At 34.0% G+C, this 67,666-nt stretch overlaps 4 protein-coding genes across 4 annotated transcripts; 2 read left to right on the forward strand and 2 right to left on the reverse strand.

The window, feature by feature from the left end:
- Nucleotides 1-4,610: 4,610 nt before the first annotated feature.
- Nucleotides 4,611-6,580, forward strand: LOC108224820 (5-OH-xanthotoxin synthase). The gene is made up of 2 exons (XM_017399551.2): nt 4,611-5,649; nt 5,754-6,580. The coding sequence occupies exons 1-2, from the start codon at nt 4,753-4,755 to the stop codon at nt 6,366-6,368; spliced, it is 1,512 nt and encodes a 503-aa protein (XP_017255040.1). The 5' UTR covers nt 4,611-4,752; the 3' UTR covers nt 6,369-6,580.
- Nucleotides 6,581-10,171: 3,591 nt separating this feature from the next.
- On the reverse strand, nt 10,172-18,889 carry LOC108228101 (uncharacterized). Its single transcript, XM_017403587.2, has 16 exons — nt 18,499-18,889; nt 17,350-17,411; nt 17,193-17,260; nt 16,214-16,335; nt 15,141-15,246; nt 14,934-14,985; nt 14,671-14,788; nt 14,523-14,553; nt 14,400-14,423; nt 13,990-14,114; nt 12,406-12,487; nt 12,195-12,317; nt 12,042-12,095; nt 11,868-11,937; nt 11,082-11,115; nt 10,172-10,821 (listed from the first exon to the last, which is right to left on the reverse strand). Exons 1-16 carry the CDS (start codon nt 18,683-18,685, stop codon nt 10,460-10,462), a joined length of 1,620 nt encoding a protein of 539 aa, XP_017259076.1. The 5' UTR covers nt 18,686-18,889; the 3' UTR covers nt 10,172-10,459.
- Nucleotides 18,890-33,171: 14,282 nt separating this feature from the next.
- On the forward strand, nt 33,172-38,548 carry LOC108227236 (protein IQ-DOMAIN 32). Its single transcript, XM_017402282.2, has 6 exons — nt 33,172-33,583; nt 34,991-35,317; nt 35,420-35,626; nt 36,320-36,400; nt 36,509-38,123; nt 38,222-38,548. Exons 1-6 carry the CDS (start codon nt 33,500-33,502, stop codon nt 38,239-38,241), a joined length of 2,334 nt encoding a protein of 777 aa, XP_017257771.1. The 5' UTR covers nt 33,172-33,499; the 3' UTR covers nt 38,242-38,548.
- A 1,075-nt stretch (nt 38,549-39,623) lies between these two features.
- Nucleotides 39,624-45,798, reverse strand: LOC108227235 (auxin response factor 5). Its single transcript, XM_017402281.2, has 14 exons — nt 45,185-45,798; nt 44,994-45,106; nt 44,112-44,210; nt 43,918-43,974; nt 43,653-43,805; nt 43,414-43,498; nt 43,131-43,221; nt 42,566-42,730; nt 42,369-42,491; nt 42,089-42,164; nt 41,829-41,964; nt 40,455-41,746; nt 40,150-40,340; nt 39,624-40,064 (listed from the first exon to the last, which is right to left on the reverse strand). Exons 1-14 carry the CDS (start codon nt 45,285-45,287, stop codon nt 39,929-39,931), a joined length of 2,820 nt encoding a protein of 939 aa, XP_017257770.1. The 5' UTR covers nt 45,288-45,798; the 3' UTR covers nt 39,624-39,928.
- Between the last annotated feature and the right edge of the window lie 21,868 nt (nt 45,799-67,666).

Genomic DNA, 67,666 nt, shown 5'->3' on the forward strand with positions numbered 1-67,666 from the left:
ATATACGGGTAGATTTACTTAAAACAAGTTTAAACTTGCTCAAGGATTAGCTCAAATCAATTAGCGTTTGGGCCAAGAAGGTAAAAGAAAATGTTGTTCAACACACTTCATGACAAAGCATAGATTACTATGAACAAGAAAGCAATTTCCAGATATCTGGGCATTTACCGGTGTAAACTTTATGACCGTGGTGAGGCATGGAGATTATGAACATGTTTAGAGCATCTCCAACCATCTAAAACCCTTGGCTAAAAGGTGAGTGGCATACTTAAAATAAAAAAATTTAGCCAACAGCTTCAAAAACTCAACTCCAACCATGCTCAGCTGTGTCTGTGTCTATAAATATAGCCAACCTCCTATGGATGGCTAAATTTGTCGAACCTCTACAGGTCTGTAAGAGCATCTCCAACGGTGTTGGCTATAATCGTTGGCTAAATTGGACCTGTAAGACATTATGTGAAATTTGCTGAATCTGTAAGACATTTTGCTACAATGGTACTGGCTATATTGGTTGGCTAGAATTTAAAAATAGTATGTTATTAATATTTTAAATTGTTAAAATAGAATATATCAGTTCAATATGTTAATAAATGATGTACAATCTTCCTACAGATTTTCTTACAGACCTGTAGAGGTTCGACAAATTTAGCCATGCATAGGAGGTTGGCTAAATTTATAGACAACAGCTCATCATGGTTGGAGTTGGGTTTTGGAGTTGGGTTTTTGGAGCTGTTGGCTAAATCTTTTTATTTTAAGTATGCCAACTCACCTTTTAGCCAAGGGCTTTAGATGGTTGGAGATGCTCTAAGAAAATCTGTAAGAAGATTGTACATCATTTATTACCATATTGAACTGATATTTTCTATTTTAACAATTTAAAATATTAATAACATACTATTTTTAAATTATAGCCAACCAATATAGCCAGTACCATTGAAGCAAAATGTCTTACAAGTTCAGCAAATTATACATAATATCTTAAAGGTCCAATTTAGCCAACAATTATAGCCAACGCCGTTGGAGATGCTCTTAGCCAGACTTTTGTATAATGAAGATAAAGATTAGGTTTATTTAAAAAAAGGTTAATTATCAAGTTGGTCACTGAAGTGGGCTTAATGTATCAAATTGGTCACTGAACTCAAAACGGTATCAAGATGGTCACTGAAGTGGCCATAAATATAAAAAAAGTACCTTGAAATATAAGTTCAAGCAGTAAAAATATTGTTTATAAAGTTTTACACATTATTTTTGAATGTTACCAAAACCAAGTTAAAGGTTATGACTTCTAATATTTATGATAATATATTTAGATTTTATCAAGTTTATTTATTATTTATTTTTAATTAAAACAAAGAAAATAACTATATAATAAAATATAAATAATAAATAAACTTGATAAAATATAAATATATTATTTTAAATACTAGAAATCATAACCTTTTACTTGGTTGTGATAACATTTAAAAATAATGTGTAAATCTTTATAAATAATATTTTTACTACTTGAACTCATATTTCAAGGTACTTTTTTGATATTTATGGTGACGTCAGTGATCATTTTGATACCGTTTTGAGTTCAGTGACCAACTTGATACATTAAGCCCACTCCAGTGACCAACTTAATAATTAACCTTTTAAAAAAATGATATTTACATAACATCTTTATAATTAAATATTCGGTAAGTGTTTGATATTCATTATTTGCAAAAACAAGTCAATTATTTTTAGGAAAAATCACCCATTTACATTTTTGAAGAGGTCCAAATTATTTGGAAATTGTATAATGTCCTGTGTTTTCCCCTTCTCCTTCAGAAAGGAGCCAAGGGGGTGTGAGCAGTAGCAATGTAGCATTCATCTACCACTACGCCATATATGGTCTACGGCAACATCCAAAAAAAATGTTAAAAATGCTTTAAAATGTTGCTATAAGGTTTAAGGCAACATTTTTGTCAAAATAGTGGGTGTTGGATATCGGCTTGTAGCCTTAGAGCGTAAGCCAACATATTTTAACAAGCTACGGCAACACCCAAAAAATGTAGTGTTAGGTCCATATGGCTACATTTTGTTTATAATAGCAACACCAAAGTGGGTGTTGCCATAAGATCTATGGCAACACAGTTCATTTTTTAGCAACAAAAGGTTGATGTTTCCATTAATTCAATAGCAACATCTTACTCACTCTATGGTAACATCCATTTTCTAACACTGATCAGGTTTTAGCAACATTTTTTATTAAATATGGCAACACCTTTATTAAAGAAATTTTGACATGTTCTTATCTAAAATGTAACATCCCAAAACAAATCAAGCCAACTAATCACAAATTCAGATTCAACAATAAACCAAACATCCAAATTTTGCAACCATAATTCAACCATCCAAGTAAAATAGCAGTTGAAAGTCTTAAAATTCCTACGTCATCATGCATTACATTACAAGTTAAACTTTGCAAAATATGATTAGAGTATCTAAGTGCATCACACATCAAGTCAAGTAGTGTCCGTGGTGGCTGTGTTCGCTCCACTTGCAGAGGCATCATACGTCGGCTCGACACTGAGGTCTTCACTTTATGACTCAGTGAACCGTGGAAGATTTATCCATACTTGGCCTTTATGACTCATAACTACATTTAAAACATTTTGAAAACATAACAAGAATATAATCACCCCTAAATATATAACCTAACTAATCAATTAATCCTATAATCAGTATAAGATGCACATGATATTTATCATTTCACATAGTAATATTCACACATGAGGTCTGCTTACTTACTTCCCCTGTGAAAAATCATGATTTAAATGTGTGTGCATAGTTATCTATCTCATAAAACCAAAACAGAACACAATGTCCACCAGATTAGCAAATCATCTAAAGCAAATCATTAAAAGCAAGAAACAAAATAAAGCCACAACATCAAAACCCCAAATTAGCCCCTGAAAATCAAAATTAAACAGACAAGCTAGGTTTATACATATATAAATCAGCATATCCCCAAATTAAACCCAACTTAAAAATATAAAATCCCTAACTTAAGAATCTAAAATCCCACAGAAATTAGGGTTCATCAAACCCCCCAAATTAGCCCGAGAAAATCAACAATAAACAGACTAGCTAGGTTTATACATTTATTAATCAACATATCCCCAAGCTAAACCCAACTTAAAAATATAAAATCCCACAGAAATTAGGGTTCATCATACCTCCAAATTTAACAAATTACAACCACAAAGAGATGAACACAGACTAACAAATTTAACAAATTAGGGTTTTTAAACCCCCAAATTAAACTGAAGAAGTAAAAGGATGAATGTGTTTACCTCTATGTTGAGATGGTCGAAGAGAGACGTCGAGAGAGACGAGCTGATGAGCCCGGAGAGAGACGCCAAGAGAGACGAGCAGAGAGAGACACCGAGAGAGATGAGCAGAGAGAGACACCGAGAGAGTGAGTGTTTTCGTGTAATAGAGAAAGAGAGATGAGTGTGAGTGTTTTTGTGTTTTATTTTTTGTTTTTCTGAAATTAGAATAAGTGGGCGGGAATTGAAATATACAAGGGGCGGGTTTTATGCACCCGCTTTTTTTAGTAAATTTTCGAGTTTCTAAGGCAACACCGAGAGATATGTTGGCATTGAGGTTTTCTCGAGCATCTAAGGCAACACAAATGGCAACATCATGCCCCGATGTTGCCATACATCATTTATTTTCGATTTTGGTCACCTAAGGCTACATTTTAGGTGGCAACATAGCCATTGGGTGTTGCAGTAAGCCATATATGGCGTAGTGTACCCACCGTTCACACTCATTTCAGACAAAATAATTTCGGATAAATAATTTGTTTTGACAGGATGAAACATCGGTCATTGACGTCGTTTTACTTGTACTGATAGAATGAGATGTGCCAATAATTTGGTATGGTAAGACTTGCTTCTGGAAAGTTGGTTTACTTCTGCAAAAAAATCAGTCTACTCAAAGAATCAATTAAAGCCACTTGCATATTGTTCATGCCTGTAGATTAAAGCAGTAGCAGTAGGTGAGTATGAACAAGAGACCTGCCTAAATTGTCAGCAGCTGGAAACTACCTTATGGTGCCGGATTCTTTCTTCATCTTCCTCACTCAATATTATATAAAATTAGTAGTGTGATTAGTGTGATTCAGCACCTCTGTAATTAGGTACCAAAGTTAAACCTAATTTACCAAGTAGGCAAGTACTTTCAGTTTACCCGAATGACACATCAGAGCATATGTACGGGGCGTTTGGCCAAACTTAAAAAAAGTGATTTCGTGCTTAAAGTGAAGGAGTGGATTAGAGGTGAGAAGTAAAAAAGTTAATAAAGTTTTGGAAACGAAGCAAAAGCTCTGAGAGAAAAACTAACATTCTCAGTTTCTTAAGAGTGCTTTTGTTTATTTACACAAACGGATTAAGAAAACTAGAAACCAGAAGCAACTTCTCCTTCTCGAAAACAAACACCCCCGTAATTCACACTCACTTAAAAATATGATAAAACTAAATTAACAAACGTGGACCTGCATTCTGGCAATTCCGTTGACTTTCCTCAAGTGGTGCTTCCTTTGGTTTCCTTTTCTAGCCAGCCAACTAAACTTATCTCGCAAAATAATTCGACTAAAATAAAACTCATATCTGCTCCGCTGGAGAAACAACAGTAACAAGCTTGAAAAAGTCTACTTAAGCACCGAATCTTGTTCAACATTTTCACTACCAAAAATTGAAACTCGACCTCAACCACCAAATAATGGCCTCATCCTACTTCTATCTTCTTCTTGCTCTCCCTCCCCTTATCATATTTATTTTTCACAAAATTCTCCGCAAGGAAAAATTATTATCAGTCCATTCAAATCCGCCCGGGCCACGGGGACTTCCGTTCATAGGAAACTTGCACCAGCTCGATATTTCCAACCTGTCGAACCAACTATGGCAACTCTCGAAAATTTACGGTCCAGTGATGTACCTGAAGCTTGGTTATTTGCCAGCTATAGTCATTTCTTCTCCAAAATTGGCTAAGGCCGTTTTAAAAACTCATGACTTGTCATTTTGTAGCAGGCCTACTTTGTTCGGATTAAAAAAATTGTCGTATAATTGTTCTGATGTTGTTCTGTCACCTTATAATGATTATTGGAAGGAGATGAGAAAGATTGTGACTCTGCATCTGTTTAGCTCCAGCAGAGTGCATTCTTTTCGGGCTGTTCGCGAGGAAGAAGTTTTTCAGATGATTCGGAGGATATCTGAAGAAGGTTCTTCAGGTGTAGCAACAAATTTGACTAGTAAAATAATGCCACTTACGAGCACTATAGTTTGTAGAGTTGCTTTCGGGAAGAAATTTGATGAAGGGTACACGAGGAAATTTGAGGGGATGCTTCAGGAGTGTCAGGTTGTGCTGGCGAATTTTTACTTTTCGGATAATTTTCCGTTGTTGGGATGGCTAGATAAGTTGATCGGATCAAGTGCTCGGCTGGATAAGATTTTCAAGGACATGGATGTGTTCTATCAGGAATTAATTGATGAGCATATTAGTCCGTCGAGGCCGAGCTCTATGGACGGTGATGTTATTGACATCTTGCTTCAGTTGAAAAATGATCCTCAGTCATCTTCAATTGATATCAGTTTTGATAACATCAAGGCAATTCTGATGGTACGTATTTCTTTTCGTTTGTTTTTCACAGTACCCTGTGCACAAGGCTCTCGCATAAATGCAACAAATCTGTTAAAATTTTGATTTTTTTTATTTGATTGCAGAATATATTTATTGCTGGAACAGAAACAACAGCAGGGACAACAATATGGACCATGACGAACCTAATAAGGAATCCGAGAGTAATGAAGAAGGTTCAAGAAGAAGTGAGGAAGTTAATGAATGGAAAAGACAGAATCGACGAGGAGGGTCTACAAAACACAGAGCTTCCTTATTTAGAGGCAGTTATCAAGGAATCTTTGCGGTTATACCCTATTGTCCCTCTTCTGATTCCCCGGGAATCGATAGAGGACTGCGACTTGGAAGGCTATAAAATAAAAGCCAGGACTATAGTTTATGTAAATGCTTTGGCCATTGGGAGGGATCCTGAAGTTTGGGAAAATGCAGAGGAGTTTTACCCTGAGAGGTTCCTGGACAGCGAAATAGATTTCAAAGGACAGGATTTCGAGTTCATTCCCTTTGGAGCGGGCCGAAGAATCTGCGCTGGAATGTACATGGGGACTACTACATTGAAGCTTATACTTTCTAATCTGTTGTATTCATTTGATTGGGAATTGCCTGATGGAATGGTGAAGGAAGATGTGGACACTCAAGTGTTGCCTGGTATATCAATGCATAAGAAGAATCCGCTGTGCCTAATAGCCAAGAAGTATAACTGATCCGCGGAGCTTCGTTAAGTAAACAACGATCCATTTGGACCGGAATCACGATTGGATAGCCTTGTGGTGCAGTATCATGGTTGTGCATGCATTCTTCATTTGGTAGTGATAAAGGGTTGCGGGACTTGGTTCCTGTGACGGTAGATTAAATTTTATTAAATGATCTGCGAATACGAGTGCTTAGATTAAAAGCCTCTGTGGTTTTGTGAGTATTTCCTCTGTTATTGTTTTAAGTTAGTGTCATATTTTATGCAACAAATATTTTACAATTAAAAACTTCTCATGAATTAATACTATCAATATTTATGGAATTTTGCATCACCGCATATATACATGATCATCGACAAAATGATTCACCAAAAACGATAAGTACACATAACTTGCAAGACTGTAACGGGGACATCATCCACCGCAATTGTAACGGGAACTAATTCCAAACAGAAAAAGAAACTAAATCTTTGAATTCACAGCTCTATCCATCTCTGTATAAATAATGTAAGATGATTGTAGAGTCTCCTGTTGAGCCATCGATTCCATATGGCTGGTGTTATTAAATGTGGCATTCAATAGTTGGTCGGTGAGTGAAAAGATGTTTATATATATTTGTCGAATATGTCATTGGATGCTTCAATAAGCGCCTGGTAAGGCTACAGAGTACAGGCCTACTATCACGTTAGACAGAGCAACACTTTTGTTTTTACTTCCTTTTTTTCTGGATTATTAGTAAAAAAGAAAAAATTATAAGTTTATTTCCACAATTTAGAATTACGTGTCTCATTAGTGACTTATAAATGAGTATAGGGAAGAGTAGAGTCGAATCCGGATATAACAGGATAAACTCATTGAACTATCTAATCGTGCTCGATGATAAGTTTTTAATACCACTTAAAGTGTACGCCTATCCTTAGATCTATTAGTATTAAAAACAAGTATTTTTACTAACCTCTTAAAAAAAAGCCTATACTCATGAAAAATTTATCGATCTCTCCTTTTTTTCCTATCCCTGGTTTGATGCTTTTATTAATATTTACCGATAAAAAGTTCTAAATCTGTTAATTTTTGGGATTTTTTTTTCCAATAATACTCTTCACCTGATATGTTATTGGTGAGTTTTGTTTCCAATTTATTTTAATTTTGTTTATTCTCTGGGTGTGAGAGCTTGGCGTGTTCTTGGAACTTTTGACTAATTCCGATGACAAAGGTTTGCATGTAATTACAATTACAGTCGATAACTCAAACAGATTGCAGTGAAGGGGATACATATATCAATTTCAACAAATAACTTTTTTTTTTGATAAAAAGGAATCAATTCATTAATCAAAAGCCATACGGCATCTACAAACACAATCGAAATTGGACAGACGCCGAAGAATATCGCTGTTGAATCCTTCTTTCTTGGAGAGGCAACTAAGCGATTTGAAGATGATTTGAATATATACATTTGTTCCCATCTGATTGGTTTTCACCTGAATGTTCTGAACAATCGACCATAGATGCGATCCCATAATAAACTTCAAACCTGAATCAAACCCATGAAAATCATGCCGATCTATAACCTCGGTCATGGAAAACATCAAAACACACCAAAACAAAACAAACCAACTCTCACAAGATGGAGAGACTAACAAAACCCAAATAAATTGGGAACTTATTGAATGAAAAATAAGATTTCAAAACAAGAAAGTAGAAAAAAAGAAGAAATCGGGGCTTTCCACCGGTGGAAACCGATGAAAGCCCCTTCAAAAATCTGTGATGGAGGCTAGGGTTTTGAGAGAGAGTGAAAGAGGATATCTCTTTCTCTAATTTCAACAAATAACTTGATTATGTTTCTATGACAAATGGATTAATCAGCAATTTAATATATTTATTATTTGTTCGACTCAATTCTTTGTTAGATGTTGTATGATTTTTAATTATTAAATTAATTCCTATTATAAAAAACAATTATTTTTACCGAAAAATAAATGCATTATATTTTTATTTTCAGAAATAAGTAATGTTAAATATATCTTAATTACTTAATTTTATAAGAATATTTGTATCTATACTTTTTTATGAAATATATTCTTATTAGTAGAAAAGTTTTGTGATTAAATTGAAATGACAAAACCCGCTAAAAATAAATACAAACCATACCAGCACCATATACGATCTGATCCATAACTATAAATGCAAGTGTACCTTCTTATCCGCAAAATGGAGTTAAAATATTGCTACAAGCCCTGTCATCCATCGAATCGAGATGATATTTAACTCTTTAAGTTTATATAACAAACGTACAAACAAAAAGGGCGGAAAGATCCATAATAAGAAAAAAAATCAGACGTATAAAGGAGGGAATATGTTCATTGGACACAGAAAAGTAAATAAGATATTGTAGGCCATGATGTATAAATACAAAAATATGAGAAATTATTTCAGTATGATATTACTAATCGTTGTTCGGAATATATCTAGCCTCATCTTCTCGACTATGTAATATCATTTTATCGTTGTTTGGAATCGATTTTCAATATATTTTTATGTTGTGTTTGGTCGGTGTGAATGAAACCGAACACAACATTAGAGTCTCATCAATTTCGAATTAGAAAATTTCTAAATTGGCACTAAGATACTTTTTGGGGACAGGCGGACAACAACATTAGAGTCTCATCAATTATGGTCCTGTTTGGGAATTAGCTGTTAGCGGTTAGCTGTTAGCGGATTGAATTAGATGTTTTGACTAGCTGATTGAAATAAATGTTTTGACTAACGGATTGAATTAGCGGTTTCGTGTAAAACTGTTTGGTAAATAGCTGTTTTATTAGCTTTTTATGACACATAGCAAAACCGCTAACCCAAAAAACTTCTCAAAATAGCTTTTCGAAAATTAGCTTTTTGAGACCAAACCTCTATTTCAATTCGCTAACTATCAAACACTTTCATTAGCGGATTGAAATGGTCAAACCTCTAACTCACCCCAAACCTCTAATTTTTTCCCAAACCGCTAACTTCCAAACACGGCATATATGTCTCTTCCGGATCCACTCAAGTCCACTTCTCGGTCCTTCTCTTTGTTACTATTCAGACTTGATATTAAGTTCCGGTACGATTAAACTAGGTCTCACTACTAAATTGTGTTGTCTTCTTGTGCAAAACAAGAAGATATATCTACCATGTAGATATATGCTAATTTGGTCACGGCAAGTTAAGACCATGCAGTAACATATTGATATATGCTAATTTGGTCGCCGCAAATTAAGACCATGCAGTAATATTGTTGAAACTGTTACTGTACATTGGATATTTGGATTTTCTAATTCCTATTTTCACCTAATAACACATGAGATGTCTGGGGTGCAACATTCATTCATCTATCACCATCTTTGAGCACTTCTTTATCATTAGAAGACAAAAACCATAAACCCGAGCTTCCAACGATAAAAACTGCTCAAAATGACCCAAGTCTCTTCTCGGAGGAATCCAGAGCCTTGTAAATAAACTACAGAGAGTTTTCATACTACTTTTAAGAAACTTCAATGGGGGTGGTTTTCTCTAATTGGCGGCAACACATTTCTTGTGAAGACCACACTATAATACTAATACAATTACAATATGCTCATGTCAGGTTTTCAGTAATCTGGATTCACACTTTTATACAGTATGGTGATTTGTTCACGACATCGCCAAGTCAACGGGTCACAGTAACAATTGTGAATTGGGTGTCTGGGGTGGGGGTGGGGTGTGGGGTGTGGGGCGGGGGTGGGGGTCACAGACAGCTGTCACATAGTATTCGTACAAGCTAAACTACCACCCTTGGATGATTTATCGAAGAAAGTTTCCTATAATACATAAAAGTCGGTGAAACAATATTTGAATATTCAATTACAAAAACAGGGCCTAGGGCATCCCTCATCCGAATCGAAAACCAGATACAAGGGGCACCCTGCTTTCTCAGGAGCCCTCTGGACTAGACCTTAGAAGCCAAGAGCGCTCACCAAGTCAATTGATCGCACTGATCTTGAAATTTAAGTTGAAGTTTGGGAAAAGATAAATTTTAAAAAAAAAGGCAGAACACATGCCTAATACAATGTTTTCGAACTAAACTGACCTCACGACTTCCTTGGTCTTCCCCTCCTGCCAGATTTTGTTTTTGTATTATCAGCAGTATTCTTGTCTGCAGAAGGCCGGCCTCTTCCACGCCCACTGCTCTTTGTCTCTGTCTTAGCTTTCCCAGCACTCTTACCTCGACCTCTACCAGAAGCCTTACCACCCCTTTGCCTTTTACCTTTGGCATCCCCATTCATCTCTTCACTGTCCTCACTGCCTTCATCACTACTGTCATTCTCCTCATCTTCCGATTCCGAAGAATCCTTTGATTTTCTTTTATTGGACTTCTCGGGTGTTTTCGCACCATTCTTTTTACCATTTTTGTTAGCAGCAATATTAGAATTGTTCACGGGTACTTCACTTCCTGCAGCAAAATGAATTGAGAATTAGCCTAGAAAAGTTGCTCGAGTTAGATTTCAAGCCATCACTCTGTAACACTGAAAAGGTCTGTCATAATTAAATTTTCTTTCTAAGGTGAATGTGATGTGAGGGTCTTTGCGAACGGGGCTAGGCGATGTCTGTTCAACGAGAATGTCCCCCGATGGGAGATCAAAGTGTCCATGTCCAGACTTTAATAGTGGGAGAAGCATGTTCCTACAGATATCACATATTGCATGACCGTACCTTCACCTGCAGCTTTGCCATCGTAGACATCCAGCTGTCATGAAAAATAAAAAACACTATTATATCCAAAACCATATTTTTAGCAAATAACAGTACAGCATATTTTTTTTTTCTTTTGATACTGTGGTGTGATCATAATAGATTTGTAACTCGATTGAATTCCACACACACACGCACACACGCATATAATTCAAACTAAAGTTGAAATTATTCAAACATAACATCCAATCTCATAAGTGGGAAGCAATGACCTCTAGAAGAGATATCATGCCACCTCTAGTATGGCTCATTCTTTTTATCAAGTTCAGATTAGAATAGACAAAAACTCAAATGTACAATATTCATGGAAAAGTATTAAACTCTATCATCATATTTTATAGAAACAAAGACTTAAATTTACTATCAAGTTTTTTTACTGAAAAATGTATATACTTCAATACCTAGACAATTGGCTTCCTGTTTATATTAATTGACAATTTTATGGACACTTAAGCACACTGTAAGCTTTTTAGTACCAAATTTAATATTAGAATGCAAGGGGTGACTGCCTCCGGATGATATTTACATGTATGTATACATATAGAAATAAAAATATGCACACCAATACACCATGTTAAGTGCATTAATACAAGATGATTTTATACTTAGGGATGGAAGTAGTTGCGAAACCGTAGTATGCTACCATTTAAACCATTGTCTGGGTATCAGAATTCTGAGTCCACTGTATCACAGCAGAAAGCACCTGACTACACTTGCAGAGATGATGTATACGGTACAGAAAATTACCTGATCAAGCCTTTCACCAACTTCTGTTCTATCAACCACCACCAATGAGTGTGCACATCCACAAGCAACACTTCAATGAAAGAAAAGACAACCGTAAAAACAAATAAGAATTGACAAAAATATTTGCTTGTCCATCACTTATTTACTTATTTCTCAACTATACCAATTACCAACCTCATCACATGCATGCCCTCAAGGCTATCTACTTTTTTGGCCATTGCAGAAGACCTAGAGAATAGAACTCCATCATAAATATATAAACTCATAAATTTAAAATGCAGGAGATTGAAAATATCAACGGGTTTGCAGTAAAAGCTAGAAACATACTTCTGTCCTAGAGGTCCATATCCAAGCTCACCAGACTGAGCAACGCCCCAACTTATACATGAGCTATCAGCACCAACAAAATGGTGCATGCTGCCTGAATCCATGCAACGTATGTTCCAGCCGCTACAAAAAAAAACATATAGGATTGTTCAGTATGAATTCTTGTACTAACAAGATTACACTCATATGCACTTAGATAGTCGAGCAAAACCTTAAATCCATAACAGGTTTAGGATACATCCAGTCATCACCATGGTTCTTCAGTTTCCCCCACATGAACAGCTGGCCTCCAGCTGGAGAACAAAATAAACTGTAAATTCCTACCCAGCCTTTTCCAACACAATTTACATAAGCAGGTGGTACTGAGTTCAGAATATAATAATAGACCACAAAAATCATGCAAACTCTGAAACTGGTTAACAGATGCTCTAAACAGCTTAACAATATCATTAAACTCACCACAATTATGATAGTTATAGTATCATCACTTCTTATATATGGGATAAGAGGATTCCTCTCTATCAACTAAACCCTATAATGGGGCTGTTTGAGAAGCAGAAGTAATTTCTGCTTCTGGCTTCTGCTTTTCTTGACCCGTTTGTGTAAAGAAGTAGAAGCACTTTTAAGAAGCTGAGAATGCTAGCTTCTCTCTCACAGCTTCTGCTTCTTTTCCAAACACTTTATTAACTTTTTTACTTCCCACTTCTACTCTACTTCTTTACTTTAAGTATGGAAGCACTTTTTTTAAGCTTGGCCAAACGGCCCCAATGATTTCAAGTTGACCAGCCCTGGCTTCCAAAAAACTACAGATTCATCTTAACATTGCCACAGCCAAGACTTAACATATGGTAAAAAGAGGAAATGACAAAGAAGTGGAGCCACAACACTTGTTATTGCAAATTTACGTATGAGAGGATAGAGTGTGGTAATATACAAGTCATTTACGGTAAAACTTCTCCTCCTTCACTCCTGCACTATTGAGGTTTTTTTCCTTCATGGCAATCTTGTGCCACTAGGAAAAGTATAATCTGTACAATCACGTTTCCTTTTGCTGACATGACTATTCACAAACAAAAACTACTTTTCGCATGAAATTTACAATCAGGGCCTCAAGGGGTGTGGCTGGAATCAGGAGATTAAGCAACCACAGAGTAACACGAGCACCGCATTACTTGCCCTTCTATAGAATTAATAAATATATAGATCAGTGATATTCCTCCAATTAAAAGGAAGACAGCCATTTATATGACTGTTACCCGGAACGTAGTATACATAGCAAGAAGATGAAAAAATAATTACTATTTTGATGATAGAAAAAAAAAATATGAAAAGTAATAGGACTCTTTGTTACATTGGAGAGCTGTAAAAGACGCTGATCTAATATCATTACTAGATTTCAGGTCTCCCTTGGATAATTTTATGTTGTAAGCTCTTGTAGCTTTATAGATCGTACTTAAACTATAATTAGTAAGTATCAATTTTCCTAGCCTAAAAAGGTTGTGCCTCACCCTGTTTGGGACTTGATATTGAAATTACATTAAAAAACATATAAAAATATCAAATTTGGAGGGCCACAGAGTTTTTTTACTATACAAATTAGCTGTGCTAGTTAGTCCCTCGGTATATAGCATATGAAAGCTCGGTATTTTTCTGATCTTCTGGCTACAGAAATCTGTGCAACTCCATTGTCTTTGTTTAAGCTCAAATTACAGAGTGATAGATATCCAGATATGAGATGTTAGGGAAAATTCAAGACATGACTTCAAGAAAATTTACACCAGAAGTATAAACATACCAGCAGTACAAGAAGAGTTAACAGAACCAGCTGACACCACAGCATTAGGAGGTAAAACATTATGCCTAGTAAAAACATCAACACGCCGAGGAGACCACTCATCCTTCTGCTCTCTATGACCAAGCCTACATTAAAAAATCACATTATAACATGCTTATTTGGTTTAGTTACAGCAAGTGAGGCACAGATATCAAAATACATATATATACAGATAAACATTAAGGTCCAGATGCTATATATTGCATCGTTTCAACACTGCTTGTATGGAAGATGAAGGGTGTAAATAAAGAGGGGGAAAGCTGGCCAAAACAAAAATAACGAGGAGAGGGTCAAATTATAACACTCTGCAGTTGTCCATACAACAATAAAATCAACATGAATACAGAAGCACATGTGAAATAAGTACAAACCTTCCATAACCTCCATACCCCCACCTGAAATATAGGCGAACAGAAAATGAAGATCAGTTCAATTCTACTCCATCAAAACTAAAAGGGAGAAAATAGAAATAACATCAGTATAAGAGAACTTACGTATAAACATAACCATTTGAATCTACTGCAACTGCATATCCAAAGTGCACAAGAGACAAAAAAATTCAACCATGTTAGCGAGTAATATTGATTACATAACACAGCACCAGACCGGGCTTTAAGCAAGACAAAATGATATGAAAGTAACCTGTATGGTTTGTTCCACAAGCAACTTTAACTATGGTCTCCCGAGAAAGTGAAGCCACTGCCTTTGGGCGAGGTTGAGCTTCATAAGCAAGTCTGACTGAACTATCTTTAGTATTGTACTGCCATGTAAAAAAATGACTTATTGTAAATGAAGGAATGCATTCAAGATCTAGGATCATAAATCCTGTAACATTAAATACTTCTATATTACCTATGCGAAGGGGCCCACTTTTACATGTAAACTAAAAAACTAATTATTATTACCTCATTGTCAGTTCCATGTCCAAGTTGACCGTATTGTGGAAGACCAGCAGTGCTACCAAACAAAAATAAAATTTCAGTGTGTATCTATGATTAATTAAATATAAACTAGAAATCACATTTCATATAAGTTACAAAGGGAGCTACCACTACAGATATGTTATCCAGAAATGTACAGCATATAAGAGCAATAAATTTTTTATATCATACTGTATCGAAGCGCCTGGCTCAGAAGTTAACCAAACAGTAAATTCACCCCCACACGTAGCAACCTTTACATCAGATACCTGACACCGAACTGGAGATAATTCAAACTCTGCAAAGTAAAACCTTCTAATCAGAAGCAATAGATAAGATTTTATAATAATGTGTACATCTTTATATAATTAAACCAGTGTAGATTTTCATATCAAGTATACATTGTTTTTAAAATGTTTCTTCTCAATGTGATAGCTTTCACAGTGAGGCAGCAGTTAGGCTTATTCAGCTCCTGTTCATTTTTGTTTGAAGAAGCTAGTCGTATGTGTCCCAAACTGCCAGAGTTTCAGTCTTAACGCCAAAAAACAGTAATATGTAACTAGCATTTACAAAAGTATTTGACAGAACTGAAGATAGGATAATTGGTACATAAAGCTTTAAATCAAGATGAACCCCAATATATTGTTGTCCACGACTCTACCGTAAGATACAGAATCTACAAACATCAGATAGAAATATAGGACTCTCACCTATTCAAAAGTTAGTCCTTTAATACTTTTAATACCCTCCATTTAAATAACGTAATATTTCATCTTCCAATTATCATCTCCAAATTTTAACGCCAGAATAGGTAAACTTACGTTAAAAGAGGTTAAAAAATCACAATTTTCTAGTAGTGGGGAAGAAAAACGTGGCAACTTATGCTGTCAAAATATGTAATTTAAATTTAATGATATCCAAAATATGCAGTTTAGAAAAACATCAGATTGATCAAAAGTAGATCTGGAACAAAATAGAAAGTCAATGATGTCCAAATGGTGAAAAAGAATCATAAGCAGAAACTCCTCAAAGCCCTATTTCTTTACGAAGGGTACGGAGAAAAACATAAGTGATGTACAGACTCATATATGGAAAATACTAAATACATCATACATATGAATTTAGTGCAACGCAGATCTACCAGAGCGGTTATCTTTCGTAAAAGTTTATAAGGAGTATCTAGAATTAGAACAATTCTCATATCTATCATCTTATTCCCAATCGATGCAAGTTCAGCTACACAAATAGACAGTCCATGAACCTACCATTTTTTACAGACCCTGAACCAAGTTGCCCATGTTTGTTCCACCCAAATGACAGAGAGGTTCCATCATCAGTTACCACTACTGTATGGCTCCTCCCGCTCCCTGCGGACACAATTTTATACCTAGAAAGTAGCAAAACGAAATCAGAGAAATAATTCACCAAAATGTTAGGTTTAAGTTCATTTTTTCAAAAGCAAATCACAACCAGAACAGAAGAACAATAAATATTGTAAAATAAAAGAGCAAAAAGTCAACACACTCAAGTCCTTTCTATAGACAAAGCACAAAACAACAAAGTATTCAAAATTCAAACTGAACCTCTTTTTTCCTAATCATAGATGTCCCCAGACCTGGAAAGCATCCTTCTCAGAACCTAGAACTCATTATAAACAATATTGGAAAAGATTTCTCTGCTACGAGCTACTGTATTCTGGTTAGTTGATAGCGTGAATCACCCAAATGAACACATCATGCAAATAAAATTGTGACATCATTTGTGTAATTCTGCAGTACTACTTGTGTGTATGTACTAGCAATAAAGAATAAATAGAGCATCTCATGATATTCATAATTGTCAGACTCGCAGCATTCAGTCTCTTGACTGTAAATACTGTATGTATTCATTTGTCAATTTTGGTAAATGGGCTAGTGTCACTTGATTCATGTCACCAAGTTCAACCCCTACTGGCCTGTGTTCCGAGGAAATTTAGATTGTTATGGATTGCACTACCAATCCGTGGAACAATATATATATGTACACATGTACTAGACCAATAGGGCATACATATGTCAGGGCAGAAACACATCAATAGCTATAAAATTTATATCATCTCAATATGTTACGTGAGCTATGACTTCTGACTTCTTTAACACCAAGAACAAAAAACAAAGAAGATAAACACATACAACTAAAACCTTTTTGCATCATAAAATGATACTCAAACATATGTTGAAGAATCAAATTTATAAAATGACTCACTTTGACAGTCCAGACACCACAGTAGGCCTGTCACGCTGTATTGTATCTCCATGACCAAGTTGTCCCCTCTGTACTTAACATCAATAATTAACTAACTCATTACATATAAAAAAAATACATTTTTATAAAACTAACAAGCTCCAATTCCAAACATTACATCGTTCCGTCCCCAGGTATAGCACCGCCCATCCACGTCCAACGCCACACAATGACACGCCACTACATTAACAAATATAAGTAACTTGTAATTCACAGCAAACACAAAGTAAGATATAAATACTTTCTCCGTACCTAATTATTTCTCCGTTTGACTTTTCCGGTAAAAAATTTAATGCTTCTCATTTTTTCAAAAATGCATGCAAAGTCATATTACATGAAATAGTCATGCAAAGAATGAAGTATATACAAATTCTGGTCCTTATTTGGCCATTCGACTTTTTCACGCATAATAAAATGAATTCCAATGTTTTTATATCTAACACTTACAAAGTCAAATAGAAAATGAAAAGTCCAACAAATGAGTAACAAAAAACAGAGAAAGTATACAAATTCAGCTCATTATTTGTCAATTCACCTTTTTTGCACATAATTAACTGAACTCCGGTGTTTTTAAGTACTCTAACTTACAAATAGACAAACACGCGCCAAAAAAGTAAAATAGACAGATATTAAGGCACGGAGGAATGAAACGCTATTTTAAGGCATTTTAAATGTAACCACTTACGGAAAGTGAAATAACAGCTAATAGTAGAACAAACAAGTAATAAGGAACGGAGGAAGTATATAGTGATTCCGGATCTTAGTATTTGTCCGTTCTACTTTATTATGCATAATAAAGTCAAATGTACTGTTTTTTTATACTTTAACAACTATATAGTCCTTCAGTCATTATTTATCCGTTCTACATTTTTCCGCATAATCAATGAAAATGTATTGCTGTTAAAACAACTAAAGAGTGACTCTGTTACTTGTTCCTTATTATTTGTCCGTTCTACTTCTTTAAGCATAATCAATGAAAATGTATTGCTTTTAAAACAACTAAAGAGTGATTCTGTTCCTTGTTCCTTATTACTTTTCCATTCTACCTTTTTACACATAATTAAGTGAACTCCACTGTTTCTAAACACTCTAACACCTTCCATAGAAGTCAAACACACACCAAAAAGCCAAACAAACAAATAACAAACCAATTCAAAACATTTTTTGAATACCTAAAAATGGACACAAAGTCAAACACACAATCGAAAAGTCAAACAGACAAGTAATTTGAAATGGAGCGAGCTTAAGCCATTTCGAAACAACTTACTGCAACCCGAAGCCACAAATCGAATATCAATGCCAACGAGAGGGCGAAGGCGAGTAGGAGAGACCAAATTAGTATCAGCGGGCCCTTTCTTCTTGCCAATGAGGTCCCAATTAGTAGCGCCACAGAACAACAGCTCGCCGCTCCGCTCCTTCTCCTCGACCTTGTTCTCAGTCTCTACAGCAGCCATTTCGAGCGATCTAACGGTGGGAAATGTAGGTGAATTGGAGATCCAACGGTTGGGAAACGGCGGGGCTAGGGTTTAAGAAAGGAGGTGTGTGAGAGAGATCGCGGGGAATTGGGGAATTTGAAACCCTAGTTGAGCCGGAGTGAGAATGAAATAGTGCTTTTGTTTTGGGTTTTCGAGGATTTATATTTCGGATTTGGATAAATGCAAATTGTTTTGTTGGATAAGTTTTGTTTTATTTGTTTAGTTTTATTTTTATTCGATAGGGTTTAAGGATTGCGGGGTTTTTCTTGGGATTAGCACTACATTGTATTTTTGCAAATACGGAGTCTATGTTTACGAATCTATTATTTAATTTTCTTTGTTTGTTTTGATTTGTTTTTATAAAAGGAAGTTATGGGTAATTATATTATATACTTATATATAAATAAGCGTAAGGGAGATAATTTGGTCGCATGGTCCTATGGTCCAAAAGCTTATCTTGGATCGTATATTGAACAATAAGCACCGTTAGATTAGAACAAAATTAAATTCTGTTCTATAAGGAAACTGACATCTACTTACATGTTTATAATTCCTTTTCTGAATCTAAAACAAATTCTGTGTTTCATGTGTTTTTGGTTTTTTTAATCCAAAATAAATATTTCTTACAAAATTTATTGTAGAATCGTATAAATCGCACCGTCACAAAATTATTTTTATCCATCAGATCGTATATTGAACAAATAAACACCGTTAGATTAGAACAAAAATAACATCTGTTTCATAAGACAACTAATATCTACTTGCATGTTTATAATTCCTTTCCTGAATTCAAAACAAATTCTGTATTTCATGTGTTTATAATTTTTTTTAATCCAAAATAAATATTTTCTACCAATTTTATTTGTAGAATCGTATAAATCGCACCGTAACAAAATTATTTTTATCCAATATATTTTTAAATTAATAAGCCCGATTTATGTGAGGAACGAATATAAAAACTTTTTCTTAATCCAAAACAAATTCTACCATGTTATTGCATGTTTATGATTCATCTTCTTAATTCAAACAAATTGTGTTTATCAATTTTAATCTCGAACCATAAAAATTTTTAGAAAAATATTTAAATCACATTATATAATCTAATAGGAGTCGGCGTCACATATTTTACTTAAAATAATTTAAAATTTGATAGAAAGAATTTAATACTTTGGCATGATACATATAATTTTAATTTATTATTATAAAATAATTTTTTCACACCATTTAAAATATATTTAAAAATTTTATAAATAATTAAAAAGCTCCCGTGCCTTGCACGGGCTATAAGCTAGTATATATATATATACAGAAGAAAGTTCTATGGAGACTGGATTATTTGGAGACTGTAGAGACTTAATCATGGTCATCCAATCATTAAACATCCAACGGCTGCATATATTTTGTCCTGCACGTTTGTTTTCTCTCCCTATCATGTCCTGCACTTCTAAATCGATGAACAACAAGCAGTAGTTCTAAATCTTGCATAACATAAAATAATAATTCCATAATATTGGTGTTCAATCACCGAAATCCTAACAAATAAAAATAATAATTGCATACAAAACAAAGATGTGGTTGGACACTGCTATGATTGGCACTGAACTCATTGTCATTGTCCTGCAACGAATTGAATTTGTTGCAAGACAAAATAACACTTAGATATATTACAAATATGCGGGACAAATTATTAATATTAATTTACTAGAAATGCAGGACAAGAATAGTGTAAATTACAAACATAGTTTTGAATTAAAATTAAAAACAAGAAATGCAGGACAAGAATATTAATAATACATTACTAGAAATGCAGGACAAGAATAGTGTAAATTATTAATATTACAAAACTAGAAATGCAGGACAAGAAATGCAGGACAAAGAATATTTAATCATGTCCATTAATTACCATATTATTTAACGGTAGATCCTGTAGTCTCTAATGACTCCAAAATTTTTGGTCTCCATTGAGCCCAACTCTATATATACATATATATATTGAAAAAGATTTAGAAAAAAACTTGTTAATTGTTTCAAAATCGATTGCTATTTTGAGTGGAGAATTTTCGATTATTAATCAGGGATATGTTGCACGGTAAAGAAAATTTAGGGTTAGAATTATGACATAACGTCATACATCCTTAATACACTAATACACTGGTTTTGCATAATAATGACATCTCAAATATTTGTTGATAAGCACTTAAAATTTGTCGGTATAAGTGATATCGTCACGAATCTAAAAATATATCATGATTATAGTTGAACCAATAACAATGACATAATATTTATTTCAAATATGAAATTTTTCATAAATCATATTTGGATATGGTTATCCTATAAAAATGGATATGAAAATGAATTTGAATATTATATAAATCTAAAATCCGACTAAAGTAATAAATATGATAATATACATTATCGAGTGACTTAATTGACACTTGTTTATCGAAATCTCTTTAAGAGGGTCGTTAATTATTAGTCAACACGTTGTTATGATATGTGATAATCTAAACACGTGCTATAATAGTATTAGCTTCTACTAGAGATTGAGAAGATGTTTTAATACAGTCTTTTTCGATCTTCATCTTGACGTCGACGTCTTGTTAAGTCTTCATTTTAGAAAAACAATTACGACTTCTGAAGATTCAGGTGTATTTAACTAGTTAGTACAAGGCATAATCATGTTATATATAAAATACATAATTTTTATTGTAAAAATCAAGCATGCATTCATTTATTTGTGATACAGATTATTTACAAATATAAAATACATTATCTAAACTATATATACACCGCAATAGATTTTGTGATTTTAAAATATTAGATCTAATACATTATATATCCTAAATCAGATTATATGGAAGATATAGCTTATCCTCAGTAGTCATTGATGGATTGAATAACAGTTTATGAAATTTTATTATGTATCTGTTGATAGTTAAGATTTAGCCACTGATCTTCATTCAACTTGAATGGTTTACATGGCTACGAATATTTATACTTTGATATCCTAACTATTCATAGACCAAAAACTCAATCTGATGATCAACTAATCCTATTAACTGCTAAAATATAAAGTACCTAATTTCTTGCAATTACACATCAGTTGATGGCTACTTAATCAACGGCCGGATACTACAGATAACATATTATCTGTTGATCAACTACATTTACTTAAACAAAATTGTATCAAGTGTTTTGACTCATCGATGTTAACATATTCCTAACAGATTTTAATATTATGTTCTGTTTGGTTGAGGAGATTGGGTGAAATGAAATGAGTAAAAAACAAAGAAAACAACACAAACTGAGTAAGTGCAAAATTATTATAATAAGATCAAATAAAACACTAGGTATAAGAGAAGTGAGTATTCTATCCAATCCTTCGGAATAAATTTATCCAATCAAACACAATGTATAACAAGTGAAATTTTATATATTAGATTAAATAAATTAAATAAAAAACATGTGTATCTCACAATCACGCAGTGTCATGTTTGAAAAGTGAAATTTATTTGAAATTTAAATTTGAATTACCAATTTATATGAATAAAGAAATTTAAATTAAAAAAATCAAAATATTCAAGCTTTAGTGGATGCTCTCATGCTCTCTTATTTTGGGAATTGAAATCTTTCCTTACAATATGTCGACATATGTTTGTGATGACAGAGAATCAAGTCAAAACACATTATTTTAAGGATGAGCTGCTTTACCATATATATAAATACTGAAAAATATTTGTGATTATCTACATATTTTACTAGATTTTAGATCCTTGATAGTAACTATATCTAACTTAACCTTTCAAAGAGTACTTTTTTCGGAATTGGACTCTTATTATCAACAATCTAATGAATTGACCATCAACCCATCTTATTAGTCATTGATAAATAATCAGAGTTCGACAAAAATTGAGATACATCTCGAAATCAATTTGGATTTATCAAGAGATATCATATGTCATAAATTTTGGTCCATATAAAATAGGACAAATTTATGATTGAAAGTTTGACTAATGCTACCTATTTCAAATTCTATTTCAATTTAAATTTTTTCAAATGGCATTACAGTCACATGGGTGATTTTAATTAGGATGGTTTATGGGTATGCAGGGGTCTCATTATTATTAATGTGAATGAAACCAGTCATACATGGTCAACAAGAATTTGGAAACAATTTTGGAGTACCTAGTATTTTCCTTAAATTATATCATTAATAAATATACATCCAAAAACCAATTTAATATTAAAAAAAAGAAAAAGAATAGAAAAATTTCCGTCACAAATATACTGAATAGAAACGACACGGAAAAACTTGATTAGAAAAAAAACATATATAGTGATGTTTAAGGATGTGTATTCAACTGATATTTTAATTAATTATTTTTAGCTTGTGAATTTTAACGGATTGTATTTGATTTTGATGTTGTGTAGATTTTCGATAAAAATTTGCATATTTTAATGAATTTTAAACAATCTCAATCATTAATATACTGATATAAAGGTGAGGTGATGCACGTCTAGGAGCCGCCTCTAACATAGTTCTATTCTATTTTTCTAATTTTATGAAATTTATGAAATATATATCTATATAAACAAATTATTTTTTTTAATTTTGAATGTATTGAAAGAAAGTTTCAAAACTATCTTTTTCAGTATTGGAAGATAGTTTCAAAATTACCTTTCTGGTTTCAAAATAATTGGAAGGAGAAAGATTCAAAATTACCTTTTCCGGCATTGGAAGAAAGTTTCAAAGCTAACTTTTCCAGTTTGGAATTGTTGGAAGGCAATTTCAAATTATAATATTTGATAATTTCTATTTTTCTGATTTTGTGAAAATTTTAAATTTTATTCGAAATCATTGGGAGAAAGTTTTAGATTATAATATTTGTTCTTCCAAGACTGTGTGCATATTTTGGGAAGGGTGTATGCCATAAACATAAATTATATTTGATATTTCAATATTTTTTATATTAAACATACATGCAAGTTAGAGATGATCAATAAATCCCTATAAATTGAGGTCGAACATTCTTAGCCTTAACACAAACAAGTTTTATTTTTGTAGTTCCGCATGCAATACAGTAAAGAGTTACATTATGCCAACACAATTTCACTACTGATGAAACTTTTAAGTTTAGAAAAACTTCTAAACAAGAGTATGAATCAAAGCAATCAACAAAGGTACATTCTAATCCATTATAGTTTATGTACACATAGATTCATCTCTTTGATTGCAAGTGTAATATAATATTTCATCATATAAATATATAGTTCATGAATATGTTTGGACTATTTAACTTATCACTATATTATTATTTTATTATTTATATAGTTGATAAGCATAAGCTTGCTTTTTTTTTTTTAACGTAGGAACCCGCAGCCGCTACCCTTCGGGTGTGCTCTTGATGAAAATAGAAGAAAGATATCTGTTATGCCCAAAATTCAACATGAACTTCATTGATGTGCTAGGCCCGTATAAAAGATGAAGATATGGACTTACGCACTGAAGATTGGGCTCGACAATATGTAGGCGCGCCCACATATTTGACCACGTCCAGAAGAATCTCTAATAAGGGCGCGCTTTAGGTGGAAAACTATTTTGGGCCGACATATTCAAGATTGGGCTGGATCACATGACAGGCCGCGCCCACTTGCCAGGGCGCGTCCACATGCCAGGCCGCGCCCACTTGCCAGGGCGCGTCCACATGCCAGGCCGCGCCCACTTGCCAGGACGCGTCCACATGCCAGGCCGGGCCCACTTGCCAGGTCGCGACCACATGTCATGCCGCTCCCACATGTCTGGCTACGCCCATATCCCAGGCCGCGGTCACATATCAGGCCGCGCCCACATGTCTGGCTGCGCCCACATCCCAGGCCGCGTCCACATGATGTCAGGCCGCGCCCACATGCCAGGCCGTGGCCATATGCCAGGTCGCGTCCACATGATGTCAGGCCGCGCCCACATGCCAAGCCGCGTCCACATATCAGGCCGTGTCCACATATCTGACAGCAACCACATATCTGACCGTACCCAGAAGGACCTCCATGAGGGCGCGCCCTGATTGGAGGGAGAAGACACATCTCAGCTTTATAAGAAAATGATTTATATGAAGACCGACTTCATGGGCCAGGCCCACAAAAGAAGACTTGGTTGGACCAGAAGAATCAAGATCAACCCGATTTAGAAGTGACCTTGTAGAAAGATAGGGCGCGCCCTATCTTTGGGCGCGCCATCTTGCCGAAGACAGTTCAGTTAGCAATGGTTCAGAAGGACAGAAGGAGATGCTTTTGTTTAGGGGGACGCCCTTAAGCATAAGTAAATCCAACTGTTGAATTGTAGAAGGCCCTACCTTGTAGTCTGAGGGGTTGTCCTCCTTGGGAGGTGGAGGTAGAATAGAAGACGCGCCCTGAAAGGCTCTACCTCTGTAGTCTGGCGGGTTGTCCCTGTCGGGGAGTGGAGTAGTGTCCATACATTTGGGGTAAGCCTTGGGTGCTCGAGAGTCTGCAAGGCCCAAGGCTAGGCCTCATCGTATTGGGCCCCTTTCGGGAGGAAGATTCTAGAAGGGGAGGCCCAGTCCACATGGGTCTCTTAGGAGAAAGAACTACGTGCCGGCTTGATCCTCTATAAATAGGGGTACGTAGGCAGATTGTAGGCATCGACCATTCTTGAGAGCTATTCCAGTTAGCAATCTTGAACCCTTTGCTTACAATTGCAGCCGCCTCCATAACAAACAACCAACCACTCCCTACATTCTCGCCAACAAGAATCTTGATCCACGCCGCGAACCTCATCTTTGTTAACCTACCAGTTTTCTCCGTTAACAATATCTATAAAAGAAGATGAAGAGAATGTTAGAGCAAGTGATGGATGGAAGAGAAGTAATGGAATGGATTAGTAAACACATTATGCATGATGCCATCACATGTGTGGTAAACAGTAATGCTTTATGAATTCATAAAAAAAAAAAGGTTTAACATTATGTAGAAATATATTTCAATATTTTTTAATCACAAATTATAATCCAATTTTTTAATATTTTAATCTTAATATTATCATTAAATTGAATGTTTGATAAATTTAATTTATTACATATATTGTCTTTTGATTGTTGATAAATAAAGGACCGCCACAAAGCGCGGCTTTTATACTAGTTGAATATCAAATTATAATATCGCAAGATTTTGTTGTATAATTTAAAATCTCAGTTGAATATCTTATAATTATATTCTTTTTTAAATTTGACTTAAATACTTTCGAATTTTATGAATAGATAAATCAATATACTTATATAAAGGAGAAGCATGGGACGTTTAGGTGGCGCCTCTGAGAGAGCTCCATTCTATTTTTCTAATTTTCTGGAATTTTTGGATGAAAATCAATATACTTATATGAAGGAGAAGCATGGGGCGTTTAGGTGGCGCCTCTGAGAGAGCTCCATTCTATTTTTCTAATTTTCTGAAATTTTTGGATGAAAAAGTATCAAAAATAAAAGCTGCCTTTTTTAGTTTCGGATATATTGGAAAAAGTTTCAGACCTACCTTTTTCAAAATATCAAAATCAAATCAGAATCTGAAATGATCATCATATTTTTGGAAAAGATGTATATCAAAAACAGAAAGTATTTTTGATAAGCCGGTCTTTTCTCAAATCAAACTCTATAAATTCAGGTTAGACTTCATAAAATTTAACACGCAATTTTTCTTGAGCTTATTTGTCTTGTACATCTAATACCATAATGAGTTACACTATGCTGGATGTTTTGAATGACGATAGAGATGATTGGCTGATAAGAGTAAGAGTTTGTCGGATGTGGTAGTCGACAAATCCAAACACGGGAGAACAATATAGTCTTGGCATGATATTGATGGATGAAAAAGTTAATAGATTAACTGTGAGTGATATGTTTGTTCTTTATTTTTTTATAATATTTGTTTTGTTCATCGGATATGTTTGTTATTGTTAATTTTTATATGATTTACTTTGTATACATGAAAAGATTATTCATGCAATACTTTCACAATATCTGTTTGTTCGGTTCAAGCACCTTTTAAGTGAAACTGTTTATACAGTATAAATAAAGGTTGTTGCAAGGGTAGTTATAGACCGAGATTTTATGGATTTAAATTGATGTTTTTGCAGACAATCAATCCAAAAAAGGAAGGAATCACTAATAAACCCGTGCATGGATTGGAGTTCATGCGTCCTGAAATGATTCATGTTCGTACAACTAGAACAAAATGTTTATCCCTATTAAAATTAGGGATGATTTCGAAGTTTTATCTCAATATCTTTTAACTTTTACGCACCTATGTTAAACACAATCAAAATTAAGATTTGTTGTGCTTTGAATCGTTAATTACATGCAAATTTTTGTTTTCATTTTTTCACTTATGAATTATAGTCCAATTTTGCAATTTTATATATTAATATTGGTATTGCATCGAGATGTTTAAAATATAAAATTATTTTATTCTATTAATATTAATTTTGAATCATTAACATAATTTTTATAAACTGCCGCAAATTTATTTTATAAATATTTATATTAAATCATTAATATAATTTTTATAATCCGCCGCAACACGCTGATTCTCAACTAGTTCTTTATAATCTCGATCGAATACATTCACGGTATATCAAAACATATACAAAGCGGTTATTCGAATGGGCTTGAGTAGATGGACCTAATCATCTCAGATCATATGTTTTAATCCAATAAGGTCCACCTAATGGTTAGGTAAAAATCCACATTCACTGCACGACAAGTCTACAACTTTAATTAGCAAAAGAAAAAGGGGTCTACAATTTTCTATTTTCCTGCACCATTCCTTGTCATACAGCTTCAAAAATTATTCGGCTGGCCCCTAATTTAATCTATATAAAATTTTCAAGTAGTATTGACTTAAAATATAAAATTATGAAAACCACTTCAAGCCAAAATTTTGTATAAGGAACTATTTTACATCACGATCTTGAATATTATTTTTAACTTTTAAAAATAAAATAATATATCATATTCTCCACACACATGTTATAATAATAATAATAATAATAATAATATTATTATTATTATTATTATTATTATTATTTAATATCCTGCAAAGTGTACAATTATAAATTTATCAAACAAAACCTATATATTTTAATTTAATTTTTTGAGTGAAAACCACCTGAGTATATGTTTATGCTAATGTATGGCAATGGTTCATGAAAAGGTAAAGAGTCACAAGCGAACCAGTTTTAGTCAATGGGTTGGTCTTGGGTTCTTGCCATGCGAGATAGGCTCCATTATTAAAAGTTAGAATTTGTTAAGTGATGATTGACATCCTAACTTGCTTCCTTTCTTCCGGTTAAACGGTCTGTGAATAGGGTAGCACATTTCTTAGGAATAGGGTAGCACATTTCTTAGCAAAATTTATCTATTTTATAGCTGATCGTGTTTGACGGGTGTGTGAAAATCACCTTAAGTTCATTGATGTATTGACGAACGATTTGATTCATGAATGAAATCTCATTTCTTCGGGCAAAAGACCTGCTTAACTGTTTAACAAATTAGATTTGTTTTTTTAATAAAACAAACTGAGTGACAGCTTCTTATTTCAATACTCAGAAAACTCGAAGATGTGGACAAATTACCTGTGTAGCTATTTGTTGAAAAAGGACGAGCCTGTTCACTTCGAACTTGACATTTCTCTCTTCAAGTCACTCGTTTTTTTGTTCCGTTTAGTTTTTGATGAAGATGCTTGTCGATCACGATGTTGTACCCGTACGTGTTACTTACATTTAAATATTTATGCAAATTCTAAATACTGAATCCGTCATTAATTCTAATTTTATTTTATATGAAAATTTTGTTATCTCTATTATCGCAAACGATCAATATACTGGTATAAAGGAGAAGCGAGGGGCGTGTATGTGTCACCTCTTACATAGCTTCGTTTTATTAATTTTTTGGAATTTTTGGACGAGATGTTACAATTTATTTTATTCTACAAATATTATTTTTAAATTATTAATATAATTTTTATAGACCGTCACAAATTTATATTATTTTATAAATATTAATTTTGAATAGTAATATAATTCTTATAGATCACCGCAACGCGCGGCTTCTCCACTAGTTATTAGTAATATTTTAAAATTATGATTCCATTATCGAATGAAATGTTGGACTAGGTAAAACAGCATGACGCGCATATATAAATATTTCGGTTTTTCTATGGTGTGCCCATGTGCACACAATAAGCATTAACTCCCATGAGTTTGGTGCATTTCTATTGGTCATCCAATCATTAATAAGTATGGGCCTCCTGCATTTACACCAAATCCACCGATCAAAATCCACCAAACTCATCAAAATTATTGATTAATGTATGCCCATAGGCACACACTAGAAAGACCCTAAATATTTCACGAGACGGGGTGAAATTCTTGTCGACCGCTTAGGCTGTGAGTTCCGTGAAAAGCAGAGCATCATTTAGCTGTACATGCGATTTTTTCAACCTCTAATCGGGTATGTTCCAACGACTCTTGTCATGTAGCGGTCTTGGCTTCGAAAGGAAAAAAGTGTGGGGCCCTACGTACTGGGTACCTGCATGAATAATTGTGTTGTGTATGTATTGCACCATCCCAGACCGAAGTTGCAGCAGGCAGCAGCTGAACATGGGCACTCATGTGCCTAAACATGCACGTCAATAAGATGCCATATGCGTACTGTGTTTAAAATGTGACGGAGAAGAGTCAATTTTAGAATGTTTATTCGGATAATTTTAATTTGTTAATAATGTGTAAATTATCAAAAATATAATAACAAAAAATAAAAATGATTTATAGATATTTATATCTTATGAGTAATTTTTATCAAAAAAATTTAATTCATTAAAAAATAACTCCAATTAGTTTATGATTTTAAGTTAGTTTCCTGATAAAAATCTGACTTTAAATCGACTTCTCATTTATTTATTTATTTGACGAAATGCAAGTTTATTAAATCACTAAATCATTTCGAATACAAATCTTAACACTGACCAGAATGGAGTGCCAGTCAAAAGTACGATCAAAGAAACGTACGTGACACTTGAGCTAAAGCATGTTCCGCCATATTGCGGAACGTTTAACAAAATACGACTTAAAGTTGAACAAACAAACAAACAAGAGAGTTGAAAACAGCTTTTTAAGTCTCGGATAAACAGGCTCAACCGCTCAAGGCCTTTGCTGGACGAGAATTAGAATTTATGGAACCCGCTTCGCCGATTCAATCGGAGAATCATCCACTTGTACGTATAAAAACTAAAAAGTCAAATTGGAACGTTCACAACAGTTCCAGTGCTGAACCACTGTCAATACAGCTACTTTAAAATGTTCTAAATAGTAAATACACTCCTTCCGATTCGAAAATACATAATCAGTGAGCTAGCTAGCAGTTCAATTAATTATTATTATTATTATATTTTATATTTTACACACTGTAATGTACAGTATGTGGAACGTTACCTGCACCGTCAACTTGAACTACTGATGTTTTCAACTTTCGTGGTGTTAATTAATTAACAGGACCACTTCCAAAAGGAGTAAAGTAATTATCATTATTAGGCATGTCTAATTGGCTCTCCTGTCCTATTAGGGACGAGTTATATAATCATTAAAATGTAATTTAAATAATTCATATAATTTCTATCTAGTTTGTTTTATAATCGTAGCTGAATTTAATTTTGTTTAAGCGCAACGCATACCAACTAGATTACGCATTTTGAGCACGTTCCATTAGGATTTTCTCTCTGCCTCCTCTGTTTTGAGAGTCGACTCCCGTATCTAGCCATCACTACTCCATCTTCTCTTCATCTTTTCATCGATTAATCATTTTCGCTCTCCCATCCTCTATTCTGTATTTCAGTTTTTCAATAAATCAAGATCTGAGATCTTGTTGAGTACCTTGTTATCAAGGCCGTGCCCATATTTTTGGGACGTTAGTATGTCGTGTTTTGTGTTTTGTGTGTGTTTTCGTATCGTTGTCGGATGTTTCTCTAAAAAGGATTCATATGGTATCTTGGGTGATCGGTAAGACTTGCATCGATTCTGGGATGACAGTGGATATCGCAAAAGCTCATTTTTTCACTACAAAAATTTGTTCATATTTTGGGAGTCCTTGTTGCTCCAATATCAGCTGATACAACTGATAGTTCTGAACGTTAGGTTACGGATGATACTTATGTGAAGATCAATTGTGATGCTACCAGTTTCATAGGTGATGTAGGTTGGATTGCTCGATATTTCATTGTATTACTTTTTAGATCAAAGAATTTAAATATTCAATGTGTTAAGCGATCTGAAAACAAACGACTAATTGTGTAGCTCGTTCGTTGTTTCACAATCAGATTGTAGTTGACAGTTCGGGAGTTTATCTCAGCTGAGTTCCGATGAGTGATTTCTGTTAATAAAATCATTTGTTTGTTAAAAAAAAAAAAAGATAACGCATTTTGACGATAAGAACCATGATTAGGATATAAACACAGGTCACCGTTGAGTGGTGGGTGGGGGGTTACGCGATAAATGAGGTGAGATCCTGCATGTAAACGAATGATACTCCCTCCATCCCAAATTAGATGAGCTAGCTGACTTTCGGCACGTAACTTAAGGTGCATTGACCATATAGTTCCGAAATTTATTTTTCTAATTTTTCTTTTGTAAATGAAAATTTCATATTTAAATTTTTATTTGCAAAAATAAAATTTCAAAAACAAATAATGTGGCTATGCGGTCAATAGACTTTAAAATACGTGCTCGAAGTCAACGAGCTCATCTAATTTGGGACGGAGGGTGTATAAAATAATCGGTTTTTCTATGTGCCCATAGGCACACACTAAGCACTCACTTCTATGAGTTAGGAGTATTCTTATTCGTCATCTAATCATAAATATGGATGACTCCCCTGCATTCACACCGATTCAACCAATAAAAATTTACCAAACTCATCAAATTTTGTGTTTAATGTGTGCTATTGGGCACGTATTAGAAATATCTTAAAATAATTACTAGTTGATGTAAAATTTGTTATCTTTGATTTGAAATTAATGTTTATAATAATTAATTATATATAAAAATCGAATATTATTGATGTATAATTTTTATAAAGATAATATATTATTTTAATAGATTCAAGTTTTATGGAGTTCATGGAGTATTGAAGTTCAAAACTGAGTAAAATATAATTAGTCATTTTCAATTCTTTTGTTCCATAATATTTTTAAACATCGGACAAATCGCAGATTATGTTCTACAACACAAATGTTTAAACAAAAGATATAATAATTACTTTTATAAATCGAAAACACTGTCTTATATAATATGACTCATAAGCAATACAATGATCTTGTTGATTGTTAAAATTGAAAGATGTTAGCGATTAATCGATGATTATGTTTAAGATTACTTAGAAATGATAAGTTATATATAAACATTGAGTAATAAAAAATATCAAATATGATCAAGTTCAAAAATTATAACGATATTCTAGTACTCCAATTTAAATGTGTAATCTGTAAAACCTAACTCTATTTTAATATGGCACAGATGATATGAAATCTTTGTTACGACTTTCTCCTGATTCAACAAATATAACTAACATCGACGGATTAACTAAATTTTTAGCTAAACCATATATCAATCAGAGTTCATAATTTATTGCACATTCTCTGCAAGTTTCTAATGGTTGGACAGACACCGATTAAGATTAGGAATGAAAATGAAGTGGATGAGAATGAGATAATTAACGAAATGAGAATGATATGAAAATCAATGTTGAGGAGGCCTGATTTAATGATCATTGAAAATCCTATTTAATATCATCAAATAACTAATTCAAACACCCATACATAGATATTGAGCTTCCGATTCTCGTTGACCGGGTTCATTAATCATGAACTAAACACCTTATAATCAATGTCGGAAGGTTGTTTAAAATTTTAAATAGAGAAAGTGTCTCGCTAAAATTGATTACATATTCTCTGTAATTTCTATTTTGGAACTAATTTAACCAAATATTTTGTATGATCGAATATAAACTGCACGTATTTTTAAGCTATGCCTCACCTCGTCTCTTAATGTTTTGATTAATCATTGATTATTGGTTATCTTATGTTTTGATTAATCATTTTCATTAATCACCACATGGTGTCTCCGGAGACCAAATGCAATTCACACCTCACATTACTCTATTAAATGCTTTGTTAATACTGACTAGATAATATATGTCGGTAATAGTGCCTGCATGGTATATGGAATCTGAAATGATTTTAAATTTGAAAATTTAGCAAGTACTCCGTAATATTTAGATTTCAAAATGGGCTGATAAACATAAATTTATCAAAAATTGAAATCGGTAGATAAACACGAGGAGATAAGAAAGAGGAGTGACGACAACGCAGATGAAGAAGCAAAAAGGCTAGCGGATTCGAAACGCAAAAGTAAGCTAGATTTAAGGAGTGTTTTCAGGCCCGCCTACCCTTTACTCTCTCTCTATATTTGCTACATTTTCCAACATTAAACGGTACTCTCTCATAATATTATTATGAAGTGGGGGTAAGAACAGTGAGCTCTCTTCAGTGCTATACTACTAGCAGTATAATATTACTGGGACTATTTTAGTAGGTAAATATATTGGGAGAGAGCGGATAAAACACAGAGAGATTAGAGAGAGAGAGAGAGAGATTGGGAGAGAATTTGATAAATCTCAGAGAGATTTAGGAGAGAGAGATTGGGAGAGAAGTTGATATAACTCAGAGAGAGAGAGAGAGATGGGAAGATCCACTAAATCTTGCTTCAAGATCATCACTTGTGGAAGTGACTCTGTTGATAGAGATGATCTCCAAGTTTCTGAGGTGAATTTCTATATCTTTGTGATTGTATTATCTCAGTCCTTTTTTGTTACATTAATGATTTAATTTAATTCCATCTTTAATTGTAATCATTATGTGGGCTGGCTCAAGATTCAATCTTTCTTGTCTTGTGACTGATTTATGTGTATTTATGATATCTGTGTGATTAAATGATTCTTTGACATGATGTTTTTTACTGCATTTGTTCTTGTTTAAGCAATGTTAATGTGGTCTTCAATTGTTGTAAAGTCGTGATCTTTGTGGTCTCTTTGTGAGTGAGTATTCAGGGATCGGAAGTATTGGATGCAAATTTTGAATTAGTTAAAGAAAATTAGCCCAAATTGAACTTCTCAAAGACGTGATTAGTGATCTATAATTGCAGGATTGCAATTCGGGTATGTAAGGGTTTAGCTTTTGAATTATCAGTATCTATGTTTTAAGTTTGTGAGGTATATGTAATTAAGTATGCTGATATGCTGACGTCGAGTTTATGCCCTTTCTAATTCGTTATAAGTTGAAATGTTCATTGTTTTTGCAACTATGCTGTACTGAGGTAGCCAATTGTAGGGCGATCGGGTCAGTCTAGAACTGAGTATGTATTGTAATTATATTGCTGTGATCATGGAATACAAGGAATCCGTTGTTTTTGACATAGGGAAAAAAAATCGTTCAACAGTCCCAGTATATAGCATGGTATTGTGTATTTTCTGCTCAACTAATGGCTGCTGCCTTTTCTTCTTGGTTTCTTCCTAGGGTGTTTTTGAGAGTCCACAGAGTTGCTACTTTATAATTGCAATGACGTCAGAGGCAATCACATATTATAAGTTGACTAGTGCCGTGTTGTGAAAAGTTTGTCAATGGATACTATCGTAGATTCCAGTATTAGGGTAGACTGGTTTCTGTGTCGGTGTCTTTTAGTATTAGGGTAGTTTGATTGAGTTTTCTTTTCTTTTTCCGTAAAAAGTGTTTCCTTGACATTACTGTTATATTATAAATTACATTTGCAACGGACACTTTTTTCAACACTCAGAGTTCTTATCTTTTTCCTCCTATTTAAACTTTTTCAGCTCTTTTATTTCGAGACTACTAAAACTCCAAAGTGAATGATAGTAAATGCTACTTGTTGCTACCATAACATATAATAATCTATTCTCTTTTTTGGTTTTCTGTTACTAATATTCCAAATTGACCTTTTGTTCTTATATAAGATTTGTGTTCCATATAAAAAACGGCGCCTTTAATTTCTTATTGAAAGAACAGCCGTTTATAAATATTATTAGCTATAAAGAATAATAAGTTGATTATGAATATTTAGTGTTTGAAACTAGCAGTCATGTACTTGATGTAGTTGGACTACATGCTCTCATTTTCTCTTACTCTTCAAAATTTTCTGTTAATACATCATTATAGAGCAAGTCTTCAGCTCGTGGATGGAGTTTCCGCAAGAGATCTGCCAGCCATCGAGTGCTGAGCAACACTGTGATTTCAGAAGTACCTTCTTCTGTCAATAAGGAGAGCCCAGAAGCAGTTAGTGCTGACTATCAGAATCAACCTAAAGCTGGTCTTCCAGAAAAATCATCTGAAATGCAATGGACTGAAGAAGTTCCCCAGCTGCCAGCTGCAATAAACTCAAAATTTCTCGAGGCTGTAGTGGGTGCAGAAGTGGACACCAAACTGGATATTCCACCTGATGAATCTGTTGTTACTGTTATCCAGACTGCCATCAGAAAATTCTTGGTAAAAAGAACACCCTACATTTCTTGATATCACTGTAGTATAAGCTTGGTATATCTTTGGGCATCCATTCTTACTTTCCTGTGTATCAATGCACTTTTCCAGGCTCAAAGAGAGCTAACAAAGCAAAAGAATATAGTTACTCTGCAAGCAGCTGTACGAGGACATCTAGTTCGAAGACAAGCCGTGGGATCACTGCGTTGTGTGCAAGCCATTATCAAAATGCAAATTCTTGTTCGTGCTCGCCATACTCGTCTTTCTGCTGAAGAGAAACGACATGTAAAGCCTGGGAGAGATAGCAGCAAAGTAAAGGTACATGTTTGATGCTGAATCAACTTTAGAATTCCTATTGATCCCTTTCTGATATAGCTTTCAGTCTTTATTTATTACTGTATCAGCTTTATTCCACATTAATGGAATTGTAAGTTGAAATAGAATTGATATGATGAAGTCCATCCACTAGAAGTTTGAGTCTTCTTTCTTAACAATAATAGGAGCATAACAAGACTCGTGACCAATCAAAATTGGATAACAACCATCTACCTACGCTTTAATAACTTAATATAGCTATCTTTGACCTGATCATGCCAGTTCGGGGTATTAATTGGCAAATGAATATAAAAATTCTCCGGGCAATAATTTTATTGTATTTATTATAATAATAAATGTTCGCCGGGCTATCAAGCTTGGTAGTCGGTACAGGCTTTCATTGCCACAATGGGAGATTAGTTTATAATTTATATACTTATTTATTCTTTTTTTGTAAAAAATAATGCATTTGTATGTCAGCCTGTCAGGCTAGTAAGCTTATTGTGTATGATTAATAGCTGTTGTTTAAACTTATTAACTTTAATGCTTAGTCTAGATTCTAGATTAATTTTTCTTGCTACTGGGCTACTTTCTTCACTTTTTTAGTTCAATATTATATACATTGAGAAATGCAAATTGAACTCGATATTATCTCTTCACAACAAATTAAAGTGTAATCTTAATATTATTTGTCAGGAAGAGAGAAAATCGGGAGCCAAACCAGGTGCAGAATATACATCCATTGAGAAGCTACTTAGTAATAGCTTTGCTCGTAGGGTATGCCTTGCTTACTTTCATCTTCCGTAGTACAACTGTTTCTCTAAAGGTCATTTATCTGTTAAAATTTTGTTGTGAATTTGACACAAAATTAATTTTTAATAAAAGCTCTTGGAATCATCACCAAGTACTAAATCCATGAACATCAAGTGTGATCCTTCAAGACCTGACTCGGCTTGGGAATGGATGGAAAGATGGGTGTCAGTTTCACCAACCGAACAATCACCAAAAGTAGAACCAAGCACGGCACTAAAGGATCAGGAGATACTGAAGCATCCTGAAAATCAAGTGGAAACTGCATGTGCAGATAAAGAGGATTCCGAGCTAACAGACTTCACTTTCGTTGCTACATCGGCAGCTGTCCCTTACTTGGAGTCTGACTCCGAGGAAGCAGCAGTGCTATCTAAAAGTGAGCAAAACTTGGCAAGCCAAGAGTTTGAGCAGCCTCAGCCAGAGTCCCAGGACTCTACAAAGTCAAGTGAGAGTCCACAACAACCTCTTGATAAACCGTCAGATTCGAGTCCTGAAGTAGAGCTAAACAACCTTCCCAGCAAGCCGGAACTGGAGGAAGAGCAACCCAAGCGATCAGTAGAAATTGTTGCCTCGGAACACACTGGAACCGAGGGGAGGAAGATTGTGTTCGGATCGAGGAAGGCTAGTAATGCTGCATTTATTGCAGCCCAGTCAAAATTCGAAGAGCTAACTTCCACATCAAATTTAGTAAATTCGGTTAACAGTTGCAATGAAGACAATGAGGTTGAATCCGGCGATATTACATTTTCCTCCTCTATAGATGATTCAGTTAAAACAAAGGACACCAATCTTGCTGATGATGCTATTCCCACTGCCCCAAAGGTTCTACTTGGTGGGTCTGAATGTGGAACTGAACTTTCTATAACTTCTACTCTTGATTCACCTGAGCAGTCTGAGTTTGGAGCTGTGGACGGGCATGAAGTCAATATCTCCGAGGAAGAAATGAGCAATCTTAAGAACACTACTATTTGTATAGAAAATGAAGCTAGGGTTGATGATCCATCCATCATCTTAAATACTGACCTATCCAACCCCCTCATGGTTCAATCGGAAAAACAGAGCGATACTGATATTGTCAATGAAGAATCCTCAAAGCTGGAGGACAGGTCAGTGGAAATTGCTTCCAGTATGCAGAAAAAAATGGAACATGACACAGTTAATCAAATGTACAAGTCTTCTCCAGAGGCATCACCAAGAAGCCGGGTAACTATTCTTGATTCCCAAACTACACCGTCGAGCCAGGTATCTACAAAATCTAGAAAGACCAGGAGTGAGAAAAATGGATCCAGCCAAAAACGAAAGTCTTTATCTGTTGGTAAACGATCCCCATTACCCAGTAACGATTCAGGTGTAAGAAGCAGTTTAGAAAAATTACCCAAAGATGAAAAAGCTGGGAAGCATCGGAACTCTTTTGGTTCAGCAAAAACAGATCATGTCGATGAGGGACGAAGGGATAGTAGCAGCAGCCCATCTGTCCCCAGTTACATGCAAGCAACGGAATCTGCAAGAGCTAAAGCTTATGCCAATATCACTCCAAGGTCAAGTCCTGATGTGCAAGACAAGGAATCTTACATTAAAAAGAGACACTCTCTGCCTAGCGCCAATGGAAGGCAAGGTTCCCCTCGTATACAGCGCTCGACATCTCTGGCACAGCAGAGCACAAAGGAAAGTGGAAACGTTCCTGCTCAAGGTATGTTCTAAAAATCTGTTTTTTTTAATAAATGTGAATAATGCAAATAGAAGTCACATTATAATTGTCACATAACTTTAATCCTCTGCTCTTGTCAGAAAAAAAGTGGCAGCGATGAATCAAAGATACAAACGTGAGAGACAACATACACTATAATGGCTAGTGACATGAAGCAGATGCATGGCTCTGGACCGGTCCCAAAAAGATTTCATCAGTTACATTGTGATTAATACCTTTATTTTCTGGAATTGCGGTTCAAATGTTTTCTTGTTTTTAAGTTTAGAACAGTACTGAGTTGGTATCATAAATTGTCGCAGGATGTTCTGTTGTTTATTATGCAGAATATAGATTCCCCTTTTGTAATGTATATTTGGTTTGTTTTATGTGGATTAAAAACTTATGTTAAGGATCCCTGGTCTTGTGCTTGTCTGGCGTCTGCACTGTATACAGAAATTATTACCTCTTCCTAAAGTTTTTATGTTCAAAGCGGGGTTTCTTCTGAAAAGACTCTGCTAGTGCCTGCCCCGAAATGATCAGGTCATGTCGGAACAAGGGTAAGTTTGTAGTTCGGTGACTTGGCCTTGTGAGTGAATCAAAGATGGTCAAGTTTGTAGTTCGGTGATTTGGCGTGGCTAGTTGCTAGTGAATCAAAGATGAAAACAAGCTTATTGACCATGATTGTAATCACACCATAAAACCAATTTCATGAAATTCAAAACTATTTTGCAGTAAGTGAACACAAAAGCTGAAAAAAAGAACCTTATAATCATTCTCCATTCCTCCTGCGATCATGCGATTTGATTTGACACAAGTCTGCACCAAGCATCTTGTACAAAGCTCATTAATCACTTTTGAAGGGGAGGCAAGTATTAAGTGTATATTGTTGTGATGCGATTTTACATATGTGCTAACAGGAGAAAAATACACATCAATTTATCAATAGTTTCCAAGTAGTTACAGTGAGCTGCTCATAGAAGGTCATATATTCTTCCCGATAGATCCTCAATAACCGATTCCAATGTAGTGGTATCAAAAATTGATGACATGCAGCTAGATAGTAGTTTTCACTTCTTCAAACACAATCTTAGAGAATTTGAAATTTCAAAAATATGATTTCTAACTTGAACTTCCACCAATTAAACTATACATTTGATTATATACTCTATGCTTTGATTAACGAGCGTGGGTATATAAAATCAATTCCACGTTAATAAACATTTTCATATGTAGTGTTTACTTCAGCCACTCTTAAGCCAACACAATTTGCATGGCACTGGAGTGACCAGGGAAACCAGATGTTTATGTACGGATGATAAATGTCAGGATGGATCTAGTAATTGTGAATGAACATGATAAATCTTCGATTTCTTTTTATCATTACAAATTTTACAAAATATAAAAGTACCTCATAAAATTTGAACTTCTTTTAGAATTTTGTTTGATGCCCTCCGAAAATTATGCAGGGAAGTCGCAAAATGTCTGCCAACGCAACACCGCCAATAGCTGTGATCAGGTCTATTATAAAAACTCCCAGTTAAAGAGAGTTGCTTTCCAGTTTTCACCAAAGAGTCATTGGTGATGGATTACATTCAATCCTACTCAACACAAACTCATATAGATAATTCTAATAAAGCCACATCAAAGATTCGGTACAAGCATTGTTCCCTGACTTTTAGGTAATCAATATAGATATATTTAGACGTGTTTTTGAGCTAAATCAAGCAGAAACAAAGTTAACGAGCAACCTTATCTACATTGCAGCGCGTGAAATCAGACCGGTCTGTGAGAAATCAGTAACATCTATCTCAAGCATGACCGCCTTCAGATCCATTAATGCCTTGTGCTGCTGTACTGTTGAGATACTGCATTCCTTCTTCACCCATCTGCTGAACTTCGGAAGGTGAAAGAATTCTGATGCAGCGTACACAGCCAACAAATTCCCTGCAAATATAATGTAAATATATATCATCAGATATCCATAGCTATTATTATAAAACTGATAAATCATCAAGGCTTTTGAACTTACTCCCAAGGATCATCTCCAACAAGAAGAACATCGTTCTCATAATCTACATACACTAATTTCCAACCAGAACCTCTGGTGTCACTTAGCAGGCCCCCAAGTCCAAACATGCGTTCAATTTCACAACAAAGTTCATCATAATTCTTGAAACTAGACACATCGATTGACCTTCCAACAGATCCTGCCTTCTGTATCTGTTGAGTAGAAATAGGAAAAAATTAATCAAATCTGTAAATTAGGGCAACCATGATAAGCAAAAGGCATGAGACTACATTGATTAAGTGACCGTAAATTGATATGTTTCTTACCTTTGTGTAGGTTCGCACCCTTGGAGCCACTTGTTGCCACGAGCTGTTCTGCAAAAGACTGCTCTCGTCAAATTCCCCATTGCTTGAAGATGCACCACCTGAGCTGTCAGGGAATTCTTGCAGAGAGAAAGCCTGCGATTCTGCCAGACTGGCTGAGGTAATTTGCGACTGCAAATCTTGGTTTGAACCAAAGTTGTTGACAAGATAAGCTGAAGGGTTTTGGAAATGGCCAGACTTGAATGAGCAAAACTCATCGATAGCTGTGCTAGAAACAGAGGGATCAAGCACAGAAACAGAGGGATCAAGCACAGTGCTTCCACCATTACTAGTTTCAAAGTTTAGACAACTGTATAAATCACTCTGGGTATTACTTTCTTCTGAAATATTTTTCAGGTTGTAGGTGCTAGATATAGAATACGCCTTGCATAGGTCTTGTGGACATGATGACTGAAATTGGCTTGTTTCGGATAAAGGCTTTGAATCGTTTATCTGCTGATCCCACATTTCGTGACTTGATGAAGGTAAAGTTGGATTAGTTGTTTCAGAGAACAAACCAGCAGATCCAGGAGACCTAAGACATCCAGAAATATTTTGGCTGTTAGAAGAATTTGAGATCCATTCAGAATTATCAAGGTTTGGAAGTAGAGCATTAAGAGTAGCAGCTTCGATTTGTGAAGGCTGAAAAGGATTGGAATTGAACTGTGATTGCATTAACCATGAGTTTGACTGAAGCTGGGCAGAATTATGGCTTTCGCTAACATGAGTTGGCTCATTTACAAGAATATTAGGATTTGACTGCCTTATTTCCGCTATGTTTTCACTGCACTGTCTCTCAGAATTGAATCGGTGCAACTGTTCTGGTGAGATGGCAATTTCTGGTTTTGTCATTTCATCACTTATGTGCGGTGCTTTTGTCTCAATTACGTTCTGAGACTGCAATCTTTCCTGTAACCTTGATTGTAATGAATTTGAGTCTATGCCTTCAGGTTGGATGCGGTGAAACTGTGCACAGTTTTCTGCCTGCGTCAACATATGTTCTGTAGCTTGAGTTTTCTGATCCACTGTAGCCTGTGTCAAGAACTTGGTCCGCTGCGAAGGAACTCCATTATTCGCAGAGTCATGCGCTGCTGATGCAAGTGATCCAGAATAACCAGCTGCTTGAGGCTTCATGAGCATCTTGATCAGTTGTTCTGACCATTGGCCTGAAATTGGAAGGTTCGAGAAGTCCGGATTGATAGGTTCAGGGACCCGCATTATCGGTCTATTTAGCATCTCCCACTCATTTTGTGTGCCTATTTAGACAAATCTTTTCTTTTAATAAATTTGGAACGTTAAGACAATTTAAAAAGAAAAATGACCTGAAGATGACTTTACCGAGAAAACCGGACTGAAATGGTCGCTTGAGACTTGATGTGAGAGTAGGAAATATGAACAGACTTTCCGGAGTCTCAATTTCCCATGGACTCACTCTGTTCTGCTTATCCCCACACATTGGCTCATCCCACTCCACCTGAAATTCAATGAAAAAACACATCCATTAGAAACACAGAAAACTATGCCGAATTTTACTCATATGATACTATTATCTTAATCCCCATTTTAGACGAAAATATATTCCCAAAATGCTCATTCACCTGAAGGTTACGCCACTTGGAGCTAGGCCACCTTATGGCATCTAAGTCAGATATGCTAACGATTGTGCCCATATATCTGCACAAATTAACATAAATAATAAATTATATACTTATTTCTAGAAACCAACAAAATTTCAGAGCTGTAAAATACAATAAAGATTTTGGTCCCCCGAGTAATCATAGAGATTGATGGCAAAAAAATAAATAAAACACCAGGACTGAGAACAAGTACAATTACAGCTCAAGTTGGTAAACATGGGGACTCTTAATCACTGGGTACCTGCGTTTACTGGAATCCTCAGTCTCAAACATCATTCCAAACCTCATACCCACTGAGAGCTGAGTTCCATACACTGATTTTCGATACTTAGCCAAAGGGATAACAAATTCTGAAGGGCATGCCCTGCATATTGCATAGAGATGGTTACGTTAAACACATCTAATTTTTTCAAATATATACCAAGATTCTCTGCATACCTTGGGTTATAGAATATCGTGAATGGAGTTCGATTAGCTGCAGCATGAGCAGCAGCAGCAAGAACCCCAATGTGCATGCTATCAGCTGAAAGGACAGATGACGGCAGAGCTGCTTGCTGACGTTTTGCCCGCCTCAAACCTAACAAAAGTTGTGATTTCTCATCCCTATCACAAAATTTAAAGAGCGTGATGTTAAAAATGAAGGATTAAATTGCATAGGAATTGCAGTTCAAACAATAGACGATAGTGTGTTGTGAATATCTTACCTCTATTCAATCACATTTCTAATGCAATCCCAAAACTAAAGTTCCCAACGTCACTTGTACTTATTACTTGACTGCGTTATTATATATAATAACTTTTTAGATTATTTCTCTTACTAAATTCAAAAAGTCAAGGCTTCCATATCATGTACAAAGGCTTCTAAAAGGTTACACTCAAGATAAGTGACGACCATATTCAAGTGTACCCTTAACCAAAGTCGTGTGCATAAAAAACCATTCTTCTTTAGGATTATTTGATACATTCACGTATGCTACTGGGAAGCATGTATAAGTGGCGGTACCTGATAAAAAGAACAGCATCACCAGCTTTAAGTCTTTTTGCCCCGACAAACATGCTCCAACCAGTTGTGAGAAGATGACGCTTTGGTTGCCCTACATAGAGATAATTTAAGAAAAAGATAAACTGTAAGAAGAAAGACCAGAAAGAATGCAAAAATAAAAAGAGAAACTACACTTATAACTTTGCAACACCTGTTATTCACATTATTATGTAAACTGAAAAAGAACAATCTTCACCAGCTTGACAAGGAAAAGATAATGGACTAGAACTTTAGGACCTCTCACCACGATATATATGGCGAAATGTCCAGGTATTATCATGCAAATCGCGAACCACAAGCTCTTGAGTAGGAGGCTGCATCGAGAAGTCCTGAAACAAAGGAGAAAAGAAATGAGGATATTTTCTTATTATCTTTTTCACTTTTCTGAGTGGGGTTGCACAGGATGTGTATACAAAAGCCCAATTTCACCACTACCGGTGAAGTATTTATATCAAGACAAGAAGAATAAGCGGCGCATCTTACCAGCTGTGGAAACAGCTTTTCTGCTGCCCTACGAGGCACAGAAAACCCACCATGCGTGCTTGTATCACTAGCAGTAAGAGTTTTGCAGAAAAATTCACTTGGATGTTTACTGGTCTTGAGACCAAGATCTGGTATAGGGAAGACATCTTTTTCCTGATATGAGAACAGTGTAAATAAATAGTTAGCAGCTGAGGCGGTCCAAGCGAAATTTGAAAGCTCTAAATCTATGCCTATTAGAATGCATGTGCTTGAATTCTGAACTTACGGAGTTAACAGGCTGAAGGCTCATTTGAGCATATATTTCATCTGTCTCTTTATCTGCCTAATAGACAAAACAAAAAAGGTGCAAAATCATTGCAGAGCAGGAATGGAATTAGTACTGGGATACATGGTTTGAATATTTGGCACAATCATATACAGGGAGCTACATGGGTATCTATGCCAAGAGAACATACATACATGTAGTGTAACATTGTGAACTTGGCAGAGTAGTTGAGATGGTAAATTTGGGTAGTTTGGTATGTGGGAAGTTGCTGTCCGATTCGTGGAAACTGCCACCTGTTAGAGGAACTCACCTTTAGCAATCTCTTAAGAACACAAAGATTTTTTCAAGTTAAGATGCTTTACTGAAAGAAAAGGGTAGTAGTAATTTCAGAATGAGATAGATCCCATAAAAACATGAAGACAAAAATTGCAACAGCCTTATCTGGAAAAGATAGCTTAAAGCAATCAGATTTACTATCTTTAAACAATTTGCCAAGTTCAGTTTTACTGAATAATATTACCTCTAAACAGAAATATATAAAAAATTATGATGTAGTATATATGAGACAAATTAAAAGCATTAGAATTGTTTTAATATATGAACAATATAAGTCTCGAAGTAGGTTAGCAACAATGGTGCAACGTATCAGAGCATAATGGTGTGAGCATAATTTTTTTCTTTTGTGTAATGAAGCGAACCTGTATGCTCTAGCAGGTTGCACTACATCATCTCAAGGAACTTTCATAGAATTAAAACGTGGGAACCTAGTAGATAGAGTCAATATAGATGCACAAACTATAACAATACAATAGGATAACCAGATCCTTCAACACTTATTTTAAATCGATCTGATTCAAAACGTTACCATTATACACTATAAATTCTAGTTGCCACTCTAAATGTAATATGCTGGAATCACAACTCCTTAAGGAAACATTTGATCTGCTCCTTAAGTAAAAAATATTAAAATCTTTCAATTTTCAAACAAATTGCAGCAGTAATGAAGACAATAGTCAGTGTCTGAATGAAACAACAAAATATATTTCATGATAATATTTTAACCAAAAAAACCAGACCTGTTCACTGTGTCCTTGAGGAAAGTAATACACAAGGCTCCCAACCTGAGGCAGGCTCACCAGAGGGCCTGCACAAGCATGCCATAGCTCTGAACTTATTGGCTTCTTCACTCCTACAATAAATAATATAAACAATGTTATAAAATAAATAACCTTGCAATAATATTTAAAAAATTATAAAAAAAACAGACCTGGATGATCCTGCATTTCTTTCAGTAATCTAATTTCATCAAGCAGTGTGTGTGCTCCATTGATCAACCCTGCTGGCTTGTGAGCATCCTCAACACAACTCATACTCCTAGTCTACTTGGAGCTCAAGAACAACTAAACAAAACCCATATCAAGAAAAAACAAATATCTACACCTAAAATCAAAAAGTTTGTATCTTTACAATCAAGAACGCAAAGTTGACCAGACCCAGAAATTTATTATTTAAAGAAATGCAAAAGAAGCAAGGCAGCAGAAGACTGATGAAATGGGAATAGAACACAAGATTCTATGGTTGGAGTAGTTAAATACAAAACCAAATCTATTGAGAGAGAGAGGGGGAGGGAGGGAGGGAGAGAGAGAGAGAGAGAGAGAGAGAGCATGCCTCAAGAATCCAAAACCAAAAGAACAAAACCTGAGAAAAGCTAGTACATAAATCTAAGTGGGGTTGCAACTTTTGACCCCCCAAGCACTGCTCTTCAACAATAACCCAATAAGCCAGAAATTGCATCAAAGCACGCCGATCAAAGCATTGAGTAGTCGGATTATGGACTCTGCTTTGCCTTTCTCACTACAATATTTTATTCTTTCCATACCTCAGCTGTTGTTTAGTATATTTAACTTATATAAATTTCAGATTTCCAACATACAATTGTTACAACAAAAATTAATAACTATTTTACTTTTAAGCTTTTTCATATTTATTATTGTTATTCTCACTATTGCTATGTATATTGTACTCCCTCTGTCCCTTTTATTTCTTTATACAGTAGAAACTCTTTAAATTAATACTCGGTAAATTAATAAACTCTCTAAAATAATAAAATTGTCTGGTCCCGACTTGGGCCAATGTAAAAAATTGAAAAACTCGATAAAATAATAGGATAATAATTTTTCGGGAGATTCCTTTATAATTTTCGGTCCCAAGAAAATTATAAATTAATAATTCATAAAAACTGAAGAAAAATATATTACACTCTATTGAAATATGATTCAATAGTTGTATATTTTTCTTTGAAGTTCAAATCTATTTGAAGTTGTATTTTTGTATTGTATGAGAAGCTATCTTGTCATATATGATTTGAATACTCTAACACATTTATGTAATTTATATATGTCAAAATTGCTTAAGAATACTGTACACCAAACACATTTATTCGTCTTGTTTACATTTACTGTACAATACTTCAAAAGTCATTATTGATTTAATTTCCAGTACATATGAACACATTAGTTACTGATTTACTTTGAGTCTCAAGGTTCGCTCCAATGTAATTTTAAGAGGTATACACTAATTTGCTTTTTTGTTTGGCATGTACAGTATAATCAGTTAAAAACTCTTTAAATTAATAATTATTAATTTATCGATAAATTAAAAACTCCCTAAATTAATAAATTTCTCCGGTCCCGACATTATTAATTTATAGAGTTTTTACTGTAGTTAATATTTTGGAATGTCCCTCTCATTTCTTCTCATCATTACACCCACTATCTTTCCATACTATCTCATATTTAACAATAAAAACTACTATTACACCCACTACTTTCCTCCACTATCTCAAATCTATTATTAAATATTGATAGGTCTCACCACTTTACCCACTTTTCATCTAACTTTACTCATTTTTTATACATTGTCTTGGTCTCCTTGTCCTCCTCCAATATAAACAATTGAGGGGGACGGAGGGAGTAACAATCATATTCGAATTCTGATCGTTATGAGCTTGTTCTGTTTGGTTAGCAGAAGAAGCAGAAGCTTATGCATTTTTGACCCTTTGTATAAATAAGTAGAAGCGTTTCTCTCAGAGTTTCAAATGTTTTTCCAAATATTTTAATAATTTATTTAATTATTCCTTCTACTTCATTTTTTTAATTTAAATAAAAACTAATATTTTTAAATTAACACAAACCGTCCCTGTACATGCTATAACAATCATTTGCGAGGCCCTGCTTATATATAATAACAGGGGTGTGATTGTCTGATTGATAAAGAAACAGACCTTTGTATATAGTCTGATCACCTCCCTTTCTTCTCATAATCTTTTAAGTAATTCACTTTTTCTCTAATCAAATTTCATACATAATGCCAAAACATATTTCCACTTTGCTGGTGTTTTTCTTTATGCATTAGTCCACGTTACCGCTGTTTTAAAATTAATAAAGTGTTTGCGTTTTTGTATCTTAACTTTTGTGGAGGGGGTTGTTGAAAACTGAAAAGTGTGTGCATGCTCTTGTCCTACGCCCCCCTTTTTGGATCCAATTAATTCCCATTGCAACTTTACTCAAAAGTGGGTATTCAGAGCTCATTAAAAACAAACTGAACAAAATATGATACTCCTTTCGTCCCTAAATAATAGTCGCTTTGACTTTGTGCACGTAATTTGAGGTGTATAAAAAATATAATTCTACTTATTATTATTCAATTTTTTTTTTCTAAATAAAAGTTTGACATCTATATTTTTATTCAAAAAAAGAAAATTTAAAAAATAACGTGTAAAAATAACGTGTAGAAATACGTGCAAAAAGTCAAAGCGACTATTATTTAGGAACGGAGGGAGTATTAAATACTGAGAAATTACATGATGCTCCCCCGTTCTTGAATATCTGCCTTTTGACTTTTCGACACACATTTTAAGGTACTTTGACCACATAGTTAGAAATGTTATTTTCGAATATTTCTTTTTGTGAATAAAAGTGTTGATATAATATTTTTATTCTGAAAAAAAAAATTTCAAAAATAATATTTTTAACAATATGGTCAAAACATTTTAAGATGCGTGTCAAAAAGTTAAAAGACAGATATTTAAGAACGGAAGAAGTATATATGTTGAGCGAGTTAATCATATCGAACTAACTCTCTATAAAGAAAGATTTGTATTAAATATGAATAAATAAAACAATTTTACTAATATGAGGTATTGTGAGATAATCCATGAGTCATGACTTCTTCATCCGAGAACACATCAGCTTCCCAGTTTTCCGACGTTTTTATTTATTCCGGATAAATGGTTTTCATAAAGCTCACAAAAAATATACATTTAAGATCCGCTCAGCGGACAAATCAAAATTACAGAAGGTAAACATTAAACAAAAGGACAAGGAAAACTATGTGAACACGTAAACTAAATTCATTAATCTACTGCTGACACACATTGCTACAGAACGTACATTTATATTTAAGTTCAATTTAATACTCAGTGCCGTTCCTTGTTCATTATGCAAACCTAGCGGTGATTAAAAACCGAAATTCGAGACCGGTTATCTTGAATTTTTGTGATCCAAAAAATATTGAAGTTCGAATCAGTAAAATTATGACATGAAAATTTAGTGTTTTTATTTTCATTTTGAATACCTGATATTACAAAAAAATACATGATTGTGACCATGATTTAGTGTTGGGTCTTGGTCCCTGACAACCGTTTGTCGGGTACCGTTTATATAACACGCACTACCGGGGTTGTCGGATTTCTATTTGAAGAGTCCGGATTGAAACATTTTTTTTTATCGATCCGCTATAATTTTCTGCGGATCGGAGTTTTTCCCCTCCACGGAAAATATCCGCGGAATGGAAAAGCTCCGAACCGCAGAAAATTATAGCGGATCAGTAAAAAAAAAAAAAGCTTTCATCCCCGCCATTAAAATACAGATCTAAAGGTTTTTAAGCTGTGTGTTGGATAAGGGCTCCGTAACAATCGCCTGTTATGGACCAAAATCCTTTAGTGTTTTATTTGACTTTACATTTTAAGTAATTGACATGACTACACGACATAATTAACTAAATAAAATAATAATAATTTGTAATATATGTTAATATATTTTACTAAAATATCTATAACAAATAATTTGATATCAATAGAGTTTTATAAGTAAAATTAAAGATATAATATCAATTAATATATATAAATTTACTAACTATCAACAGTTAAATATGTTTATGTATTTTATTCTATATAGATATATATTTATTAATTTCCCGTACGATTTGTGTATTTTTCCTATAATTTATTTTCGTGTGTCGTATCATGTATTTTCATGCACACAAAACTTTGTGTAATTTCATATCATTTTTTTTTCATATCTTATATATTTTTCAATTTCACTTACACGAACTTATTTTGTGTCATATCATATTTAGATTCGAGATACGTCGACACAAATTTATATTCACTAGTTTAAAGAAAAGCTCGTCGATTTATTTAAAATGAATAGTATTAGAGTATTAAACACGAAGAGTTGCTTGTTCGAGGAGGAAAAATGAATATTTTTATTTAAGAGAGATAGGTCTAGTCGAGTGATCAAAGTCATCGTACATAGATTGTGCAAAATCGTTAGAATTGACAATATGTGGCGCACTGTAGCAGTCAGCATAGAAAAGTTGATGGGTTCTGTCAATTATTCACCGGTCCTTTCCTTTGCTCTCCTGTTACTTTGCATTACCCAAATGACTTCACTATGATTTTGCATTTCGACGGCTCTTCTAACCTCATCTTTTCCTTCACATTTCACATCGGCCCAGAAAGTTTAATATTTTTAAATGTATTTTCTATGATATTACTATTGTGTAATCAGCTTTAGGAATAGTGTTATCACGTCTTTTCTAATTGTACATTCGGTTTTTCTTATGTATAAAATGTTTAAGTTAACCAGAAGAAAGTAAAATTTATAATGATCGATTCCGGATAGCAAGATAGTTTGATAGTTTTATATTTGAAATTCTTACTAAAAATAAATGTGAAAATTCTTTAAATCATGTCGGGTGAAATTTAGTTAAGTATATTCGAATTTTATTACCAATTTTAGATATTAATATCTCATTCTCTTCTACTTTGTTTTACAAGATTTAAGAATCTATTACACGTAAAAATTTCAAATATAAAATATGTTTTATGGTCTGTAATTAAATTTATAACATTTTATTTAGTTTTACTTGATGTAAGAGTACTATATGTAGAAAACCAATGCATAGAATTACCACCAATATAATCAAAAAGTGTGAGGATATCATTAAGAAATAACAATCATACATGATACAATAGACAATATCTTGTTTAAATATAAGTAAAAATTCGTTGAAGGTTCATAATCACCGGTTTAATTAAATAAAGAGTATTTGAGAATTTTTTCAAACAAAATTAAATAAATAATATCAATCCGTTGCTATTTTATTGTTGAACTAGTTCAGAAACCGCGCCTTGCGGCGGCCTATAAATATATTAATAATTTAAAATTAGTATTTGTAATATAAAATAATTATGTGGTAGTCTATAAATATTATATTAATGATTCAAAATTAGTATATGTAGAATAAAATAAAATTTTATATTATAAACATCTCGATGCAATACCAATATTAATATATAAAATGACAAAATTGGACTATAATTCGTGAGTATAAAAATGAAAATAATTTTCTACATATAATTAAAGATTTAAGGCATGACGAATCTTAATTTTAGTTATGTTTTTTTTAAAAGTAAGCACGTTTTTCGCTAACATTGTCATTAATTTCCAAACACTACTTCTTAAACATATACACTATGCTCTACATGTAAAAAGCATACGGCTCTTCAACAGAACTGATTGATGACATCTAGCCATATACATTGATTGGCCAATAAAACAGGTAGTAAACTTGCACGAACATAAGCGAATCCGAAACCATCCCCAATTTTAATAGGGATAAACATTATGTTCTAGTTATACGAACATTAGTTATGTCGGGACATATGAATTCCAATCCATGCAGGTGTATATTAGTGGCTCCTTCCTCCAATTCTTTGGATTGGTTGTCCGCAAAAACATCAATTCAAATTCATGAGCTAGCAGTTTACTCCTACATCCGACAAACTCTTACTCTTGTAAATGAATCATCTCTATCGCCATTCAAAACATCTATCATAGTGCAACTCATTATTGTATTAGATGGAGAAAATAAATAGGCAAAGAAAAATTGTTTATAAAGCGTATTTGCCCCCTCACCGCATGTATAGAACGATAGCTCTCCGGGATAAAACGGGTTACGATGTCGTTGCCAGCGTGTACGGTTGTGGTATTGAGAGAGAGAATGTTGTGTTTAGATGATCCAAACCCCTGCAACCTATAGTGGTATTTATAGGTGCAGAGAGATTAGACTTGTGTGTTACTGTTTTCCATAATTAAATAATCTGAAACCGAATTAGATTAAAAAATTTGTAAGCTACTATATTCCATAAACAATCTGAAACAGAATCAGATTAATTTATGTCAAGATATATATATCATATCAATTAATCTGCAACGAAAAAGGTAGTTTTACTTTTGATATTTTTTATCCAAAAATTCCAGAAAATTAAAAAAAACCGTAGCTATCTGAGAGGCGCCACCTACACGCCCCGCGCTTCTCTTTTATATAAGTATATTGATTGGGATTTTTTATGGTGTGCCCAAGGGCACACAATAGTCTCTAACTCCAATAAAAATAGCTCATTTTGATTGGTGGGTGAATAATAAATGTGAATAGTCCCCCAGCATTCACATCAACTCCACCAATCAAAACAACCCATTTTTATGAAATTTAGGGTTTATTGTGTGCCCTTGGGCACACATTAGAAAGACCGATACTGATTAAGTATATTGACCGGTATACGATGGATGAATGCGTGCTAGCACACTTTTTAGTACATAAAAATGGTACCGTAATAATTCAAACTGGTTGATCAGAGGCGCAGCTTAAGAAGCCAGTGATATCGTACGCTGTTACGTAGCTGTGTCCTCAACAAATCCATCAATCATCAAACCTAGAATCATCAAATGCTTTCAGGTGCTAATAGTAATTTTATGTCTGTTACCCCCTAACCACCGAATAAATACCTCAATATCTGTGCTACGGATACACTAAAAAAACTTACAGCACATTGCGTAACGTGTCTCGCTTTTGCAATAAACAGATACGTAGTTCTCAGCGGTTATAGTTACGACGGAATCAAAATTTGAAATATAAATTCTACTGAATTTATTTTGCGCGGAAAAAATGAAGTGTTTTACTACATGTAATGAAATGTCTTATTCTGTCTGGGGTTTTGGCAGATATTGTTTGTAATTGTCTCAGACAATAATCGAGTCTGAGGTATTTGCCGGAGATGCCGTAGGATTCCATTCATTCCCATCTATCTATCCAAACACCCTCCTATCTTTGTCCTTATTCTTACACAACTGCAACTGGGTCCCATGCAGATTCGGTAGTTCCATCTCATCTCGGGTAAAGTAGATCCAACGGCCTATAATGGACGCTGAAATCGAGGGGCACGCGTAGTAGGAGGAAAACTAGACTCTCAAGTCTACATCCCCACACAACAAGCCACGCACTTTTCATCGGGCTTCACAAATTCTCGTAACTTCAATTTCCTGCAATCATCGCTTTTTATCCGTCACTAGATTTGCAATTTAAAACCAGAATTAGGTCTAAATTTATACTACTACATAAATGATACTCCCCCCATCTCTGCATACATTTCATGTCTTTTATCACGTTTGCCGACACACATTTTTTATCATTAATATATTTAATTTTATATTAATATTAAATATAAAAATTTCGGCATATATATTAAAGTAGTCATAAATACGAAACTAATAAGATCACTGATGATTATATTTAATCTTATAAATTAGACGTAAATTAGTAATTTGTTTCATGTCATGAACAGTCTCGACATATCAAAAGAGAAAAACTTTTTAACACATGTTATGAACAATCCCGACATATTAAACGAGAATATTTTTTTTAGCACGGAGCAGTAGTTGGAACTTGCAGACTCCAAATGACAGATAATAAATTCTTATGATTTGATTTAATATCACGCAATTAATCGTAATAAACTACTATGTTATTACGTTTTACCATATTTGATTTCCCTTTTTTGACAAAAAATTATGAAGCCGAGAATGTAGTTTAAGCAGAGCAATGTTATTTTTGAAATTAAATATAGCAGTGTCCTTTGATCGATGATATTTTTTAATTTAACGGAAAACGGATTTTGGGATATCAAGTAAATGGACCACTTCAGAAGTCGGCATGCATGCATATATGATTACATTTATACACCGAGGACAAAGACAATCATATGCTACAAGAAAAGTAAGGAATTTAAATCTTATTCTGTCGTTTGATTTATATCTGGTCAAATTTAAAATTTGTGAGCTATTAACCAAAAAACCCAATCAACTTATCATTTTTTTGCCAAAAAACCTTTGAACTTTTATTTTCACTAACAACCCCAATAAACTTTATTAAATTATATAAAAATATAAACCATGGTTAAATTTAAGTATCTTTCCCTTATTTGCATTTCTTTATACATGTATGTGCCACATGTTATCTATTCATTAATAAATATAATTTTTTTCTTTAATATTTTATAATATTATAATTTTATAAACCCACGCTACAAGGAAGATCTAAGTGTTTTCATCGTTTGTACCAAATAATATATTATTTTGACCGTTTTATAATTTATTTAAACTTAATTTATATTAATTATTTTACTTAAGTGTCTAACTTCTACGAGTCATATGTATATATATTCTACTTAAGGATAATTGGTGGATTATGATTTTATAGTATGATATTTTTATAATTTTGATTTAAAAATAATATGAAAATAAGTGAAGATGTACTTGTCACATATCAGATTTTTCACCCCTTTGTTTTTTCTTCTATTATTTGAATTGTTATATTTTGTCAAGTAAGCTATTTAGGTAGGGCTGATTATTCGGTAAAAACCGAACCGAATTACCGAATACCGAAATAATCGAAATACCGAATAAGCTCAAAAACCATAACCGAATAGTGAACCGAATTTAATTTGGTTATTTTACCGAACCGAATTTTTTATTTCGGTTAAAACCGAATACCGAAATAAAAAACCGAAATTTTATAACAATGAACAAAAATCACAAAAATAAAGGAGAAAAATCGAAAAAAAAAGGAAAAAAAGCATCACTACATCATTTAAACTAGTACATCAATTCAGTAAAAGCCGAACCATGAATCATCAATCGATGATGACGAAGAAGATGGCAAGATGCTGGGTGAAGACCAAAGAAAACGAGCCAATTAGAGATGGCAAGATGCCGTCAAGAGACTGAAGGTGACGGTCTGGTCAGTTGAGTCGCTGAGCGTGAGTCGACCCGTCTGGTGTTTGAAGTTTAAGCTGCCTGGGTGTTTGAAGTTCGAGCTTTTAATTGAACTGGGTTAGAGATTTAGTTGGGTTAGGGATTTAGTGTGTTGCTGGGTTTGGATTATGTAATATATATATATATATATATATATATATATATATATATATATATATTTATATTAGATATTATTTTATTAAGATGTATTAAAAAATAAAGTTTTATGTATATAATATAATTTTATATTTTTTTTATTTTAAATATTTCGGTTATTCGGTTTTTTCGGTTAATTCGGTAAAAAATCGAAATACCGAAATAGCCAAAAAACCATAACCGAATTAGGTACCGAAATATTTCGGTTCGGTTAACCGAACCGAAATATTTCGGTAATTTCGGTTCGGTATTCGGTTAACCGAACCGAATGCTCAGTCCTATATTTAGGTACTGTTTGGGGTTGTTGTTACAGACAGCAACAACAGTTTTTTGCTAAAAAACATGTGTAAAACTGTTTGTTAAATCTAAAAGCAGCTTTTAGCTGAAAAATTGCTTTTAGAAAAAACAAATCCTCACATGCTTTTGAAAAAAGTTGTTTTCAGCTTTTGCAGGAAGCTGTTATAAATTTCACTATCAAAATTCACCAAAAAAAAATTCTTTTTTTATATTAGAACTCAAAATAAGCAAATATCAAAAAAATTAGCAAACAATTATCAGATTTGTATAACAGCACTTTTTTACCCGCACTTTTTCTGACAGCACATCAATTTTTAACAGCACTCCCAAACAGATGCTTAATCATCATGATTATTTGTTAAAATTCACGGACACGAAAGTTTGTATCAAAATCATAAGCTATATTTATTTTAGATCTTGTAGTTAAATCTTCACAAAAATAATTTTTTTTAGTTTTTTGATTAATTTTAGTCATGTTGCCACATAAGATGTGTTAATCATGATTAGTCTATGTAAAAGATAAGTAACTCCGATTAAATTTTTTCATGAATTTAGTAAAGTTTATTGGGGTTGTTAGTGAAAAGAAAAGTTTAAAGGTTTTTTGGCAAAAATATAAAAAGTTGATTGGGTTTTTTGGTTAATAGCTCAAAATTTGTTGATACTACATGTTTACTGAAATTGGCATGGATTGGCTAGAGGTGTCTAATTAAATATAATAATAACATTAAAGTAGTTGAGAGTATATATTTTTCTTCCATAAATATATTTATTATTTTAATATATTACAAAATGTACGTGTAAAGCTCATAAATAACTTCTGAAGAGGAGGAAGAAAACTCAAAAATTAATATTTTCTTAATAATAAGTTCAATGACAAGATGGAAAAGCTATCACGGATGCATTGAGTACCCGTTCTTGATATGAAATTAAACTTTAAGTGAAACAACAAATGATGAAGTATTATCCTGTCAAGATGAATAATTCTATTGTCTCTTTGTCAAGAATCAAATTTTACTTAATGATAACAAATAAATTATACTCCTTCCGTCCCTCTCATTTCTTCACCGTTTTTTCAGTGCTCGACACGCATTTTAAAACTCTTATAAAACATAGTTCTGTGACTTATACATGAGATTTTCTTTTTATGTATGAATATTCAAATATCAAATTTTTATACAAAAAAATAAAAAATATTCCATGAAATTATATTTTCCAAGAGTATTAAAATATATGACAAACTCTCGTCCCCAGGTTAACTACCCAGGGGACAGTGGGAGTGTGATATTTAAAATTTATATAATATCCAAAAAGTTAATTGTTTATCATGTTCATTAGTAGATTTAGATTTTATGAAGTTCACATTTGAGCTAGAGAATTGGAGTATCAATCATAATATTTAGTTTAATCATAAATTATATCTTCAATTATTCAAATTTATAATACAATCTAGCATTTGTATTTAATTTTGAACATAAGTGTTTGTATTTGTGCCACAAGCACATGTTAAGTACTAAATTTTATATGTTTGAGATTTCTTGATTGGTGTGGTTGCTGCATATGCAGGTTCCATCATTTTAATTAGTACTTAGCATGTGTCAACGAGCATATATATACTAGAAAAATTGTAAACATAATTATTAATTAATCATTAATATTTTTCGATTTTAACAATTATTAAAATAATTATTTAGTTTATGGATTGCAGAATATAATGTTCCACGACTAATAATAGTTGTTGTTCAATATTTTGATTGTAATGAACTAATGATTATCTATTAAACATAATATGCAGGTTTTAGGACGTTCACAATATTATAACTATTAAAAGCAAAATCAAGATGATTATACCTTATAATATCAGGGTCGCGTTTAAAGGAGAACCCGTCCTTAAAGTAGAACCATAGAACCATTAAGTTTCTGCTGCAAAACCCTAATTTTTAAATAGATTTTTAGGATCCAAATTTAAATACATATTTTTTTTCATTTTTTTAATCATTAGGTGTGTTCAAAAATAATTTTAAAATATAATACATAGATATTTACATCTTTTGCATGTAAAGTTCCGTTGCAGAACTTAATAATAACAATAAGTTAAGCGTTTTATGAGTTCTCTCTCGAAAATGCCATTTTGCGAACTGCGTCATATTTAAACCTAATTTAATGTCTACGATCTTTCTGACGTCAAGAGAAGGAGAGCAAAAGACCGGGAATATAAAACCAGTACGGAAGGGAAAGATTTGTTGCATGACGACCAAATCTCGACATGACCTCGTAGTGTTTGAAAATTTCGACATGACTAAGTTGGTATATGTTATTTCATCATAACCAGTAAATCAAAAGTTCATATCAGCGCTAGTAATTCAGATGCATCGACATGAAATAAGCATAAATTTGTATTAAGTTGCAACTTAAGTTGATACATATATAGTGTTGTGTTATTTAGCGAGTGCAAAACGAAGCGAAAAGAGACATAATAGTGGTAAATGAAAGTGATACTCCCTCCGTTCCTAAATACTTTTCTTGTTTGTACTTTTCACGTTTGCCAACGCACACTTTTGATCGTTAATATCTTTCATTTCGTAGTAGCATTAAATATAAAAATTTCACCGTATTAAAGTACTCGTGAATACGAATCTAACAAGATCACTCATGACTATATTTAGTTTTATAGATTAGATGTAAATTAGTAATTTGTCTCATGTTATGAACAGTACCGACATTACAAATAGGAAAAGAAAAAAGAAACGGAGGGAGTAGAAGCAAAAGGAGAATGTATATTTAGGAGGGAACATCAGTTGGGTGTAGGGATATAAGGGGACATCCTTTTCTCTCTCGCGTCAGTGTCCATAAAATCTCTCTCCCTCTCTCCGGCTCTCGTCAATCTACTCTACCCATTACTAGTGCCTATTTACTCCAAGCTTTAAAAGTACGTACATGTACTCGTATTTGTACGCATTCTATGTACTCCCTCCGTCCCGGTCAATAGTATACATTGGGGGACGGGGGCGCGGCACGGACTTTAATGCTTCAATGTAGTATAGTTTTGTAAATTATTTTTAAGATTTTCTTTTTTTGTATAAAAGTATAACATTTATACTTTTATACAAAAAAAGAAAATTTTAAAAATAAGTTGTAGAACTATGTTTTATAAGAGCCTTAAAAAGCGTGTCGAACAATGAAAAAGAAACGTATACAATTGACTGGGACAGAGGGAGTATAATTTATTGTACGGGCTTAAAATCGCGGCTTCTGGGTTTATAAGTTAAAAACACTTATTCGTATCATTTGTGTAAAATATTAAGAAACACTTATAAAAAAGTAAGAATATTAGCTTTTGTTTCACGACTTCTACTTCTTTGTCAAACACTTTAATCACTTATAAGATAATTTTATAAGTATTAGTTTTACATTTTTTTATTTTTACCAAAAAACACTTATTTTAAGGCCAGACAAACCGCACCTACGCGATTCTATATGAACGCCGGTTGTGAAATGACAGGTTAAACACGGGTACACCGGGTCCATCCTCATCAGCCAATATTTGTGCTTCTTAATATCTTCCGGTCCAAAAATGTTTATTTATAAAAAATTAAGTTTAATAGTACATTTTAGGTGTTTAATTGGAAAAATAACTACAAAATTATAACTGTGATGGTTAATAGTTGAAAATAATAGTGAAAATTTGAATATAAAAAGAAAATAAACTCGAGAGGGGAGCTTTTTCATGGATAGTTGGATATAGTGGAGTTGGATGTAATTGGTTTGTAATTAATTTTTTAAGTTATCTTGCTCTCTATCAAAAAGTTAAACTCATGGCTTGGCTACGGTGGAACATGATCTAATTCATGTTTGCCACTTCATTTTGTTAATAATAATTCTATTTGGTTGTAAATATTTTGATCGTGAATCAGAAAAAAATATATACACGTATAAGTGATGACAAGTCGTCATCAAATCTATGACATGGTCAAAAATAGGCGACAAGTTGAATATTGTTCACAATAATAAAATCCTATTTTAGCTAATCAATTTATTAAATAATTTATGAAAAAATAAGATCTCGGTCTCTTCAAAATATACAAAGTAACAAAAACTCTCCTCTATCTAATTAATAATTGATTAGTTTTTTTTTATAGACTTATAATTTTTTAGGTGTCTACTTCTTCTAAAGTTATACTACTTCCATCCCAAATTAGATGAGTTCGTTGATTTTGGGCACGCACTTTAAAATCCATTGACTGCATATCTATATTACTTATTTTTAAAATTTTATTTTTACAAATAAAAATTCAAATATGAAATTTTCGTTTACAAAAGAAAAATTAAAAAAAATAAATTTCAGAATTATACGATCAATGTACCTTAAATTATGTGCCAAAGTCAACTAGCTTGTTTAATTTGGGATGGATTGGGATGGAGGGAGTATCATTTTTCAATAAGAGTATATTATTATAGTTTGTAATCCCGAAATCTGGACCAAATACACTTAAACATTCATATAGTTGATCACAGATTATCATCATCCACTTTCATCCACCTGTGGACTTATTAGTACTGGACTTGCACACCGAAAACCCACACAAAATATATCTCCTGGGCTAGTTGATTGTATTCTACTTCTTCCCGTACCTGGTTTTAGAGCCCAGTTTGAGTTTTTCTGTAACAAATTAAGACACTCCAATATGACTACTGGTGTTTTTCTTGGATATTAAAGAATTGTTAATATTTTGTATTTATTCTTACTGGATGTCGATCGGAACGAGTTCAAGGTGAGAATATCTTTATTATTATGTGGTTTTTTAATAAGACAAGCATGCAATTTTTTTTTCCCTTTCATTCACTAATGTTAGATTTGGATTATCATAATGTTAGTAATCAAATCCGAACCTAAGTTGGTGGCTAAAAAAAATACAAACCTAACATTAGTGAGTAAATATAAAATAAAATTAGTTAAGTGGTAAATTTTTAAAAGCACAGTGTGTAAATAAGTAAGTTGAAATGCAACAACAGGTCCAAGGGGTTAATCGCGAATGGTATCTACTCCACTACTGCTCCTTCGGTCTTCTTTTATATGTCCTTCTACAGGATAAAATTTGTCCAAAATATTTGTATCTTTTTTTTTTCAAAACAATTCTTTGAATGTTTTCCCAAAAATATCTTTTAAATACATGTTTCATGTTTGACTACCACATATTTACACATAAATTAATTTAATTCAATGCAATTATTAGAGGTAAACAGGTAAACAAGTACAAAAAATACTCAATTAATTTTTCTCATCATATATAATTTTTTCAAAAGAGCATCTCCAACCACACAAAACCTTTAGCTAAAAGGTGAGTTGGCATGCCAAATACAAATAATTTAGCCAACGTGTTGAAAAAATGCCACTCCAACCACATCCATCCGTTGTCTATAATTTTAGCCAACCTCCTATGGATGGCTATATTTGTCGATCCGCTACAGGTCTGTAAAAAATCTGTAAGAAGATTACACATCATTTATTACCATATTAAACTGATACATTCTATTTTAACAATCTAAAATATTAATAACATACTATTTTTAAATTATAGACAACCAATATAGCCAATACCATTGAAGTACAATGTCTTACAGGTTCAGCAAATTTTGCATAATGTCTTACAGGTCCAATTTAGCCAACGATTATAGCCAACCCCGTTGGAGATGCTCTAAGAGTATAATAAAGCGAGAATGATAATGATTCACAAAATAAAGTGTGTAAATGATTTACCATCGGCTAGTATATATTACGACTCTGATCTTCTATCCTGACCCCAGGCCCCAACCATACCCTGCAAGTTTTTTCGGTTTAACGGATCGTATCTTCGTAGGACCCCGAACAAAATCAGGTATACAACTAATTCGGACAGGTGTCACATATCTCAATTAATTAAATCCAACGAAAATGGAAAGAAGCCCAGGAATCTGAGCTTTGCTGTTCCTCATAACATCATTTTAGTGTGATATTATGAGGTGTTGTGCATTGTGCAAGTACATTCCATTTGTGCCATGTACTTATGATTGGCATTCATATTGTAATATGGGCAAGGATCATATAGTATTGCAGATGACAGATCTTCGTATATTAGTGGGCATGGGGTTTCTTTCACAAGTTCACCATTACATTTTTGTTCTTAGAACCCACGTTATCACGGTAGTCAGTCTAGACTCCAATCTCGACTAATCTTCAAAAATTAATGAATAATTAGTTAAAAAAATTGAAATTTTAAGTTAAAAGTCAATAGAAACTGTGTTTGAGCTCCAGAGATAATCTCCAATATTTAATTGATAATTGTATTAGTCCCGACTATCTCGTAATCCTGCGACTCTGTTTGAGATCCATAGAAAATAAAAGAAAGTTGCCGAGGTCCTCTTAACCCATTTTCAATATCTATATTTGGTTGGTAAATGATGCTCTGAGTTTCTGCATCTTCGTTCCATGTGCAAATCTGCTTATAATAATCGGAAGATAAGAGTTGCGAGAAAAGACAAGTGTTATGACAAAAACCTTCCGCTTAATACGGCTTTGTATACATAAGATTCTCGCACTAGATTCTTATATCAGCAGGTAATAAATGATGCTTAGCAGATTGTAATCATGCACAAAATTCCCACTTATCACAGTTAAATTCTGATTTAACAAGTCGAGTTCCAATTTTGTGCGATAATTAAGAGTCACAAGATGTCAAGATTCCCGTATCAGCGACACTATCCTCGACCTCCAGCAATCGAACCGTTGCCAGTTAAAACCAGGTCGTATCATATAATTGAGATATTGGAACTTTACTAGTGAGTACTCCCTCTGTCCCATTTAATTCTATACGAATCTTTTTAACTGCTCGACACGCATTTCAATACTCTTATAAAATATAGTTCCGTAACTTTTTTTTGAGATTTTCTTTTACTGTATGAAAATATAACATCCAAACTTTAATACAGAAAAGAAAAATTTTAAAAACAAATTACACAACTACATTTTGTAGGAGCATTAAAGTCCGTGCCGCGTCCCCGTCCCTCAATGTATACAACTCAGGGGGACGGAGGGAGTAGTAGTTAGCTTCGAATCGTTGTTTGGTTTACCAGTCTCTAGATATGACCCACTTTTCTGACAATTCTACGAGGCTCCGGTGAGGATGGATCATGAATCTGAAATTTATAAATGCGTATCACTTGGTATTAATTAATCCCAATGCAATAATGTTTTTTGAGTTATTATTGTTATTCATCAATCATCCTCTTGTGCTGGTATTTGAATATTTTAATACCCACCCACACAACTGTTCTGCTTTGAAAATTACTGGCTGAAAATTATTAGGTTAGATTTATTAATATGTATTTCATTTTAAATATGAAATTATTTAAGTTGTCATTTGTTTTTTTTTTTAATTTTGTACGAGTATTTAAATATTCTATATTTTGAATGAATCACAAATCTAATTCTTTTTATGAATTGAACGGATACAGATTTTCAAATTAAAATTCCGAGTAGACAATTAGGTAATTATGACAATAATAAATAATCGTCATGCGAATTACCAATAAAAAATCAGAATCAGAAATTTAAAAATTAAATTTAGTCATTATTAATCTTTAGATGTTAGCTAGAACATATATAAAATTTTCACTAATCGGGAACTAGACGTCAAAATGTAAAAAGAAGTAGGTGTTTGTCCGGGTTTAAAGGTCCCACTTCTAAGTTAGAAACACTTAGCCGCCGTTTGGATAAACTTAAAATAAGTGATTTTTGTTTAACATAAATAAGTGGAGTAAAAGTTAGAAGCAAGATAAGCGTTATAAGTGATTAAAGTGTTTGAGAAATGAGTAGAAGTCCTGAAACAAAAGTTAGCATTCCTAGCTTTTTATAAGTGCTTCTTGACTTATTACACAAACGGTACGAATAAGTGCTCCTAATTTATAATCCAGAAGCTGGACTTAAAATTCCTAAACAAACACCCGCTTATTATAAAAAATTGAGAATGTCAGCTTTTATTCATGACTTTAACTTATTTCCCAAATAATTTAATCACTTATAAATATTAACTTAGTTCTAACTTTTATTTTACTTCTTTACTTTAAGCAAAAAATACTTATTTTAAGCTCATCAAGCATTTCTGAAATCCAAACTTAAGATTAGGTTAATTTTATTGATTCGGCCGGTGTTAACAGGATCGAAAATACTGCTGTGTATGCATACGACGTGCATGTTAGTCAATTTATTTTAAATGAGTGACGAAGGCCTGGACAATTATGACTTTGAACCGAAAAATAGCTGACTATTTAATTTCACTTGCAACCAATGCAAAAATTAACTAGAGTCGGAGTAGTAGATTATGGCAAGCTTAATCATTTTCAATCATTTGCAGCAGCTAATGTTGTTGAGCAATCAAAGATTAAGACCAAAAGTCTTGCCTAAACTGTGTAATTAACTTTAAGATACGCTGGATTAATTTAATTGATTACAAAGTATAGAATGTCTTTTAATAATGTACCGCAACCGGCTTGTTCGAAAGTCAAATCAGGTCTCATTTGAAGCTCAATTTTATAGTGAATTACCTTGGAATATTTCCATGTCGTGTCTCATATGTACGATATAATTTCTAGCTTCACCCTTATACTCTGAGCCAGGGCCAGCCCTACAGATTAGTATATTTTAGACGAAAATTGAAAATGGTACCCCTATTTTTCAAGATCATAAAAAAAAAAAAATACATACATTGAAATCAATATACAATGACATGATCAAAACATTGTTTTAAGATTAACACAGTAAATTCAAATACATATAAATATATAAATGCATAAATTTATTAATATATACTACATATGTAAAGATTTTTGGTGCCCCTAAGACAGTGGTGCCCTAGGCGGCCGTTTTGGTCGCCTTATCCAAGGGTCGGCCCTGCTCTGAGCGAGTAATATGATAAAGATTGCCAGAAGTGATGATCGAATAGGTTGCGAGCTGAAAGTTGTTATAATATTCTTTTTTTACTGATTATTCGTGATTAACAGGGAATCAAATGATCGTTAAGTAGCCTGAATTCATTGCTTTTTCTTGTTAGTCTCGCAAATACGTTAATATTCATCGACGGGGACCTCCAGCCGGCTTATGATTGGTTGTGGTTGAGTTAGTGAGAGCATCCTAAATTCGTCAGTCAATAGCAAGATTTTAATGGAGAAAATGGTTAATGTGTTATATTAACGGGTGAAGTACTAAAATATCCATATTTTAGAAAAGAATGTCTAAAATGTCTATAGACGGAATGATCTGTCCAAAATAACCAATCGAACACGCATATGAGGGTTGCGTGGTCAAATTTTACTTCTCTAACAAAAAATACGCATGTTGAATTTGCGTATATACATTAGCAGAATTACGAATATGCATCATGCGTGTTGACCATGCACGTTCACGGGATACTCATGTAAGGTATGCCATATGCGTATGTTTTATAAAAAGAATTAAGATTACATGTGCGTCCTGGAGATGCGTAACTCAGTGGATAAAAAAGGCAGGTTGTCCCTTTTTTTTGATAAACCATTAGGATTAACGAAAAGAGACTAAGCTCCTTACAGCCGAACCAGAGGCAAATAACCAACAATCCTCTGGCAGAAAGAAACACCTAAAAATAAACTAAACAACTAAAACAAGCTACTAGATAGGAAGACAAACTATGAACTAGGCTTGCTACCAGTACACAGTTAACAGCAGAAAACAAGCCACTGGGACTCAATACCACCTATTCACCATGGCTTTGCACATTCTAGCAGGAAGGGAGAAAAGCCTCATTAAGGTTGATTCTACAGTCACAGCGGCCTGGTGTGCCTGAGAGTCCACTTCGATTTGCTGTACCTCTTCTGCATCGATCACTTCCCCTAGACCAAAGTTAGCCTGCGGTGCAAGAGGACGCATAAAGCCCATGTCCCTTTCTATCATAAGCTGCTTCTCACCGCAGGAGCCTGGAGTCTCAACAAAGCAGGTCAAATTGTCCATACCAAACTTTGCTAGGTAAACAGTTGCTCCATTTTGTATGACAGGAACTCGAGTGACCGCTCGCTTTGTGGTGCCAACTTTAAAGTTGTTTGCATGCAGGGTGTTGAAGAGTCGTAGGACCTCTTGAACATCCTCCTGTTGTGGAAATTCCTCTTGGAAGCTTATTGCTTCGACAGCGCCCCAGTGATCAGATTCAAAGTGAGTTTTCCATTCCTGAATCTTGTGGCATTGCAGAGCTCCATGATAAAAACCCCATAGTGTGGCCTGGAGTTTCGACAGTCCTGGAATCGGACCAGCAGCACTCCAAATCTCCTTTCCAGATGGGTCCCTGATTATAACTCCTACACCATTGGAGTTACCATTGAATAGTGGCTGAGAGACGGTGAGGCAGTGGACGTTAATTTTTACATAATCTGTTTCTGGAGGTTCCCACAAGTAGGCCTTGAGCGAAGTAGGAAGCGTAGAATCACAGTAAGAAAACGGTGTCTTAAACAATATACCAGGGGGGTATATATATGCACAAGTCAAGGTTAAAACAAACATGATAGAACTGGAGGATAAAGCAGAGCCCCTAAATCCTGAGAATAAAGATCTGGATTTCCAGGATTCCTGCAGAAACAGCTGTTCAAAGAATCCATCTCGCATCATGAGAAGATTGGCTGTCAAAAAGCCTCCAGAAGCACATGTCTTGGCTATCATGAGTTCCAGTATACTGCCTCTGATACTTTATAAAGACCCTCCTTTGCTAGAGTATCAGCTTCTGAATTTAGATCTCTAGAGACATAATGCAAACTGACATTTGAAGAGAGTACAATAGAGAAATCTTGTACAGATCTTTTTAAGATTTTACTCAGATCTATACCTTTTCTCAGAAGTTGTAGTGCCTCCGTGGAATCTGAACAGATGGCGACTTGCTTAGATTGGTCGAAATGGAGTAGGATTAAATCAAGAGTGTAAACCATGGTGATAGGGATTGGATTAATTACGACCCGATCCGGAAAAGACCCGATCCAATAACGGCCCAGTTCCGATGAATGAATCGTAAGGAGAATTTAAATGGACTCAAGGCCCATATAACGGCCCAGCCACGAGCATGAGTCCTGTAAAGCTACTAATTCTCACGGATAAATGTCCGGGAATCTATGATGAACACTAACACTTAAAGATAAGAGTTCAGTCTTATCTCCGACACCGAAGCATACTTCGATAAGAAGTCTGATACATGGAATCGTACTTCCATTCAGCTTCTGACTCCGGAGTATCTATATAAAGGGCTCTACCCCTCCAACCTAGAACTACGTTTTGGACTTGATTCTTCTCCTAGCAGAAGATACGTAGGCATCTCGCATCGAGACCAGTCCAAAGCACGAATCGCTCACCCCCTTCGTTTTCTGTTCCATAACACATGGCCTCTATTTCAGCTTGTAGACCACTTTCAACTTGCATTGGGATAGAAAATACATGAATACTTTGTCCGAGGTTGTTAAGTATTCGACCACCAATAGCTCCTCTGTATGATCCATCATTAATTTGACCCCATGCACCGTCAATTGCACAAACAATTTCGTAAGTTAGGAATTTGTACTTCCAGAACTCCTTACTCAGTTTGTTGTGGTAAATATTTATCGCTCCAGATGGGTTAGTTTTCCACAAGGGGTCCGTCGTGAATGGTATTAGCTTAGATGTTTCCCCCCATTTATTAACTCTTGCAAAGACCAGCTGAACCAATACTGATCTCCGGATGGAGATAGATTGAAATACCAGCTCATTTCGGGCTAACCAGATTGACCAAACCGCTGCTGCAACTACCATGTGCCAGATTTTTGATGACTCAGATGATCCCTTGAGATGCATGAGTTTGTGAATAGAGAATCGATAAATTTTATTAAAAGACTTGCTTAAACTCCACCAATTGGCAATGAATTTCCAGACCCATTTTGCTGTATCACATTCCCAAAACAAGTGATTTATAGTCTCCTCCACATTTCCGCACCTCCTACAGATAGGGTTTACTGTAATTGCTCTCGAGTGCAGGAAATGCTTGGTTGGCAGTACTCCCTAGCAAATTTTCCAAAGAAAGATTTTGATTTTTGGAGGAACTTTTGCTCTCCAGATAACTGACCAGATTCTAGAATTTGTGGGTTGAGAAGAGGTATCTGTAGTCATGTGCTTCAAGAGAGATTTAGAGGTAAAAGAATCACCCTTTACCAGCCAGACAAGTCTGTCGCAATGTTGGCGAAGACAAGTGCTCTCTACCAGATTAGATAGAAGAGTGACTTGCGATAAGTCTGAATCCAACAGAGGGTTATTCCATAAGCTCGTATTTTGCCCAGTAGATTCCCAGAGCAACAAAAATTTATGAAACCGATTTAAACTTCATGTTTGATAGGGAATATAGTCTAGAGAAACTAAGTGCCAATGGGCCTTCACCTTGCCACCAATCTTCCCAGAAATAAATAGAGGACCCAGTGCCAAGAACCCACCTGAACTTATTGCAGTCTAGCAGTGGCTCAACTGCCCTGTTTTGTCGAAGTCGAGAGATGCCTTGTAGAATCGGAGATAGGCCTGTGTTCCCCGCTAGGTGATCAAGATTGAACCTTAAAACATCTCAATACTTGCAGCATAGAATCTTATTCCAGAGATTATTCCTTTGCGAGTAAAATCTCCACCACCACTTTGCAAGTAGCGAGATATTCCTAGATTCAAGAGGAACTATTCCCAGTCCTCCTAGAGATTTAGGTGTACACAAGCGGTCCCAATTCAAAAGATGAAGCTTCCTTGACCCTTCCGTCTTACCGCCCCACATGAAGTGCCTTCTCTGCTGATCAATATTTTGTATGGTTTT

This window comes from Daucus carota, chromosome 6, assembly GCF_001625215.2.
Source record: "Daucus carota subsp. sativus chromosome 6, DH1 v3.0, whole genome shotgun sequence".
Lineage (NCBI taxonomy): Eukaryota > Viridiplantae > Streptophyta > Magnoliopsida > Apiales > Apiaceae > Daucus > Daucus carota.

Coding starts and splice junctions, on each gene's coding strand:
- LOC108224820 (XM_017399551.2), top strand. CDS start 4,753: ATGGCCTCATCCTACTTCTATCTTCTTCTTGCTCTCCCTCCCCTTATC. Junction 5,650..5,753: donor ACATCAAGGCAATTCTGATG/GTACGTATTTCT, acceptor ATTTGATTGCAG/AATATATTTATTGCTGGAAC.
- LOC108228101 (XM_017403587.2), bottom strand. CDS start 18,685: ATGGCTGCTGTAGAGACTGAGAACAAGGTCGAGGAGAAGGAGCGGAGC. Junction 15,247..16,213: donor TTCAGGGTCTGTAAAAAATG/GTAGGTTCATGG, acceptor TTTACTTTGCAG/AGTTTGAATTATCTCCAGTT. Junction 14,424..14,522: donor TCAAATGGTTATGTTTATAC/GTAAGTTCTCTT, acceptor CCTATATTTCAG/GTGGGGGTATGGAGGTTATG.
- LOC108227236 (XM_017402282.2), top strand. CDS start 33,500: ATGGGAAGATCCACTAAATCTTGCTTCAAGATCATCACTTGTGGAAGT. Junction 36,401..36,508: donor GTAATAGCTTTGCTCGTAGG/GTATGCCTTGCT, acceptor TTTTAATAAAAG/CTCTTGGAATCATCACCAAG. Junction 38,124..38,221: donor TGGAAACGTTCCTGCTCAAG/GTATGTTCTAAA, acceptor TGCTCTTGTCAG/AAAAAAAGTGGCAGCGATGA.
- LOC108227235 (XM_017402281.2), bottom strand. CDS start 45,287: ATGAGTTGTGTTGAGGATGCTCACAAGCCAGCAGGGTTGATCAATGGA. Junction 43,499..43,652: donor AAAAGCTGTTTCCACAGCTG/GTAAGATGCGCC, acceptor CCTTTGTTTCAG/GACTTCTCGATGCAGCCTCC. Junction 43,222..43,413: donor ATTTCGCCATATATATCGTG/GTGAGAGGTCCT, acceptor ATCTCTATGTAG/GGCAACCAAAGCGTCATCTT.